Consider the following 72089-nt stretch of genomic DNA (forward strand, 5'->3'; position numbering starts at 1 on the left):
GACCATGCCACTCTTAATCAATGGCTCCTTATAACTTCCAAGATCATTGATGTTTAGTCACTTCATAACTTCCTGTCATATTTTCAGTCTTAAACTTTGTACTCTAACATCCGCCCCCCCCCATAATATTGTTGGTTCCAGTTACTGACCCCGTTTCTGTTTCTTGAACAAAATCCTCTAGTTATCATCTTAAGGTCATTTTTACTATCAGTCTCTCATGCTTACAAATGTCTGAGCCTTTTTTTCCCAGTCTTCCTTACCCCTAAAAAAAATATAACTCCAAAGAAATTACCTTCAATTCTAGTACCTTCTGACTTTTGGTATTCATATATATTTGGACACTGTTGTTGACATGTTTCTTCTTCATTAGATTAAGTTCCTGGAAAGCAAATATTTCTTTTGCTTTTCTTTGTCTGTCCAATTATTATTGTAATGCCTAGCACCTAGTAGATACTTATATAATGTTTACTGACTTTAATTCTATGTTCCAGCTATCTATTGAAGCTGCTATGTAAATAGGATTGTACTGTGAATAGAAATCCATTTTCATCAATCAATTGCAAATTGTTATAAAATTCTTTTGGGTTTCTCATTTGGTTCTAACTTCAGTGTTTAGCATAGTGTCTATCTAGAACATTAGAGATTATTAATAAGTAGTACAATGTTTTTTTCCTATTAGCTTTTGAAAGAATTATTGGAATTGAGTGAATCAAACTGACTCCATCTTGTAATTCAATTCTGGATCTAGCTCAGTTCTCTCTCTATTCAATTATGGATCTTGTCCAATTTCTGTCTTGTAAGAAAACTTTATTAAATTATAAGACTTGTGAGAAAAATTTATTACACTGTTTGAATCTAGCTTTGCATGGCTTAGAAGCTGAATCTGTTGTTTATAATCCCTTAACTAAGGGAATAGGTTGTGCTGACCAGAAACCAAGTTAGATCTGAAGATTAATACAATTAGTTTTCTCAGTCTGTTACTCTTTTCTTTTTCCTTTGTTTAAATACATATATTCAAGAATGAATGGGACAATTCTTTTTAATGATTTAAGAGAATTTCAACTGTTCACTCTCCCCCTTCTGATTAGTAAAGACTCTAACCCTTCCTCTAATTAGAAATCAAATTAGTTACATATCATGTTTTGTATCCTAATTGTTTTCTTTTAATAAAATAAAGGTCTGGCTCTCGCTTTATTCCAGTTTAATGTTAAGGATGCTAGTTCCAATTTGTTATGCAATTAGAATAAATCAGTATGCTTAGAAGCTCAATACTTTGTCTCTTTAGTCATTTCAGATTTCTCCCATCATACTACTGCATTATAGGAACAAAATTGTAAAGTGTTTTTTTGGGAGTGAGAGAAAGAGGATTTTGTTTTGTTTTTACTTATCTCCAATATATTTGTTGACCCATGATCTCATCGGTGTGGATATTTTCCCTTGGTTGATCAGCCGGTCTCTCTGTTTCTATCTCTATATGTAAATATGTAACATAATTACATATAAAATTTAAAAAAACTGTATGTGATATACATATATACAAAAATCTATAATTTATATCTTCACATCCACTTCTATGTCCTTCCATAAATTCTTTGTATATAATCTATCAGCTGTCATGGATTGCTTCTAGGAATTTTGATATTTTTAAAAATATTTTATTTTTTTAGAAACATTTTCCATGGTTACATGATTCTTGTTCTTACTTTCCCCTTCACCTCCCCTTCCCCCCATATCCAATGCACATTTCCACTGGTTTTAACATGTGTGATCAATCAAGACTTATTTCCATATTATTGATAGTTGCAATGGTGTGGTAGTTTTGAGTCTACATCCCCAATCATGTCCGCCTCAACCCATGTGTTCAAGCAGTTGTTTTTCTTATATATGTTTCTTCTGCAGTTCTTCCTCTGAATGTGGGTAGCGTTCTTTACCATAAATCCCTCAGAACTGTCCTATTTTTAATGATAACCATGTGGTACCCTATTGTTTTTATTATGGTCATCATATAATTTTTGCTATGTTCTTTGGGTAAATAATTGTTAAAAGCATGCTTTTTCCTGTCATGGATCTTTCTGTTGCCCTTTCAATCATGTGAACTTTTGCTCCATCTGAGACTGTGATGTTGTATGATTGGAGCCAATTAGTATCCAAAAGAAATATTTGTTTAGAACCAAATCAAAACAAAACGCACTGGTGGTGGAAATGAGCAATTTGGGATCATCGGAGGCCCTTTTTTACAATTAAATTGGATTTCTTTTATCTTATTTAATTCTTGACCTGCTTCAACATCTTTCTCCAGCATATTTTCTGATAAAGAATATTTTTAACCTCATCTCACATTCTTCTTTTGGGGAAGGGAAGAAGTGTTTTACAAATATGTCTCTTGTATAACTCTAAATTCCTTTATATTTTTATTTATTCTTTCTTCATTCCTATATCAGGAGAGGAATTAGTCTTTCTAAGACAAATGAATCCACCTGTGAAAAATATCCTATTACATTTTAATTCCTGGATGTTAGCCAATTAATTGTCCTATTTTCCTACTTCAATAATTCCTTCCATTTCCTCCTAACACAAGTATAGACATATAGATACATTTTTCTTTATAAAAAGTTTCTCTAAACTTTAAAATGCCTTTATTTTGTCACATTTATCTCTTCAGGATGTTTGGGTTCAAGTTATCACTTTGCTGCTTAATTTGTGGCTTTGGACAAGTTGTTTAATCTCTCTGGGCCAAAGTTTCTTTATGTAAAAAAAATATGAGATGGCAGAATTTAATGACATCTGTGGAACACTCCAGTTCTGTATTTATGTTCCTTTAATTTTTTCATGCATTTCATTCTATATTTCAATCTCAGGCTGTGGAACTCTTGCTTGGTGTAATGGTATTGTTCAAATACATGAAGCATTGTAGCTAACCTTGTTTTCTCTAGTCAAAAGCAATAAACTTCTCCTCTCAACTGTCAAAAATAGTGTACTTAATTTAAACACATTTTATTATACTTATTTGAAGGCATATTTTTCCCTCAATATATCAGAAGTCTCTAAAGGGAAGCTTGTTAATAATTCAGCTATGATTTTTAATTCCATATGAATGCTTCCTGGACAACTTGGCTTTCATTTCTCTGTTTTTCTCTTTGTCCCATTGGAAAAATGATGCCCCAAAGCTTTCATGTAAATGTCTTCCACTGTACCACATTATATATTTATTCAAAATTTCCCATAGATTTGGAAGAATTTTGCACATATGTGCTTTTGTTTATTGTGGCCTGTTGGCTTTAAAGAAAATAAAGTTCTACAGCAAAATAATGAAAGTTTTCCCATTAATTGTTTGCTTCCCATCAGTTCTGCCTTGATCATAATGCCTTAGGTGAGGACGACATGAATGGACCTTATTACCATAAAGTTACAACCTGTTGACAAAATTCAGTTATTCTCATGATGTGAGGTTATTCATAATATAGACAGTTAATGTCCCATGTAATAGAATTAATGAAAATGGACAGATGCAGTGTCATCAGCTACAGCTGAGTGGACCCTGAAGAATATGAAAACCCAAAGGGAAAACCTAAGAAAACTATTCTCATCTCTCATTAAATTCATGGAAAAAAAAAAAAACTTTCACTTGATCTTGCTCTAAAACTCATCTTTTTTGCAACTAGGTTGTAAGGTTCCAATCAACAGAGACCTAATCATTTATAATGCACTTTCCATTGTATGTTCTCAACAGTTTTATGAGCAGAATATGACACTAGATTCAAATTACTAATTGAGGTTTAATTCTTATGATTTCAAATATAAAACAAAGATTGTAATGAGGGTCTACAAAAGTAAACATGGATGGCAATTAGAGAATGGCTGAACAATTTGTGGTATATGATTGTAATAGGATTCTATTGTGCCATAAGAAATGACAAATAAGAAAATCATAAAAAGCCTGAAATGATTTATATAAAGTGATACAAAGTGAAGTGTATCAATCCAACAAGAGATAGAAAAGGAGATTCCACTCAAAATAACACAAAAAATATAAAATATCTGGGGGTATATGTACCAAAACAAACCCAGGAATTATATGAACACAATTACAAAGCTCTCCTCACACCAATAAAGTCAGACAAAAAAACTGGAAAAACATTAGTTGCTCATGGATAGGCCCAGCCAATATGGTATTACAACTGCATCGTAATCCTACCTCATTCCTTTACTAGTTATAGAACCCTCGGGAAATGATTTAACTTTTCTCAGCACCAGTTTCCTCATCTTTAAAATGTACACTTACATCTACATCTCCCCTCTAACCACATATTTTTATATGTAAATAATTGGCATTATAAACCAAAGGAAAAATTTTATACTACCTGCTAAGACTCATAAGGAACTATATGAAAGAACAATAAAACATTGTTTTTTCCACATAAAAGCAGACAAAAATAATTGGAGAAGTATTCATTGCTTATTAGTAGGGTATCCCAAAATAATAAAAAAAATGACAAAAACTACCTAAATTTAATTAATGGCATACTAAACCATCAGAGGAAAGCTATATTACAAAGCAATACTCATCAAAAAATTTATACTTTTATGAGAAAAGTTGAAAAAAACAGATTCAGAATCAAAATATGAACAGAGAAACTTTTTTTTAATAAACCCAGACATCTCAAATAACCTTAGTATCAACTCATTGGAGGAACAACACTGGGAAAACTGGAAAGTAGTCTGACTAGGTTTTGGCCAAATTTCATTTATATATACAAAATAAACTTCAATTTGACTCAATTCTCCATATGTGAAAATGAGGTCTTTATCAGAGATAACTGCTAGAGCTATTCCTCAATTGATAAATTCCCAATGGATTTGACCAGGTGATTTGTAGAAAAAATTAGATATAATGAGTAACACTAACAAACTAAGGGAGCCAAGAAAAACAATAGGTTTCTAATCTTTGGTTAAGCTAAATATTCATGAATACATTTTTATAAAAGATCACATAGGTAAAATGCTTAAGATATTTATATCTTAGATACCTCAAATAGGATATTTAAGGTACTGGAGATATTTAAGCACTTCATCACTTTGGGGGCAATGTTTAGTAGTATAATTAGAGAACAGAGAGTAATTTGAATGTGAAGAAGACATTCAAAAAATATCAAGGGACAAGAAAATAATATTATGGGAAAATAGAAAAGGAGAGAAAGTTGTGGGGGTAAATTATCTCACAAGAGAAGGCATAGAAGAATCAATACAATAGAAGGGAAAATGAGGAGATGGCAGGCAATGCTTGAACTTTAATCTCATCAGTATTGGCACAGTAGAAGTGTTGGAATAATATCCACACAGGTATAGTCTTAATCAATAAGAAAGTAAGAAGGGGAAGGAGAATTAAAAAAAAAAGAAGGCGAGGTAATAAAGAAGAGGGAACTTAAGGACGAGGAGAGGAGGAAAAACATTTGTGAACAGAAAAATTTAAAAGGAGAGAAAGAAAAGAATTTGGAAAAATAATATGTGGGGAAACACATACTAAACAAAACATTTCTTGTGAATGGCATGAACTCATGTATAAAATGACAGAGGATATCAGAGTAGATTAAAAACCAGAATCTCCCAATAAGATATCTATAAGAAAATCATTTAAAGTAGGAAGATGTACACAGAGTAAAGTTAAGGACTGGAATAAATTGTATTATATGTCAGCTGAAGTTAAAATATCAGGAGTATCAATTATGATCTCAGACAAAACAAAAGTGAAAATTGACATAATTAAAAGAGATGAAGAAGGAAATTACATGTTGATTAAGGGAACCACGTAGGATGAAATAATATTAATATTAAAATGGACATACCAAATGGCATAGCATTCAAATTCCTAAAGGAGAAGTTACACAAGTTACAAGAAGATATAGACAATAAAATCATCTTAGTAGTGGATATTAATTTTTCCCTCTCAGAATAAGATAAATCAAACAAAAAGTCTACAAAAAAGAAATTGAAGTGCTGAATAGAAATTTAGAAAAGTTAGACTTGATAAAACTCTGAAGAAAACTGAATAGGAATAGGAAGGAATATACCTTTTCCTTAGCAGTACATAACACTTTCACCAAAAAATGATCATATATTAAGACATAAAAGCCTCACAATTAAATACAAAAAAGCAGAAACATTACATGAATCCTTTTCACACTATAATGCTATACAAAGATCACCAAAATAAATTGGGCAATTTAGCTTATACAACATTAAATTGTTTTTACACAACACAATGTAATTAATATTAAATGGAAAGTAGATAATGTCTTTCTAAAAGATTCTTTGAAAAGGTTCTCATTTCCAAGATACATAAATAGCTTATTCAAATTTATAATAACAACCATTCGCTAACTAATAGTCAAATATTACAAACAGGTGATTTTCTAAAAATGAAATCCATGTTATCAATAGATATATTTAAAAAGAAAATTTTCAAAAGAGCTAATAATTAGCAAAATATAAATTAGAAGAACACTGAAGTTTTACCTTACAGTCCTCAATTTGCTATTACCATCCCTTCAAAAAGAAAAATGACAAGTGTTGGAAAGACTATAAGAAATAAAAGACACAATAATGCACTATTGGTAGAACTTTGACTTTGCTAGACTATTCTTGATATTAGTTTGTAACTATTTCCAAATTTTCATTATACTGCATATACTCTTTGACCCATATTTGCGATACTATGTTTTGCTTGAATGTGTATTTGTTGAGTTTTATTTTTTCCTTCCTTCTTCCTCCTCCTACTGGGTGAGTTGGGGGGGTTGGGAAGAGATAGGAAGGATAATGTTTTTTTGTTAATTAAAAAATTAAATAAACTTGAAATATTACTCTTGAAATATTACTCATTATTTCTATAGGAAAAATGTTATCAGCCTAAAACATTTCTTGTTTTGATGTTTTAATTTATTACAACTGATAAACAGAAACCTGCCCATTGCCTCAGACATTTACTGTAAGAAAAAGAACCAACCTATAATGGAAAATTTTCAGGTTAATTAATGCTTCTGATGATTTTAGTTCATGATTGAGGATGAGAACAGGGGAAGGAGGAACATAATTCAGCTGCTATTATCATCATCATGTTTCATTATCAGCATATATTTAGTTAGGGAAATATTTTTGTCACAAGTAGCTAATTATTTTTATTTGAACAGAACAATATACTGGCTTTTCACAATTTGTTCTCACTGCACTGTAGCTTTCAGGATCCAAGTTTATGTATTCGATCATGGTGAATACATTTTGATCTGTTTTAATGATTAAAGATTTGTAAAGACAATCTTGTTTTCTAGGTACTTCCCACCCAACACATTTTATATCTTAAAAGTTAATTTAGCTTAATTTGCATAACAACAAATTAATACTACTGAAATGCAGAAAGAAAAGAATGAAAAATTTAAACTAGCTATACTTTCTTTTTTTCCCAATATATTATTTTTGTTTTATTTTTAAAAGATCATTTATTAATTTCTAACTATTCATTTCTTTTAAAAATTTCAGTTCCAGGGGGCAGCTGGGTAGCTCAGTGGAGTGAGAGTCAGGCCTAGAGACAGGAGGTCCTAGGTTCAAACCCGGCCTCAGCCACTTCCCAGCTGTGTGACCCTGGGCAAGTCACTTGATCCCCATTGCCCACCCTTACCAATCTTCCACCTATGAGACAATACACTGAAGTACAAGGGTTAAAAAAAAATTCAGTTCCAAATTCTTTCCTTCCCCCACTCACTAAGAAGGCAAAAAATAGAATATCAATTATATGTATGAAATAATATAAAACGTTTATTTTATTATCTATATTGCAAAAAAGCTAAAAAGTAAAGTGAGAAAATTATATTTTAATTTGCACTCTGAATTCATCATGAGTATTCATCATAAGTGCTTTGGAATAGTCTTGATCATTATTTGATCTGAGGAGCCAAGTTTTTCACAGAACATCATAATGACATTGATGTTACTATGTACAATGATCTTCCAGTTTTTCTCACTTCATTTCACACGATTACATGTAGCTCATGCGTGTTTTGTATTTTTCTCAAACCAACACCTTATTTCTTATAAAATAATAGTACTCTATCACAATCATATGCCACAACTTATTTAGTCATTCTCCAATTGATGAAAACCTCTTTAATATACAATTTTTTGGCACTACAAAAACATATTTTTGTATATTTAAGTTCTTTTCCTTTTTCTTTGATCTCCTTATGGAACAGATGTAATAGTGGTAGTTGCATCAAAGAGTATGATTTTATTGCCCTTAAGGCAAAGTTCTAGTTTGTTCTCCATAATGGTTGAACCAGTTCACTATTCCATCAGCAATTCATTAATGTTTCAATTTTTTCATGTCACTTTCAGCATTTGTCATTTCTGATAGGAGTGGTACATAAGAGTTGTTTTAATTCACCTTCTCTTATTAATAGTGATTTAGAACATTTTTCATATGAATATAAACAGCTGTAATTTTTTTCTATAAACCATCTGGATATATCCATTGTCCATTTATCAACTGAAGAATGACTTTTAAAAAAAAATACATTTGACCCTTTTATCTGTATGTGAGAAATGAGGCCTTTTCCTGAGAAACTTGCTGGGGGAAAATTAATATTACTTCATTGCCTATAATACTTTTTAACAAAACATAGTTTCCCTGATTATCTCTTTTAATTAGGTCTATTTTTGCTTTAGCTTTGTCAGAGATCATGATTGCTACTTCTGAGCAAATCATAATAGATTCTGCTCTAGTCCTTTATTTTAACCCTTTGTGTGTGATTTCAGTTTCAAGTGTTTCTTTTGAACAAAATATGGTTGGATATTGGATTCTTGTTTCTAATACATTTTTTATATCTAATTCTATTTTAAGGATGAACTCATCACATTTACCTTCATAGTTATGATCATTGTATATTTTCCTTGATCTTATTTTCTTCTGTTTATTCATTCTCTCTCTTTTTATCCTGTCCCTCCTCAGAAATCCATTTTGCTTTTGATGATTGCCTCCTTTAATCTTCTCTCCTTTTCATAATTCCTTCTGATATTCTCATTTGCTTACCTTCCTATTAACCTAGTAGATATGATATGTTCCTATACCCAAATGAATGTAATATATATATATGTATATATATATATATATACACACACACACACATATATATATATATATATATACATGCAAACACACAAACACAAAATCTCTATGACTTAATTATAGCATTTACTGCCACTGCCACTTATATTATTCTCCACTATAAGAATTCTTCTTTGCATGCTCCTTTTACATGAGAAACATTTCCCCAGTCTACCTCTCCCTTTTCCCAAAGTATATCTCTTTCTTACTCCTATCATTTTATATAATCCCAACATAAATAGCTCATGTCCATTCCTTCTGACTATGAAAACTACGTCTAATCAAACTAATAATGATGAAATTCTTTGTAGTTACAGTTATCATCTTCCCATATAAGAAAATAAACAGTTTCAATTTATTGAATTCTTTATAATTACTCTTTCATGTTTATCTTTGTATTCTCTTGAGTTTTATACTTGAATGTCAAATTTTCTATTCAGTTCTAATTTTTTTCATCAGAAAAGCTTAGAAGTTCTCTATTTCATTAAAAGTCTATTTTCCCTGAAGGTTATATTCAATTTTGCTCTGTAGGTCATTCTTAGTTATGATCTTAGTTCCTTTTGCCTTCTGAAATATATTTCAAACCCTCTGCTTCTTTAATGTGGAAGCAGCTAAATCTTGTGTGATCCTAACTGTGGCTTCAAGATATTTTAATTGTTTCTTTTTGGTAGCATATATTTTCTTGAATACAGCTTTAATATTCCATAGAGTTTTCATGCAGGGATCTCATTCAGGAGGTGGTTGATAGATTCTTTTAACTTCTATTTTAACCTCTGGATCTAAGATAGAGCAGTTCCTTGATAATTTCTGACTATATAATGCTTATGCTTTTTAATTTTGTCATGACTTTCAAGTAGGATAATTCTGAAATTATCTCACTTCAAACTATATTCAAGATCAATTCTTTTTAAAATGAGATGAATAATCAATGAATAAAATAATGAAATATTTAAAATATTTCCCATATTCTATGTTTTAACATTCTTTGGAATTTATTTTTCTTTTTTCTTTAAGACTCATACAGTCAGCTTCTAATTGCTCAATTCTAACTTTTGCAAAAGTATTTCCTTTAGTGAACTTTTGTACCTCTTTTTACATTTGAACAATTTTGCTTCTTTCAGAGTTCTTCAGAGAATTTCTGTGTGTCTTTTACCACCAGTCCAACTGTGTTTTTCAAGATATTATTTCTCCAGTATTTGTGTATATGTATCTTTTACCAACCTGTTATTTTCATAATTTTCTGATATAATTCTAATCTCTTTCCCAAATTCTTTCTCTACCTTCTCTTGCCTCTTTGATTCTTACATGAATTCTTGCTAATCTTGGGTCTAATTTGCATTTTCTAGGAAACTTTGTTTATAGTTGTTTATATATTGTTGCTTCCTTCCAAGTTTGTTTCTTGATCTTCAATGTCATGATAGTAGTTCTTTTGGTAGCTTGTTTTATTTTTTGACTAATTTTCTACCTGATTTGGAATTTTATGTTAATGTACTTTGAGCCCAGTCTGGGAAAAAGGGAGTGACATGGTTTCAAACTTCAGGCTTTTTTGCCTTGTGGTTTTCAGAGATAGTTCTGGGATTTGGGGAGTTTTCGGTACTTCTAAGGTGGTGTAATCTGGGGAGAAATGTGGTCATTGTGGTTTGAGAAAGGGTCCTTGATATCTTGGGATTGCCTAGCTATATATTTAAAATTAAAATATTTACCCATGAGTAATTTTTTTTTGCCCATAAAATATATATGTCTCCAGTTGAAGGAGGAGCAGGAAGGCAGCACAGTGGCGAGAGCATTGAGCCTAGATTTCAGAAAACCTGAGTTAGGACACTTAAGAACCATATGATGTTCAGTGATTCTCTCATTCTTTCTCTACTTAAGTTTCCTCAACTGAAAAATGGGGATTAGTATCATCATTCTCATCTACTTTTGTTTTAAGATTAAACAAGGTAACATAAGTAAAGAACTTTTCAAACATTTAAGCAACACACTTAGATGTGCTATCATCATTACTGCCTATCATTTTTGTGAAATACACACTTCTAGAGAGGTAAAACTGGCAAAAGACTGGCAAGGCAGATCATAATTATAAAAGTTTTCTCTGGCCAAACTGATTAATTTTACTTCTCTGAAATCAAAATGTCATTTGAAAAACCAAAAAGGCCATTATTGTATAACATCATAGGGACTTAGTAAAAAGTTTTTGATTACTAAGGGCACTGTAAAGGGTATGGTAGAGTCTATTCTGCTTATTTCTGAAAGCATATACACTTTTGACAGTTTTTACATTGAAATTTAAAGCTATTGGGCATAAATTGCAATGGGGTACTTTCTAATCCCTGCTTTTCTCAAAAAATGCTTAACAGGAAAGAGTTTTAAAATTATCGCATTTATTTTTGGCTCTGTCTGCCTTTGAAGCAATGATCATATCATTTTTAAATAATGCTATCATTTGAGGTACTTTTCCAAAAACTTTCATAGCATAAATAATGCTACAAAATGTAGCATTAGTATTAATTTAATATTAAAAAACTGAATACAAAATAATCCCCTTAGTATCATTGATTGCATAAGATATTATGGAACAAATAAAATGGAATTATAAGTTGAAAGGGTTCAGCAAAGTCATCTAGTAAAACCAATGTCCACATCATCAATGCAATCTGAACAGGTGGTAGATTAGGCAACATGCCTTGAATGAAAGAATAAATATATTTTATGGTCATAAGATTGTTGAGGTGGAAAGGCATTTAACTTAGAGATCACCTAGTCAAATTAATGGTCTGTAGCTGATAAAATTATATTAGAAAAATAGTACAGTGGTTGTTATTTCTGATTCAAATTTTAATGAATACATTCATTTCCATATATTTTATTGTGCTATGAAAACTCACTTCTCTTATCTTTATCTTTCTCACATGGCCAGAAGTAAATTAAAAATAAGCATCACAGTATTATTCTTAGTACATCATAATTCTTCTACTTAATTCATTTTGATTTATGCAAATACACAGATATATTAATTGGTACTTATTAACAAGTAGGTATTAAGAAGTGATTTTTAAAGGTTAATTAGAATTAATATATTCCTTTTGCTTCTCTATTTTGGACTTTACATAACCCAGTTTGTCAATGAAAAGAAATGTCCTTAGAAAAGAAATGAAAGCATGGAAAACACAATATTTAGAAATAGTTTATTGACATTTAAAATACTAGATAATTTTGCTTTTATTTTCATGAAATTTTTCTTGGTTGAAGAGTTATATTAGAACATATTTTTCCATGATGTATAAATTTTAAACAAATCATGTTAGAAGCAGGCAACATGACCTTATGTTAATGAAAAAGGTGTGTAGTTTTAGCTTTCATTTAATTCCCCAATAATAGAAATATTTAAATAAAACAGAAGACCACACCAAAGACAATTATATCAATTAGGAAACATTTGATTCACCAAACTTCTGGCAATTCTCCTATATCTGAATCCGCAAATGACCTAAAATGTGTGCGCCTTGTTCAGAACTACAAAAAAGTATAGATCAGGAAATTTCTCCAGTTCATTTACATGTTCCCGAATCACTAGAGTTCCTTAATGGTTGAAAGGCCTTAGAAGAACCTATGGCATAGCAATTTAGGATGATAGTGAAGGAAAACCAAACTTCTTTGAGCCTCTTTTTAATAATGAAAATATCGAAGATGAATAGAATTGGATCCTCCTTTCAGGACAGGTGTAGTCAGAATCAAATTACATTGAAGCAACCTTGTATTTAGGAAAGTGGGTTTTAATAAGATGTAAGATTTCTAAATGGTAAATGAGATGAAATCAAATGAAAACAGATCTGTTTTTAAGAAACAGAAGGGAAGAAATTTGACATAAGGAAATAAAACACAGAAAACATTTACACTATTCACAAACTTATGATTAGGGTATTTTAACATGTGAGAATATATATATATGTATGTATATATATATATGTAATATATATATGCTTTTCTTGAGTCATAAGGAACCCTGATTTATTGCTTATTACATAAATAAAACAAACATGGAGACAGATTCTTTCTCAGAGTCTTGAGTGAAATTTTATTTCCTTTATGTGTGAGATTATGCTTTATGTACATAAAGGATTCACTTTTAGCCTTGAGAATTAGACCATCAAATATCTTGTGATTAGAGTATACCAGTGATGGGCAAACTTTTTAAAGAGGGGGCCAAAGGAAAGGAAATGTTCATCTGTCAGTCTGTTTCTAAGGCAACTCTTTAGAAGTTTCATTGTATTGTATCCTACTCATTGTATTTGTCAGATTAGGAATAATGTCCCATGGCCAGATAGAACATTTTAGGAGTCCTTCTCCATCTGGCCCATGGGCTGTAGTTTGCCCATCACTGGAGTATACTATATATATCTTTACTACTAAATACCTCTAAAACATATATGCATAGTTCACAAAATTGAAAAATAAATTGAAAAGCATTGTAATACTCTGGAGGTAAAGGTTATTATAACTGCATATGCCTAAAGTGTGTCTTATATTTTTCTTCATGTTTGATACTTCTTGAACTTAATTTGACTTCCAACTTTAGACAGAGGATATTGTGTGTGATGAAGAGAAGAAAGCTTTAAGCTAAAGAAGGAATAGAATGATAATTATTTGATAAGTAGATCTGAAGCCTTTTGGAACTGTAAAGTCCTTAAAGAGAATTTAAGCGTAGCAGGATTTGCAGAGCTTAGCACATTTAAGAAAGAAGAAAAGGATGAGAGGGTTTGGAGATAAAAGAGAAATACTGAAAACCAAAAAGAAAGTTTTCAAGATGATGAGAAGGACTTGATTAGGATAATATAAGAGGGAGAGTAGAAGGAGAAATCACTTGGGCCAAGAGTGCACTAGACAAGGAAGAACAAAAGAGGAGAAAATATTAAGATGCGCCTTGATAATCTGGGAAATAAACAGAGAAGGAAACCAAGAATTAAAGGGAAACACTAACAATAGAATTCAATTCAGGGGCTAGTAAGAATGTATTTGCCTATAAATCATCTATAGATAATTAAATTTGCAAGCAACTTAAAAAAGGAAGGGGAATGGAGTAAAAAGACTTTCTATAACCTAGATACTATACAGAGAAGCTATAAAGAAAAATTAGATGTCAGTAATTTATAGAAGATGGGATAAGACAATAATATGGAAATAAGTCTTAATAATGACATATATTAAAACCTGTGGAAATGCGTGTCAGCTATGGGTGGGTGGGTGAAGGGGAAAGTAAAAACATGAAGCATGTAACCATGGAAAATTTTTCTAAAAAATAAAAGAAAAAAAAGAAAATAGGATAAGAAAGTGATCAAAAACATTTGGTAGAGACATTTGAAAAGTTATAGGAAACAGTTTGATAAAAGACTTAGAAACAGAACTCACAAACTCAATTTGTTTATGTAAAAATATAGAATATAGGTAACAAATGTGAAATAGAAATTATAACACAATGTTTTTCTCTCTGTTATCTCTCAAGTATAGCTCTAGATGGGATAAGCACCTTGTCTGGAGTTTGATTCTTAGATAGTCTACATGATTCTAAAGAAAAAGGAGAAGTAAAGGAGACAAGTGATAAGTGTAAGAATTGTGTATTACAGAACTACTCTTTGACAAAAACTGCTGAAAATACTGTAAAAGAGTAATGCAGAAACTAGAAATAGATCAATATCTCCTGCCTTATACCAAGTTAAAGTAAAAATGGGTACATGATTTAGTAATAATAGTTGACACAATAAACAAATTAGGAGAACACAAAAGAATTTACCTGTTAGAACTATGACTAAAGGAGGAATTTATGACCAAATAAGCTAATAGCTAATTTTGACTATAATAAAATTTTTAAAAATTTTCTGTACAAACAAAATCAGTGCAACCAAGAATAGAAAGGAAACAAAAAAAATTACAGCAAGCATATCAGGCAAGGAACTCATTTGTCGAATATATAGAAAACTGAGTCAAATATATAAGAATACAAGTCATTCTCCAGTTGATAAATGGTCACATAATATAAAAAGACAATCCTTAGAAGAAGAAATTAAAACTAGTCACGTGAAAAAATGTTACAAATCACTATTAATTAGAGAAATGTAAATTAAAACAACTCAGAGGTACCACCTCACACCTATCAGACTGGCTAATATGACAAAAAGGAAAGTGCTAAATGTTGGAAGAGATGTGGAAAAACAGTGACACTAACACTCTAGGTGGAACTGTGAACTGATATGATCATTTTGTAGAGCAACATGGAAATATGCTCAAAGGGTCATCAAATTGTGCATACCCTTTGACTCAGCAATACCACTAGTAGACCTGTATCCCAAAGAAATAAAAGACAGGGGGAAAGAACCTACTTAAACAAAAACATTTAATGCAGCTCTTTTTGTGGTGGAAAAGAATTAGAAACTGAAGAGATTAGAAACTTCAAGTGGAGAATGACTGAACAAGTTGTAATATATGATTTTAATGAAATACTATTAGGTCACAGGAAATGATGAACAGGATTATTACACAAACAAACCTGAAAATTTTTATATGGAGTGATGAAAAGTGAAGTAAGCAGAAATAGGAGAACATTGCACATAGCACCAAAAATAGTGTACAATGATAAATTTTGAAACACTTAACTGTTATCAATAATGCAAGGATCCAAGACAATTCCAAGGGACTCATATGGAAAAGGTTATCCACTATTATTGAAGGATCTGATGGATTCTGAATACACATTGAAGCATACAATTTTCCACTTCTCTTCCTTCATGATTTTTTTCTAGTATAAGCAGTATGTCTTCATTCACAACATGAGAAATATGGAAATATGTATTGCATGACAGCACATGTATATTCTCTATCATATTACCTGCTATCTTAGGAAAGAAAAAAATATTGGAGGGAGGTGAGAACATAGATTCAAATTAGAATCAGAAAATTATCATTAAAAATTGAATCTACATTTAAATGGGAATATAGTAATATAAATAAAAGCAATAAAACTATTTTATATAGAATATATAATTTTATATATTATTATATATTTTGTATATTTTATTTTATATATTATTATATATATTTTATATATAATTTCATATATTATATTATAATAAAATAGAAATTTAGAAATAAGAATCACAGTGGAGAATATTTATGTAAAAAACAGCAATATCGATGAAGAGGAAAGTAAATTAATATTAATAATAAATTATACCACAGATGATGATGAATATAAAAAGGATATATAGATAAGGAGTTTGGGAAATAGATCATAAGCCTAGCTTAGAGACATGATAGGGAAATGATGGAGATCTTCAATTATCTAGACATCTGCTGTAGTTTTATGCCTGCCCACCACAGAGAAGCTATTAATTTCTTAATATGCCTTAATGAGAATTTCATCCTTCAAAAAGTGGAGGAACTAATGAGGGGAATTTCTACTATGGATATGATTCTCATTAACAAAGAGCATGTGGCTATTGAGGTATAAATGATGTGAACCTTGGGAGATACTTACCATTCCACCTTGTGAGAGAGGAGAGAAAAGGCAGGCATAACATGAAAGAAGTTCCACTATTAAGGGTTAAGAGAAAGGATAAGAATGGCACAGTATTCTAAAAGTTAATGTGAGGTGTGAGCTAAGGTGCAATGCTTTTGTAAATTGAATTCTGAAAATACAAAGGAGAAAATTTTGAAAAGGAGTTTAAGGGAATGTAGCCTAATAAGCCTAATAGAAATGGTTGTAAATGAAACTAATGTTTTTAATATGTACAAAAATGTAAAGTTCTTAGAATCAAAGAGGAAGGTACATTCATAAGTCAGTACCACATATCAGAAAATCAGGAAAGTTAAAGCATTGGACAAATTCTTCCTGGTAAGGAAAGACAAAGATGACAAAAATGTGTTATTTTTTTAACTCATTGGGAAAAAAGAAGAAACATGGAAACCAGAGAATTGAGGCATGGGGTGAATTGGGACAACAATTAAAGAAGACATAGTGCCATAAGAAATGATAAGTAAGATAATTACAAAAGAACCTAGAAAGACTTATATGAAGTGATGTAAAGTAAAATGAGAACTAGGAGAATGTTGTTAACAATAACAAAAATAGAATGATGATCAATTGTGAATAACAGATATTATCAGCAAAGCAAGGATCAGGAGTCCAAATGCAGACCAAAGTATACCTTTCTTCATCTTATTCCCTCCATGAGTTTTCCTCTAATGTAAGGAAAATGTGTCTTGTTTCACATATTGAACATGGAAATATGTATTATATGATATATATGTATTTATGATATAAATATAGATTATATGCTATATGTAAAACCTACATTATATTATCTGCCTTCATGGTGAGTGGAAAAGAGGAAGAGAATACATATTGCAAAATGTCAGAAAACAATTATTAAATTGGTTTGTATTCTGAAAAAATTAAAAAATCAAGTCCACTTTAAAAAATGCAGCTATAGAGAAGGGCAAACATGTTTAATTTTTGGTTTCAGTTCTAACAGGAAATGATATTTGGACTGGAAAGGAAAAGACAAGTGTGGACTGATTCATTGATACCCAGAAGGTAGAGGGAGGTGATAAGAGAGAACTTGACTGTCCTCGATTTGTTTAACTCCAGATGTCTGGGAATACTATCTGACAGAATTCAGAATACTAACCCATGGAATTATGGATCAGTCTGTGATTTTTTTTAATTTGTTGAAAAGGAATTATTATAAGATTAGAACTGGGAAGCTATTGTCCCATTTTTTTCATTTTTATTTAATTCATTTAGAATGTTGTCCCATGGTTACATGATCAATGTTCTTTCCCTTCTCGCCTCCCTTCCCACTTCTGGAGCTGACGAACAATTGCACTGGGTTTTATATGTATCATTGTTCAAAACCTATTTCTATATTATTAATATTTCCAATAGTGTTCACTTAAAATCATTATCCCCAAACATATCTCCATCAAGCCATGTGATCAATCATATGTTTTCCTTCTGCATTTCTACTCCTTCTGCATTTCTACTCCCACAGTTCTTTCTCTGGATGTAGATGTCCCTATTTTAAAAGTGGAGGGAAAATGTTTTTTCAAAGGATAAGCCAATGGGTTTCAATTTTTTCAAAACTTTTGAATTTGTTATTGAAGAAAATGATTAATGAAGATGTAGAAAAAGAAAAGGTAAGTTAGCATGGCTTTGTCAAAAATACATCTCATCAAACTAATTTCATTTCCCATTTTGGTCAGTTATTAGACTGGCACTCTATGGAACTTTTGTAGATAACAATAACCTAGACTTAAGCAAAGCATTTGATGAAATGGTATGCTATGTTTCTTAGAGAGAACAGTGGAATATGGGCTTGCACAAGGATATTGGTTTTCCAATGCAATTAAGCCCACTTTGTACCTCATGTTAAACTCTGGACTTAATTGAGGGTCCTTCTATACTATCCATACAGGTATGTCTGTCCCGGATTTACATACTAATAGGAAAGCTCTAAGAATATCTTTCCAAATAAATTTTGCAATCTCAGTAAAGATTTTCTTCATCTGCATAGTCTCTCTGGGATAGAAGGTAAAGCCAGACTTCCTATCTCTTTCAGGACTTGGAATATGCAGAAGTCATATGTAATTAAAACAATGCCATTCACAAGTAAAGCATCTGGAAGACCTCACCATCCCCCAAAACATTTTCTCTTCAACCCAGATCCTTCATGGGATTCCCACAATCAGAGTAGCAAATATATATATATATATATATATATATATATATATATATATCACTGTCCTGAGTCTTGCCTTTTGTTTATTATCACTAGATAAAGGTTTTATCATTGTTTTGTTTTCATATCTTCCAAAAATATTGAATGATTGTGATTTATAGATACAGAATGACACCTTGTATTTGAAAAGTGAGTATCTGGAATTTTGCTCTACTAAATCAAATTTTCTTTTTTAATCAATAAATTATAAGCAAAATGGGATCTTAAATATATCTTTCATATGAAATTTGACATAGTTAAGATGTAATGCATTATTTATTATCACTTCAAAGCCTTATTGTTTCTTACTAATACTCACATTGAGGAATCCTTCATTTTGTTTATAAATCACTGTAATAAAATTATGAATCTACATGAAATATAAAAAAATTTACTGTCTGTCTAGTTAAAGCAATTTTCAGGAGAAATCATATTTCGAGAAACAAACATTAACAAAATTGAAAAAGATTGGGAAAATAAAATAAATAAGCATTTAAAAAGCTGACATCAAAAAACCTAAAATAAGCACAGATGAGAAAATATTAAAATGAAAGGAAAATAAGTTATAAAAATAGTATAAATGAAAAATAAAACTGATATATATATATTTTTGAAAAGACTTAAAAAACTAGCAAATCATTTGCTAATATTATTAAAAGAAATAGGGGAGAAATCAATCAGTAAAATAGCAAATGAGCAAGATAAAATAAAAAGAAAAACAGAAAAAGAATAATAAAAATATATTAAACATAATTAGATACCAATTAAACTGATAATACAAAATACAGAGAAATCCCTTTAAAAATATGTGCTCTCACATCTAACAAAATATCAGAGAGACCTATAATAACTAAATTTGATCAAGGAAACTAAAATTGTTGTAATGGAAAGATTAAAATATATCTCCTGGTTATGATGGATTCATGGGAGATTTTTATTAAACTTTTAAAGTATAATTATGACTTGTACTGAACAAATCATTCTTTTTAAGAAAAATATTATAATAATATTTAAACCAGGGAAAGATGAATCACAATGAAAATTAGAAACAAATATCACTAATGCATATGACTTAAAATTTTTTTAATAAAATTTTGTCAAAGAAATTACAATAATTTATCCAAGAAATCATTCATTGTGACTAAGTCAAATGTATACCAAGAATGCATAGATGGTTCAACTTTAGGAAGCAAATCAATAAAATATTATTAACCAAAACATAAAAATCATGATTATCTTAATGGGTAAAGAAAAAGCCTTTGACAAAATACAATACTCATGTATGTTATTAAAAATCCCTAATATAAAAATAGCATCTACCTAAGAACAAAAGCAAGAATCAGATGAAATAAAGTTATTGTAGATCCTTTTCTAACAAATACAAGATTAAATCAAGGATATCAATTCTCCCAAATATTATGGATATAGTTCTGGAAATGATAGCAACAATAATAAGAAAGATATAAAGAAAAGTAATTGGGCTAAAAACATCCCTATTTGCTTATGGCATGCCACACTTGAATTAACCAAAAGCAATCAACAGATATGTTGATCAAGGCAATTAATGATTAGTAAAATTGAATGCTATAAAATAAAGCAAAATATTTACAAAATAGGTGTCAAATGTATTTATACAAAATCCAAGAAGCAAAAATAGAAAGGAAATGTCATTCCAAATAACTAAAAATACACAAAATTTCAGGGTATCTATCTCCCAAAGCATACAAAAGGCTTGTTTAGATTAAATCACAAAGTACTACTTGAATGAATAAAGAACAACTTTAGTAGCTTAAAGAATATACAGAGTTCAGTTATCCTAATTCAATAAAAATAGCAGTACCACCAAAGTAAATCCATACTTATAATGATATACACATCACATTACCAGGGGAATTTTTAATAGGGATGGTAATAATAAAATCCATTTGGAAAAGCCAAAATCTAGAATATCAAGAGAAATGCTAAATAGAGAGTAGAGCAAAAAAGACGAAAAAACTACCTGACCTCAGACTATATCATAAAACAACATCCATTAAAATCATCTTGTCTGCATTAAAAATGGAGAAGTAGTCATGAATTAGAGGAAACAAAGAGAGACAAGGGAGAATCAGAAACATTGGAACTCAAAAATTCAGTCCTTGAAAAAGCAGAGAACCTAGGAAAGAACTATTTGAATTTTTTTTAATTCATTGGAAAAACTAAAACTATCTCAAAGAAATTGGGCTTATTCTAACACTTTATGCCAGTGGTTCCCAAACTTTTTTGGCCTACCGTCCCCTTTCCAGAAAAAATATTATTTAGAGACCCCTGGAAATTATGAAACTATTTCTTGAACTCAGAATAGAATGTAATACAAAAAAGTGTGGTGATCGCTGCAGCACCCATCAGGGGGCTGTAGTGCCCACTTTGGGAATCACTGCTTTATACTATATTGCATCATATTTTCTAATGGTTGTGACTTCAGTAATAAATATCATACTAATAAAAATTAGAAGAGAAACATGTCTCAAATAGATGATTTAGGAGACAGTATTAATAAAAAATGAATAGAGGTATTTAGAAAAAATAATAGAAAACATTATATGAAACTGAAAATGTTCTATGCAGGTAAAAATTCATGCACCTAGGATAAGTGAGGGATATTCGTCAATTGGGGAATGCTGAGTAAATTATATCCTATGATTATAATGGAATACTATTGTGCTGGAAGAAATAGAGAGTAGGAAGAGTTCAGAAAAAAAAAACAAAACAAAACTTGGAAGACTTACATTAACTGAAGCAGAGTGAAATAAGCAGAACCAGAAGAATATTGTACACACTTATAGGAATGCTATTCAAAGAACAACTATGAATAACTTCACTATTCTCAGTGATAAAATGATCCAAAACAATTCCATAGGACTCATGATAAAAGAAATGCCATCTGCTTCCAGAGAAAGAACTGATGGAGTCTGAATCCAGTCCAAAGGAAACTTTTCTTCACTTTCCTATTTTTTTTGTTAGAGTTTCCTTCCACAAAAGGATTAATATGGAAAAAGTGTTTTATATGTTTGCACATATAAAATATATGTGAGTTGCTTATCAACTGAACAGTGGGCAGGGAGAATATTATTTGAAAGATATTGAAATTTTTTTTCATTTGATTGGGGGAAATTAAATTAAATTAAAAATGAAGAATCAGTACTATCTGTTTCAAGTCAAAAGAGTGCTAAGGTCTAGGCAAAAAACACACACACACACACACACACAAAAAAAACAACAACAAAAAACCCAATGTAAATGGAAAGAAAAACCTCAAACACAATCAAAATAGAATATATTAAAATTATATAGAGCAAGTATGACCCTAAGAACATATATGGGAAGTTACTGCCAATACATATATTTGTTGAGATGGCAGGTTCATAGGTGTGCATATTGTATTTTTTAATGTATTAGTCCATTGGGCTTCTTATTTTCCTCTTCTTTTTCATTGTCTTTAAAAATAATACTTTTTAAATGAGATGGCTCTTTGAGGTAGAAGATATAGGATGAGGCTATAAGAAAGAAAATAATAAAAACTTTTAAAATAAAATAAAATTGTAATATTTGTGTACATGTCATTTCCTGTTTTCCATTTCCCAGGTTTTATTTCTGTTGCTTGTTTAAGTATTTCTGTATTATAATTTAAAATGTATGATTTCATCAGTAATACAGTAATACAGTTTTATTATTTTTATTAGACATTTATTTTCCTCCAATTATGTGTAAAAACAATTTTCAACATTCTTTTTTAAAAAATTTGAGTTCCAAACCTCTCTGTTGCTTCCTAACCTCCTCCTTCCTCTTCCATATCCCTAAGATGATAATCTGATAAAGATTTTCATGTACAATTAAGGAAAATATTTTTCTTTATTTTTATTAACTAATGATATTAGTTCTAAGTTCTTCATTTACACATATAGCCAACTCAGTAATAACTCAGATATTAACATCTCTTTTCTTTAAAAAATTATCTCTTTATTGTTTAGTCATTTTTCAGTCATTTCCAACTTTTCTTGATCCCATTGGGGTTTTATTGTCAGAAATATTTATGTGGTTTGTCATTTCCTTCTTTAGCTCATTTTACAGATGTCTTTTACACAGATTGATTCATATCTCCTTAAAACTAATAACATTATTAGTTAATAAATATAAGTTAGATGACTGCTTGTAAAATCTTTATTAGATTACTTATCTGTAGTTGGTAAAAGGGGAAGGAGGGCAGGTAGGAAGGAATGTGGAACTTGAAACAAAAAATAATAATAATTTAAATTGTTAAAATTGTTTTCACATGTAATAAATGAGGCCAAATTAAAAAACAACAACAACAATAAACTGAGGTAATCATAATCAAGTGACTTGCCAAGGATCCCACAGCTGGTAAGATTCTGAGGCCAAATTTGGATGAGTATTCCTGACTTGAGGTCCAAGACTCTGTCTTCTACATAACTTAGCTGCCTCTTTTATCCTTTATAGGTTGTTTGTTTGTTTGGTTTCTGATGCTCTCAATAACCAATATCTTCTTTTTTTTACTCAATAAAAGAATAAGCAAAACAATATCTCTGTAGTACAGTGATTAAAACAGGATCTGGGATAAAACAGACCTTTCAAACATGGCCTAAGATACTAACTATGATACCCTGAGCAAGCCACTTAAGTTCAGTGTACCTCAGATTAATTTACTCATCCTTAAAATAAGCATAATTATAGCACATACCTCTATGGGCTATATTCACAGTGGGAAATTAGATAATATTTTTAGCTACTTAGAAAATGTTAAAGTGCCATATAAAGCTAGATAAATGTATTAACTCATTAGTCTTCTGTATAATGTACAAATCTTTGGCTTTTCATTCCTTTTCTTTGAGCATGCTTTTACTTCAATTCATTTCTATCTTCACTGTTTACCTTCTTTGAACTCATTACCCAGCATCTGTTGTGATTCCATTTGGAGATTCATCTTAAGTTTTTCATAGAATTGTTCTACCACTTCCTCCTAAGCAACCAATGGTTATAATTAATTTGAAATTATTTGCATATTTGTCTTATTAATTCTATAGGACATGATACAGTAAGTTTCTTATGAAATAAAGAAAAAATATAAACAAATAAAGACTAATTTATGGGGGAAGGAGAGGCCATTAACAACTGCTATTAAGCGGCTGAAACTCATATAGAAAGTCATATTTAAACTGAACACTGCAGGAAGTGAGAAATTCTAAGTCTTTGAGGTTAGGAGTGAAATAGAGTGTGTAAAGGCAGAGAAATGAGAAGTAAAATATCTTAAAGTGTGTATCCAATGAAATTAGAACATCATGCAAATTTCTTTGGGAAGGTATGTTGGGAGCAGGTTCTGAAAGGCATTAAATGCCAACCAGACTTTGAATTATAATAGTAAAGGCAAATTGGAAGGAAAAACACATTTATTAAGTGCCTACTATGTGCCAGGCATTAAGCTAAGCTCTTTTCAAATATCATCTCATTTTATCCTTACAACAACTCTGAGAGGCAGATGCTATTATTATCCACATTTCATAGATGTGGAAACTGAGGTAGCAGAGATTAAGTGGCTTGCCTTAGGACCACATGTTAGTAAATGGCTGTGGTGGATTTGAATTTAGATATTGCAACTTCATTAGCATTAAAGTGTCATGGTCATTCTTATGCTTTAGGAATATTAATATGACAGCTTTGAAGAGGATGGATAAGACAGACAAATGTTAGAAGCAGAATGCTAATTAATAGACTATTTTAATTGTTCCTGCAAGAAGACGAATGAAATATAATGAACATTTGTTTAAATAAATGGAAATGAACCTCAAGAACGGAAGGACATCAATATATTTCTTGGATCTGACAATTCAAGATTTTCTCCAACATGTAACTGTACTGTAATGTTGATTGGTGCAGAGAGTACCCACAATAACAAATGGTATGTCCTTGATTATCAAGGTAAAAATGGATTTCAGTCTCCCCTTCATCAATTCTTTCCACTAGCAAATATAATTATAGTACTTTTCCTCTCAAGTTTTGAAGATATTAATCAATCAATAAATATTTCTGGAGTTTCTGTTTAAGGCAAGTTATTTTGCTCAAGGCTGGGAATGTTTATTTTCATTAATAATAATATAATAATAAATATAATAATGACACCTATATGGCAAGGGTCTGTGGTTTTCTAGGAAGATAGGAATTCCTTCTTTCAATTAAATCAGAATCCAATAAGTACATTATTGAACAAATATTTAGTATGTGCCTACTATGTGCTAGGCATTGTCAGCACTAGTATTCTAAGAAAGTCCCTGCTTGCAAGTTGATATTTACTCATCTACAACTTAGCAACTTGAGAATTAGGTCAGATAACTTTTTATCATTACACAACTAGTATCAGATGTGGAATTTAAACTATTTTTCTGATTCTAAGCCCAGTAATATATTCTTGGTCATGTTAACAATAACAATACAAATGAGCAGAAATCTACATATCTGAGATGTAGCTCTCTTAGATGGAAAGAGTAAATTCTTGTCTAGTTGATCACTCAAAATATATTTTTCACTCCTCTATAAAACTGTGTCCTGTACTCAAATTCCCAAATAAATACTGTCACTCCAAACATAAAGAAATTGGTGATGATCATTAGATTTTTATCAGTTTGCTACAGATGTCCATATAACTTCACAAACATCACTAGTAAACATTTAAATTTGCTGTGCATGAACTACTGATGAATAATCATAAATGGTCCCACATTTATTCATTATAAGTTTTTGTTAATATCCCATGAATTATAAAATACAGTCTGCCCTGGCAAACAGCCATACCCAGAAGTAAATCTCAGATGGCAGAATACTAAATATTAAAAATAATTAAATTATGCCAGTGTTGACTGTTTGAACATGATTGATGTGCAAATGAGGCCAAATGATGCACTTTCTACTAGCAATAACATCCTTTAGAAGACAGAAAAAAGGCAAGAAGATTTTCTCCCCAATTGGAAGGAAATATACTGCTTGCTAAGTTGAGAACAGTGCTATAGAAACTGGAATGAACACTACACTAAATCTCCTTAAGACTCTTAGGTAGGCATATAGTCTTTGGCAAATAATGGAAACTTTTTGGTCTTATTTTCTCATCTGAACACTATTTTATTTAAAGAATCTTCCAACTATGAATTTCTGTGGTCTGTAGAAATTTGGTATGTTTTAGAGGATGATTTTTCCTGGGTATTTATGATTGAGGAAAAAAATAAAACCAAGATCATACTTACTGTATAGTATGAAACCAAATGGGATACTTTGCAGAGAGAGAGAGAGAGAAATAATGAAGGGACTTAGTTCTTGGGTGGAAAGTAGGTAATAGAAAGGAATTAATGTTTTCTCTACCTTTCATCAACTAGGCACTTTATTTTCATTTGTTTATTTATATAGAACTTACTGAAACTACACTTCATATAAAGCACTTCGCTAGGGAAAAAATTATGATTTCATCTCTTTGAAACTGGTCATTCTGGCCCTCTCTCTTTAGTTTTTGTCAATATTAACATATATTTAACTTTAATTCAAAGTGTTAATCTATTATATTGGTGTTAACAGGTTATTTAAATTTTCTTTGACTCATTTCCTAAATTAAAAAATCCAGGGTGATATTTTTGGTGATGACTGAACAGAGGACCAAGTTGGTTCTGTAATCTGGCCACTAGAAACCAAGTTGATCAACTAGGAGGTGTATATAACAGTAGTACATTATCAACTTATCCAGAAAGTGAATCAGCTTTGTTTTATGAAGAAGTGATCTCCAAAGTGGGAGTCATTGCCTTAAGTTGTGATTAACCAATCAAATGTTTTGAAATTGATTTACATCTTACCTGCAATATGATGGCTAGTCATGGAACTTATCCATTCTTCTTCCCCTCAATATTTCCTCATTCTACCTTCTACCCCTATGGTGCAAATTCCTAAACTTAGCCTGTCCTCACCCTCCACATGTGGTCCCTTAAAGGATAAGAGTATAATTATAATAACCTATTTGTATTCTGAGCACCTAGATCAACTTTTGTATGGTTGTTATGTGGAAAATCTTTTCCCACCTCTTCTGTAAGCATAACTAAGTCTTGTCTCTTAGATTTCCTGGTTCTGGCAGATATCCTTTGGAGGGTATGCCCTGTAACCACTGAATAAGATACATTTACTATTTGCCATGGTTTTTTATGTGTCAAGGATAATACAAAGGTCAATTTGGCTGGACTGCAGAATTAGAAAAGATAAACAGTAAATGTAAAATAATGATAAAAATAATGTAAGGAATTAAATCAAGGGTTTTACTACAATATGAGAATTATAAAAGTGAGATTGTGGTCGCTGATTTAAAAATATTAAAGCTCAAGCCAAAATGACTTTTAATAGCTTTTTTTACAAAAGGGTTGAAAGAGTGAAAGTAGAGGAATACAAAAAGAGGGTAGGGAAGATGTCTAGCCTATCAGGGCTTGTTAACCCTTGACTGAAGGTCCTACACTGTCTTCCTCCTACACTGTCTCCTCCAAGAAGGGAAGTCCTTTATAGAACTAATCTCTCCAGAAGCCAGGAAAGGAAGGCCTGCTACTCACTCACCCAAGAAAGAGTCCAAGAGCCAAGGTTCAAGTAAAAGCCAATGTTCATGTCCAAAGTCACCTCCAAGAAGCAGGTTACCAGCTGAAGATTCAAGCTGAAGTTCCAGCCAAAGACCACTCCTGAAGACAACTTCTTAAAGACTATCTCCAAAAGATTATCTCTAGAAGACTGCCTCCAGCTGAAGAAGTTCAGGGCTTTTGTAGTTACTTCTTGTCCCTTCCCCTACTCACAGGGGGCAATCACAGCTTCCAAATTGCCTAGCACTTCTCAGGGGGGCAGTGTCTGTGGGATTCATACCTCTCATCCTCTGAAGGTATAAACTCCCATCAAAAGGATTCACAAGTTCCTGACTGATTGAATTTCTGAGGGTGTGAACTCTTTAAGTAAGTGACCTGTGAATTCTCCTACCTGATGGCTAACAAAGTGCTAAGTAGGGGTATTTTTGATTTTTGGTGGATTAAATTAAAAGCTGCTGATTGACAGACAAAGAAAGTTTGATTCACACTTCACAATAACAACACTGAAAAATTACAATAATAACTAATATTTATTTAGTATATATTATGTGCCCATCACTATTATAAATGCTTTTCAAATATTCTCTCTTTTGATCCTCACAGCAATCTTGGAAGATAGTTGCTATTAACCATCTCTATTTTACAGATTTAGAAAATGAGACAAGTAAAAGTTAAATGTTTTTGCCTAGGTTACACAGTTAAGTTTAGGAATCTGAGTGTAGCACTCTAACCATTACACTACTTAGCTACCTAAATTCTTGTTGGATGACTGACTTCTTGAGTGGTGATTTGAGGAGTTTACCAAGATGGAAAACCAGAACAACTAGAAGGATTGATTTCTTGGGAAAAAAAAGTTAGAAAGAAATGTAAGTTTGAATGGAAAATTAATATAAAAATTATAAAAAGGCAATTGAAATCCATTTATGTCTATCCTGTTTACACTATTGATTCAATCCTATTAGTCACTATATTAGGCACTAGGGAAACAAGGAAAGACAAAAAGCAAAGCCAAATCAAAGAGTAGCAAAAGGGGATATGGTGCCTACTCTCAAGAAGATATCATTGAAATGACAGGAAAAATATGGGGGAAAACCTTTTCTTTGAGACTATTCCAGCCTCATTAGTATAATGGCTTCCCACAGAGATTTTATCAATGACCTGGGGTGGGGGTAAGCAGTTCTGAGTAGCTCATCACTGGCTGAGAACTTTCAGCTCACAGCCAATGGCTGTACTCCTCCATGGAATGTTCAGAACCCCTGATTTCCAGTCTAGCTCTGTTTGCCAAGAGAGAACTTCCTGCCTGTCTCCCTGTTACCCAGCCAGCTGGGGTGTCAAACTATAATGGGGAAATTATTATGCATTCCAGATAGGGAAGAGGGGTATGTGTATTTATATATGTGTGGGGAGGGGGCAGTGTGTGGTCCTGGGGGGGGTGAGAATAACCTGTATCTGGCAGAATGATTTTCCTAATTCCTTCTCCTAATATTTAATATTTAATGGAGAAAAACCAGGGAAGGTGCCTTAAATACTAAATATGGGCTCTTTGGGTGGATAGGAGACAGGAAAGGTCAATGGGAAAGACTTTACAAGCCAGGGAACCAGGTTTAACTACAAGGGAAAGACCATTGACTGAAATGACAGTTAAGCCTGAACAACTTTCACTCAGCCCCACCCAGCCTGGAATAAATACAGATTAACACATACACATAATGAGGACCTAAAATTACTAAAAACACACAGGCAATCAGTTTAATTATAATATGAGGGGTTGGAAAAGGGGTTAGGTAAACTATGGCTAACAACCCAGGACTGGAGTCAACCTGACTTCCACCAGGCTTTGACAGCTTGGCTAAGGACCTGGGGAAGAGGGCTTGAATTTGGGATCTCACAACTCTTCCAGGGATGTTACAGGGTGCCAGGAACCAACTCCTCCAGAACTGATGTAGCCAGGTAGGGATTGATGACTGCAAGCTGTCCACCAGATCACAGGCCACTTCCCTACTCAGTGCTGTCTTGCAGGATTGATGTCCTCTGCTTTCAACCTTCACCCCTCTCCAGGATCCCAGAGAATCAGGGTGCAACTCCACTAGCTCTGAGGTCTCCCAGGGTCTGTTGCAACTTGTCCCAACCACCATGGAGTCCTTTTCAGAGAGAGAGCAAGCCACTTCCTGCTTCCCCATTCCATGTGGAATTCTCCAGCCCTTCCTGCTAATTCTCCTACATAATAACTAAATAATAATCTTCCTCACAACAGTATGTATATGTATATATGTGTGGGGAGGAGGCAGTGTGTGGTCCTGGGGGGTGTGAGAATCACCTGTATCTGGTAGAATGATTTTCCTAATTCCTTTTCTGAATGTTTAATGTTTAAAGTCCTCTTCCTATCTTTTAAACTTTATGATACATTATAGCCATTCCTAAACTCTGCAGTCCAGCAAAATTGGCCTTTGTGCTGTCCTTGACACATAAAAAAACATGATTTCAAAATACAAACATAAATATAAAATTGTTATGACACCAGTAACTAAGCATAAATATTTATAGAAGAGGAATGGATTTATACTGAAAAATTCTGCTAAGTTGCAATCAGAGGCAACTTAGATTTGTTTATTGTTTTTATTATGTGTGGTGAATATATACAAATGGGAACATGATTCCTGAAGAAAATTGTTTATATTCATTGACTGTTGGGATTTTGATTAATATATAATGAATTTTATTAATATATCATATATCTTTTAATCAAAAATATCTTAGAAATAAATCCATCTCTTTGATCAGGTATATTTTATTTAAATTAACAATAATATTTATTATTTTGAGTTATTTTCTTGCCAATGCACTTATTTTCCAAAAATGCTGAATTCCATTTAATTGTGTTTCACTCACTAAAAATATCATTATTACTACTTTTAGTGAGGAAAAAAATTTGCCACCTTTAAAAATAAAATAGTTAATTTTTTATCTCTTTCATTTCCATTATTTGTTTTATTATGTAAATATCAAATTTTATAGACATAAATAATTTGTAGATAAGTAATACATAAATTGAGGATTCATGCCAAAGGAATATTTACTGATAGGGGTGGAAAATGAAAAAAAGTTTGGAGGCCACAGATTGAGCTAGAGAAAATGAACATTGTTGGGAGATATATGTCATGGTCATGTGTGAGAGTCTGGTGATGAGTTATTGGATCTGAGGGCCATTGTAGCCATGGAGAGAGAGAATGAGATAAGAAGGAAGGACAGGAAATATCAAGGCCAGCATGCCTGAGAGAGAATAAGGGGAAGAATAATGGCACCATGACTGGGTCTATTATATTTGTTTATTGTGATAAAGAAAAAGACTTTTATGATGAATAAAATATTAAGCATTACAACATCCTTGGGGGGGGTGTTACTTTTCCACAGACAATAAACAAGTTGAGAAACAGTGATTGTTAATCTGTTCTGAGGGGAAGACAAGTTTGGTACTTTAATCCTGATGTTACAGGGATTTCTTTGCTCTTCAGAATGAGGGGGGACTCAGGGTTTAATGATGACCTTTGGCCGAGAGCAGCAGTGCCTTTGTGTGAGAGATTGGGACCTTTCCAGCAATCTCAGGCAAGCATGGCTGCTTTCCTCAGTGAACCTCACATTACTTCAATGATACTTGTTAAAATATAAGGATAAGGGGGCTGAAAACGGAGGGAAAGGACCTTTTTGTTTAAACATACATTTAGCAGATCTATAATGCTAACTTAGAAAAAATGGGACTGAACAAAAATGAATTCAACAAAATATGATCATGCCATAAGAAACAATGTAAAGGATGGCCAGAAAGACTTCTATGAGTTTATGGGAAAAAAAGTGAGCAGAATGAGGATACAAAATTAGAAAATGACTAAACTATTTAAAAGAACTTATTTTAAAGAGATCAGAGATATGATAAAAAAATGATTAATTATGTCTTCAGATTTCTAATGATGAGGCATGGTTCCATATTAAAGGAAACAAATTGCTGGATAATGGGAGTAATAATAAAAAAAAGAAAGAAGGCATAGAAAAGAAAAAAAGAACAAATAGGAAAAATAAAAAGCATAGACAGAAGAGTAGAAGATAGTTCAAAATAGGATCCAGGCAAGCCAGGTAATATTGCTAATATCATATTTAATTATATATGCATTTTAAAAGTAAAAAAAATATAATAGTTAATAATTGATATGATTCTTTATTTCTATTATTTTCATAAAAGTAGTCTTATTTTTTGTTTGTCAAGTTCACAAAAAAGGAAATTTAATTTAAAACATGGTATCAATACACCCCTATGAGATATTTAAAATAAATTATAAGAATAAATTCAAAGTTCCTCATCTCATATAACATTATTAATAGTACTCATAATAAATATGTTGTTTAAAATATGCAACTACTTTTCCTGGCCTAAAAATAAAAATGGAATTAAGAATAGGATATGTGACATTTTACCTTTAAAAGGGCTGAAAAATTGTTGTGAATCATAAAATTTTAGAAAATTAAGGATAATATTGTTTAATAACTTCATTTTGGAGGCAAAACTTGCTGGTTCAGAAAAGGGAAATATATGACCTTGTTTGCCCAAGGCTGTACTTAGTGGCAGAAGAGTTAGGACTAGGCCCTAGTCCTGTAAATGCTTCTTGTTTAAGAGATCCTACTATTTTTAAAAATCTTTGAATGAATCTTAGTTTCCAAGATCTCCTATAACTTGTTATGTATATTTTCTGAGCCAAAATGCAACATTTGAAATAAATTGTAATTTTCTCACATTAATTTTTTATCTCTGAATCATTGTCATGTAAGTCATTTTAATTTATATCATTTTGTTACCTTCACTGAAGTGTATGTAAGATTTTTTAAAAAATACAGTTTGGGACAAATTATTTCCACTGACTTGCCAGGAAAGACACTTTAATATTTTCTATTCACATTCAGAAAATGTATTAACAAATTCCATCTTCCTAGTAATTATCTATTTCTTCCTGTGTTTTTTATTCCATTTCAAAGTTATATATAATATATATCCATCCTTCACTAAAAAAAAAAAAAGTGGAGGTCAACTAAATACCGTTACAGTTGCCCATAAGTCTATAGGAAGAAGTTTTTTTTTTCATAATTATTTTTAAAGTCAGGGTATGTTTTCAGTGGAACAGCATCATTAAAAACAGTAATCAGTACTGAGTAACTGTAATTCCATACAGCTTTGTTTTTGACGTGACTAATAAACTTGCTGTTTTGAAAGGCAATGATGAGGAGCACCTGTAAGTTTTAATAATCTTCATCAAAGAAAAATCAGAATTAAGATGCATATGAATTCTGAATTCATATTCTAAATATTATTGATTTGCACATTAAAGTACAAATGTACATTTGATGGTTAGACTATGTAATTTAAGCAAACTTTTAAAAATTAGCAGATATAATAGAAATAATAAATATACACTATGTAAGCATCTCAGTTAAATTAATCAGAAACACTAGTGAGTATATTCTATTCAATTCAGACAGCACTTATTTATTGAATATCTATAAAATATCATGTATTGTATAAATGCTGAGGCTGAAAAAGCAACAATGAAATTGTTCCCAGACTCAAGAAACTTACTCACTACCAGAATGGAGGAATGGGGAAGAGCAATATAACCTGACAGTAGATTAGTATATAGTAATTTCCAAGAGCAACAGGGCATAATTGTCTAAGGAGATGAAATATAAAAAAACACTTTGACTAGGGAAAAATAATGGAATTCACATTACATATGCAATGTGTAGCAAAAACAATTAGATATACTATCTTTTACCACATACTTATTCTATGAAACTGAAATCTGTGAAAGGCAGCACAGCATGGCTAATAGAGTTAGGACCTTGTCCAAGTCACTACTCAGTGTTCTAGGCAACTCTTTAAAAATATAACTTGCAGGAAACATGCTAACCTAAATTGGTAGGGGGATTTCCTGTATCAATATATTTTAGAATCAAATTATTTCACTATATATTTAATACAAACTAATTAATAATCTATTCCTAAACCACTCTGGTAAAGTACTTACTAATAAATTATAATTTCAAAGCATTTTTCAATGCAAATAGTTTTGAAAACAGTTTTTGACACTATTTACTTCTTTTGTGGATTACTCAGCAGACACCTCAATCTTCAAATTTTTTGTCATGTCACTGAATAACTGTTGTGTTTAAACCAAATTTCATCCAATATAACAATAATAATGTTGTTTTTATAACTGTATATTGCTGTTATGTTATGTTAAATATGTAATAATAATATTATGTAATAATAAGACAAAACAACATGAGAGATATAGCTTAAGTATTGTTAGGAAAAAATGGTATATCTTTTTTTTTTGGTTGTGTCTTGTCATGTAATTTTTTATTTTGTTTTTTCTTAATTAGTTAAACAAACTTTTTAACTTAAAAAATGAGTTCTACATGCTTTTCCTTCATTTACCCTCTTTGAAAAGGCAAGCAATATAATATAGAATATAAATGTGCAATCATGCATGTGTTTTACCTATTGAATTTATGGATAACAGAAGAATTTATTACAAATAATGAGAAAGTATTATGTTTGTAAAATGTGTTGTAAAATTTTTTATTACATCAAGCTTTGTATAAGCAAAATCAGTGTAGCCAAGATTAAGAGAGCAGGTAAATTAAATTATTTGGGGGAGCAAATTTCTCTGATAAATTCTCTAGATCTACTTATCATCTCTGGTAAGAATAGCTTAGTTGATAAGAAGTATGGACACGGAAGATCTTTTAGCTAATGCTTCCAGCTCTGTCTCTGGGAGCATGGAGTTTATTATATATATTTCAAGACTCATTTCACACAAAGGATCCCACCTAAAACTTCGCAGATGCACAGAAGTTGCAAATTATGTCATATCAAAACACAAAAAATATCATTTGACTTCAGACTAGAACAAGGCCAAGGCTGAATTTTGGCTGGCCCATTATTGAAAGCCAAGTCTACGAATACTTTCTCAGGGATGAATAGCCCCCACTGCAGGAGGTTTTGTCTAAATTTTGTCTAGTTTCGACCTTGATGTGTCTAGAAACAGATTCAGAGTCCAGGCAGCCTTTTGCTTAATTTCTGTCGTTAGTCTTGGAGAGAAAATGTTAACTTCTTAACTGTTGGTTTGCTAGAAACTTAAAGCTTTTCAATAAGGAAAGGTGTGGATCAGAAAAGGAGTCAAAAGAGGAGTCTCGGATTTTTATCTATTTGAGACTGTTTCTCTTATTGGCTTCCCACAATAAATGCCAAAATTTTCAAATATATAGAAAACTAAGTCAAATGTATAAATATATAATAATATGAAAATACTACAAATCTCTATTGATTATAAAAACAAAAAATAAAAGAAGCTCTGAAGTACAACTTTACATTTATCAGATTGGTTGCTATGACAGAGATGTCATACAAAACATCAAGTTTCTTAAGAAATGAATGTTCATTAAATAGATGAGCTCAAAAGATATGAATAGGTAGTCTTTAAATAAAGAAAAGCTAGCTTGTTACTGATACAATCATAAGAAAAATGTTTCACACTTTTGATAATTAAAGAAATGTAAATTTAAACAACCTTGAAAGTCTGCCTAACACTGGCAAGGCTGAATAAAATAACAAATGTTTGAGAGATTGCAGAAAGTTGGACCCATTAATGCACTGTTAGTAGGATTGTGAAATGGAAAAGAAATTCTGGAAATCATTTTGGAACTCCAAGATATCACTAGATTTTGCAATTCTTTGATGCAGTGACTTAACTACTAGGCATAGATTCTAGAGACCATTTGTTTTTTAGTCACTTTCTTTCTTGTCTGACTATAATCCCATTTTGGGTTTTCTTGTTAAAAATCCTAAAATGGTGTGCTATTTCTTTTTGTAGCTCATTTTATAGATAAGGAAATTGAGGTAGACAAGGTTAAGTGACTTGCCCAGGGACATATAAGCTTGCAAGTGAGAGATGCCTGATTTCAACTCAGGAAAATGAGTCTCCCTGACCCCAGGTCCAGAACACTATCTACTCAGCCACCAAGCTATATCAAACATACCATAAAGGAAAAAAGTTGACATCTACAAGGACATCTGTAGATGTTTATTTCATAGTTACCAAAAGAAATGAAAACTGCAACACAAAAGAAGTAGCTATCTATTGGGAAATTGTATGTGACAAATGAATGTAACAGAGCAGTATTATGTCATGAGAAATTACAAGAGGAAAGCATTTAATGAAACCTGGAAATCTTGAATAAGTGGTGCATGATGAAGAGAACAGAACCTGGAGCACAATTACAAAATGAGAACAACATTATCAAGAAAAACAATGTAAAAAAAAAACAAAACTTTATGACAGAAATTATTGAAATGACAAAGAGGAGTGAGAATAAAGCATGCTACCAGCCTCATGAAAGAGAGTTGATAAACAGAGAATACAAAACATAAAATATATTTTGGGGAATAGACAATGAAATAATTGTTTTTGCTTGAGTATGAATATTTGTTAGGAAAGTGTTTTTTTTCAATTTGTTGTTCAATGGAGAAAGTGGGAGAGATATAAAATAAATTCTTATTATTTAGAAATATAATAAAATTACACAAAATAGAATTCATATTATTATAAAGTTCAAGGTTTGCAAAAACAGTTTCCTCACAGCCTTTTGAGTTTGGTCTTGCAAATATTATTTTCCATATTTTATAGATGGAGAGCTAATTAATTTATGGAATTATTCATTTAATAAGGGAATGAGATCAGAAGGAGGACCCTGTGGGACAAATGGAGGCAGATACACCTGATTATTTGAATACTTGCTGGGAAAGATGACAATGGCAATGGGGGTAATGCTTCAATCACACTTTAATAAGGCACAGAGGGTATAGACATAAACAATACAGAAAATGCAGAAACAATGTGGGGGATATAGAAGCAGAAGGAGTGAGGGCTGGGGATGTGGAGGTAGAGGAATGTGGACAACTTGAGGAACAGAATTGAAAGGGAAGAGACATAGAGAATCACTTAGATAAGCATGGATTAGATTTGGGAGAACTCTGGACTGGTAGGAGATGGAAGAGTGCTCAGTGGGGCAGGAGTTCAGGGTCTCATTTTTATAAGGTTTTAATGAAGGAACAGACTAACTCTTCTCCATGTCACCTTGGGGTTAGCTCATCTCAAAGTTATCAGCAACTTTTGATGTTTTTCAGGTTTTACTGCAGATGTCTGGAGCTAATCTGAGGCTTATAGATAATTGGCAATTAGTAGAACCAAAAGATCTTCATAGCAAGGCCCAGTTGGCTTGTTCTGATTTAGCATATAGTCTCAGGAAGTGACTTTTGATTACTTTATGAAGCAGTTTTTTAGTAGCCTTCATGCTCCTTTGATCTATGGGTCAGTTTGAAGTGATCTACTTTGCAATCTCACTTCCTGCTCTTGTTATCTTAGACTAGCTACTTATAAACTTGCTATACTAACTAGAAGAAGAGAGGTAGACAGAGGTACCAGGAAAAGATGAAATTTTAACAATAGATGAGGAATTTGAGATTCAGTGAGTTTAAGAGACTTAATCATGGTCTTATAGTTTAATAATAAATGAACAGTTTAGAAGACTATTTGGAATTCTTCCAACCAAATTAAATACTTCTATGGGGAAGTGAAGGGAATGAGCATTCCTATAGCACCTACTACATAACAGCCAATGTTTGAAGTGCTTTATGAATATTATCTCATTTTATCCTCTTAAAAACGTGAGGTAGGTGTTAGGTTCATCTTCATTTAGGAAAGTGAGGATGGCAAGGTGCTAAATTTGCTCAGTCATACAGCTTATGTTGAAGGCCAAATTTGAATTCAGTTCTTCTGATGTATGACCCCAAACTGCATCCATTGTGCTACCTTGCTGCCTCTAATAATCCAGTATCTGTCAAAATAATCACCTTTGAGGTTCAAGTTAAAATTTTATAGTTTCATTATTTATAGGTCTCTGCAGGTCTTGTGAGACTACTGGCACAATATATGAAGCAAGAAGTTTTAGATTACTGTGTTGAGACTACATATGTTTCCTCTCTTAATGCTTAGTGAAATTTAACTAAAGGTTGAAGACTCAGGTTCAAATGCCAACTTTGCTACACGTGACTAGAAAAAAGTCAATTAATCTCTGTGAATGTAATTTTTATTTTCAGTAAACTGAAATAAGTTGCCTTTACAGCTACATTCTAAGTCCTATGAACTGTATCACCTTATCTGTCTATACTACAATTAGTTATATAGCTAAATATATTTCTATAATCTATGATGAAGTATAAAAATATATGCTGTAATCAATATGCATATATCTAAATGATAGATTCAGATATTCTTTTTAGTTTATTATTTTAATGTTCTATGTTGATGATAATGGTTTTTTGTTCTTTCTATTTATATTTGAATGGAATTTTTGGTCTGTGTCCTTAGGACTTAATACAGTGTTGGCACATTACAGGGATTCAAAAACTGCTTGTTAGCTTCTAAATACTGTCAGTCTAACTGATGAGGGTTTGACCCAAGAAATAACGAGACCAGAGTTAGGTAATATAGCAAAGCTTTAATGAAGTAAAGAAGCAGCAAGGTGGAGACTGATGCCAGAAGAGATAGCTATGGAGTCCCACCCAGTGGGGGAATCATGCAAACTTATAGCATTAGTGGGTTTCAAGGGTAATACAACTTGGGTTGCCTCTATTGGTTGTCTCTGGGGAAGGTGAGCTACTTGGATGAACTTTACTGGATGTTCCTGAGAGAGGTGGGAAGTTGTAGCATGCTGCTGGCTACCATGTTGTGGCTTCCTATTGCCTATCAAGGTTTTGTTGTCTTCCTGTTGCCTAGCTGGAGTCTGTTGGTTCCCAGTTGCCTAGCTGGGGTCTCCAGGTTTATCAAATACTATCATCTTGGTTCATTGTAGTTAATGACTTCATATCTGCTGGTACCTTTTCTGAATACATAACATAGAACCCCTTCTCTGTATTCTATGTTCTCTTTATACACTCTATCCCACATTTGAATATAAAATACTTGAATGTAGGCACTATTTATTCTCTTTTATTTGTATCCCCAATGTTTGGCATAGTGCCTGATGTATAACTACCTAATAAATGTTCAAATGTTCATTCTATCTATCTACCTTTATTGACATTTTTGTCCATATGATGTGAAATGTGCACCAAACTGAGGTTGAAACTGACTTCAAGCAATATATAAAACCACTGGATTTAGTTTAGAATACCTAACCTTAATTTAATAGTTTGAAAAGTAATTTAATCTGACAATTAGTTGGTGAAGTGGCTAAAGAGCTGGGATGAAGTCAAGAAGGCCTGAATTCAAATTATCCTCATATACTTGCTAGCTGTGTGTCCCTAGGTAAGCCATTTAACCAATTTCTGCCTCAGTTTCTGTAACTGTAAAATTTGGATAATCAAAGTACTTGCCTTGCAAGGTTGTTTGCAAAGCACTTACAAGAGTACCTGGATCAAAATGACTACTTAAATATTTCTTCTCTTCTTCTTTCTTTCCCCCTGTCTGAGTCTCGAGTTTTTACATTGAGAATACTAGATATTGGGACCATTGAGATATTGGATAGTACACTCAAGTACACTATATAGGAGAAAGCTTTTAAATTATGAGATATTAACAAATTTAAGGAATTAATTTAGTTATTAGTATTAAAAGTTATTATTCAGTTAAAAATGAGATTAACGAAGAGTTACTCTCATTTATGAATCAGGAATTATCCATTAGACTAGATTCACTCTATATAATAGACTTCAATCATAAAAGAATTGATTATTTGGCTACAAAGATTTCTTTTCATGAGATCATCCAATCAATGAAAATGGACAGGGCAGCTGGGTAGCTCAGTGGAGTGAGAGTCAGGCCTAGAGACAGGAGGTCCTAGGTTCAAACCCGGCCTCAGCCACTTCCCAGCTGTGTGACCCTGGGCAAGTCACTTGACCCCCATTGCCCACTCTTACCAATCTTCCACCTATGAGACAATACACCGAAGTACAAGGGTTTAAAAAAAAAAAGAAAAAAAAATGGACAGCAATCATCATGAGCTGAATGTGTCACCCAAAATAAGTAAAATAAAAAGGATGCACAATCCAAATCAAACACATTGGAAAAAAAATGACATCATCTAAGGCGTGGCAAAGCTTCATTAATTATAGAAGTACTTTTATCACTCAATATTGTGTTTATATATAAATATGCTTAATATATGAATGTATGTATTTAGTACGCATGTAGGTATAATTAAAATTTGAAAATCAACCCACAAAATTCAGTATGGAGGTTTATTATATTATTTATTAATAATTTTTATTTTAAATAATTAAATGTTCATCATACCAATTAATGAGATTAAGTAATAAATCTATAAATCTTCTATGGAAAGACTACATTTTCAAAAAAGTAAGTATAAAGGTAAGAAACTTGCTTTCTTTTGAGGAGGAAAAGATGATAAGAAGATTAAAAGCTTCCAGGGAAGAATAAAATGAATTAAAGTTTTTCCTTGGAATCAAAAATGAATAGCAGTCTATGTCATTTGACAGGCTAAAATGAAATACACACACATCTATGTATATATCTATCTATTCATATTTGCTTTAAAATTATTCTTCTATAGCCTTCTTAATTTGTGCAAATACATGCATTCTCCAAAGGATGGTCACTGGAGACGGAGCCTAATTCCTCAAAGTGGGGAATTTTCTCCTCTCTCAGAGCCTTCATGAAAAGGTATATGATCAGATAGACAAAGAAGTCCTTCTCAAAGAAATAGGGAATAAAAAAGTACTAACTCTATCCTCTAGGGATAGGCTTAAAAAAAGATGTCTCTATAGGTCTGGAGAAATAAATTAAAACTCAAAATACTCCCACTTTGAGTGAGAGAAAATAAATTAAAAAGATTTCAATCTTAAAGATTACTAATTAAAAAAAAATATCTTCTTAGGGCAAGATCGATGCTAAAGCCCTAGGATGGAATAATTTTCTTAACCTTCAAGCAGAAACATTCTGGTTTCATGTTGAATTCATGAAGTTCATAATAATTTGTCTTTCTTTGATTTAAAGGACGTTTCTTAAATTTCTGATTGCTCATTTCTCATTATTCTCAAGAAATCTCACATATAACATTTTAATTTGTAGAAAATGTCATATTTAATTTAACTCAAGGTATTCATTTTCATTTTCATGCACTATCTATTATTAGATTATCCAAGGGTCAATCATTTTTAGTATTCTTAGGAACTAATAGAAATTATTCACTCATAGAGTCTTAAACGCAAACACATACACGCGCGAACACACACATATTTTCAGTAATTGATTGCCAGCAAGGTGTAGTGGATAGAACAGTGTATTTGGGGATTAGGAATACCATCCTATCTGAAATATTTCCTTTTTGTGTAATTCTTAACAGATCACAATGTACATTATGTTCTAGACTGAGAGATCTCTGACTTTCTATCTTGAAAACTGTAATTTGTATCTAAAGATTCTTCTTTTGTTAAATATTGCATCAATTCCTATAAAAATATTCTACATGGGATCCACGCAATATAGAGGAGGTCTTTTGCCAGATTTCTTGACATTGTAGATAAAGCAATTGAAAATGAGTTTTTTTCCTCATTGTTTATTGTTTCCTTTTACTGTGTCTCACTTCTCCGATCAAAACTTTTATACTGATTTTTCTTTACAATTCCTTATTGGTTACATCTTACAACTTGCTCAGATTCAGTAGGCATTTCTACATTGCCCTTTTGGTAAACTGAAATTTTAGTTTGTCAGGGAAGATTGTATAACATGATTGCATTATTGGGAAAAACAATAAAACCAAGATGTTTCCGAGGAGGCTGAGAAAACTAAAGGTATCAAGTGATACTCCACAGACAATCAAACACACTCACTGAAATCCAACTTGTTCAATTTTACAACCCACTCATTGTTAACCTCTGGGTGTTTGACCAGCATATAGATACTACGGGGTCATCATCAATCCACTGAGATGTCAATGTCAAAGTAAATAAACATTATTCTTGATTTTTATTGTAGAGAAAATTAGAAAAAAAATTTCAGGTATTATATATTCCAGAGCAAAATCTGTACTAGGTTTGTAAAAGCATTTGAAAGGCTTGATGAAAGCAGGACAATATCACTAACATATGACAATATTTTAAAATATCCTTGTCTGGGGTCATTCTAGTTGAAAGGAGGAAGCGACTATACCTGTTCCGGGATCACATCACTTTAGAACAGTGATTCCCAAAGTGGGCTCCACCACCCCCAGTGAGTGCTGCAGTGATCCAGGGGGGCGGTGATGGCCACAGGTGCATTTATCTTTCCTATTAATTGCTATTAAAATTTAAAAAAAATTAATTTCCAGGGGGCTAAGTAATATTTTTTTCTGGAAAGGGGGAGGTAGGCCAAAAAAGTTTGGGAACCACTGCTTTAGAAGCACCAAAACTTCACAAGCCCCCAGAACTAGCTCTGAAAATAGGATTTTGGACAAGTGGTAAGGAGGAGATTAAAAGAGACCCTCTGCTGGCACTGGGAGCTGACTCTTTTGCCTTTTGATACTGCTCTTTATGCTCTTCATCCAAACTTTAACATAAAGTTTAAAGTCAAGAAATAGGCTGAAAGAAATTAGGAAACAACAAAGACAAAAAGAATACAATAAAAAGAGCTACTAGAATAAAAGAAAAATCAAGATATAAACTCAGCAGAAGGGTATCAAAACAGCTTTAAGCAAAAATGTAATGAAACTTCAGAATTCTATACACACCAATCAAGAATTTCTTGAAGAGGAAACAAAGTCAAGGTAGTGTGACAAAGGGAGAGAGTCATATAAGCTCTTCTAAATCCCTCTCCAAACAAGTTTTAAATAATGCCTCATAATTAATTCCAGAGCAGCAGAACCAGAAAAAAGATTAGAACAAAAAGGAACATTTTTCCAAGTCAAGACAACTTAGAAAATTAGAAGTAAAAGTCTGTTTCATTTGGATGAGAGTAGAGGGCAGTCCAGTGCAGGCTGTGCCCTGGCGATTCAGTGACAGGTTTTAGGGGCTATAGAAAAGATGGCAGTGATGGCTTCTGGGGCTCTCAGTTTATAAATAGTAAGGAGTTTGGACAGTCAAGAAATACTTTGGAAAAAATGAGTAAAACAATAACAAAAAAGAACACAACAAGAAAAAGTTAAGTGGGTTAAGATGGTGGCAGAGTAGAGGCGGGGCAACTTTCCTTATGAACAAATATGGCATACCTCCAAAGTAAAAGAAAACAAAATCCAGGTGAAAGAAGGGACCCCACAATAGGGCACAGTATCGAAGGTATATGGGATTTGGGCACTTCCATGCTATAAGTGGGGGGGATAGCTCCCATCAAAACACAAGCACATCACCCCTCCCCCACCCCACCAACAGTACCAGAGGCAGAGGCTGTGCTCCAGAGTTAGAGCCAGTGGGGGCACAAAATTTAGCCCCTGGGCAGCTAGCTGACACTACCAGGAGCTTGCCCCTGAGAGCATCAAGACCTGAGACCCAGGTGGCTGGAAAACTCAGACCTTGGACATGAGAGTGGGACTGAGAGAGGCAGCAGCAGCACTCAGCAGCTCAGACTCAGAGGAAAACCCCAGGTAGAGGAGCAAATGTGGGCCAAGTTCTGGGCTCTGGGCAACTGGCTAGGAATACATGGGCTTGACCTTGAAAACAGCTAGACCAGATACCCCAGGAGGGTCCCCAGAGAAACCAGGAGACTCATAGAGTAGCCTCAGGCAAAAACTGTTCCCTAACTCCATACAAAGAGAATCAGATTATCTTACTCAGACTTCTGGCAGATAAAGCACAATGATGCCAAACAAAGCCCAAGAAATAAATAAGAAGACAAAGAAAAAAAAAACTCTAACACTTGATAACTTCTGCACAGGAAAAAAACTAGAAAACAGAGGACAAACAATTAAAGACATCCAAACCTTCCCAAAAAAATGAAAATGGGTCACAAGATCTTGAAGAGTTCAAATCTGAGATCATAAGAAAGATGGAAGAGATCTGGCAGGAAAATTACAGTTTAAAAGGCAGAATTTTGCAATTGGAAAGTGAGGCTCAGAAATCAAATGAATTAATAAGCAAATTGAAGACCAGAAATGACCAGCTGGAAGCCTTGAAGAACCAGAAAGATCAGACTGAAAAGGAAAACCAAAAGATTTTAGCCGAAAACCAGTCTCTAAAGGCTAGAATTGGGCAATTAGAAGCCAATGATCTCACAAGACAACAAGAATTAATAAAGCAAAGTCAAAAGACTGACAAATAGAAGGAAACATGAAATATATCAAAGAGAAGTTAATAGATCAAGAAAACAGGCCTAGAAGAGAAAATTTGAGAATCATTGGTCTTCTTGAAAAAGCAGAAATTAATAGAAATTTGGACTCCATCATAAAAGAAATTATTCAGCAAAACTGCCCTAAATTTCTACAAGAGGGCAATATAGACATTGAAAGGATCCATAGATCACCCTCTACCCTAAACCCTGAAAAGACAACCAACAGGGATATAATAGGCAAATTCAAGAGCTTCCAAGTAAAAGAAAAAAATTTTACAAGAAGCCAGAAAGAGACAATTCAGATATCAAGCAGCACCAATCAGGATCACACAGGATCTGGCAGCCTCCACACTAAAATACTACAAGGCTTGGAATATGATATTCAGAAAGGCAAGAGAACTGGGTCTTCAACCAAGGATCACCTACCCATTGAAACTGACTATATACTTGCAGGGGAAAGTTTGGGCATTCAACAAAATAGAAGATTTCCAAGTATTTGCACAGAAAAGACCAGGATTAAATGGAACATTCGCTATCCAACCAAAAAAGGCAAAAGAAACATGAAAAGATAAATAAGAAAAGTAGGGGAAAGAAAGGAAATTCTTATTTTTAAATTTGCCTCTTTAAGGGCTTTAATAAGATCAAATTATTTGTATTCCTATATGGAGAAATGTTATGTGTAATTTTCAAAAACTGTAATCACTATTATATTAATTAGAAGAATTATTCTTCTAGGGAGAGGTTGGAGCACTAAATGGTCTAAGATGAGATGGGGTGGGGAAAAAAGAGGGGGTTGAATAGTAGATGACACCAAGAGAAACTTGAATGAATAAGAAAAATAAGATATTCTATACCACACAAAGAGAGCATGGGAAGGGGAGGGGATGAATACTATTATAAGAAGGAGAGGAAGAGAGCATTAAGAGGTACTATTTAAACCTTATTCTCATCAGAATTAATCCTGAGAGGGAAGAGTAGCTATATCCATTAGGATATAGAATTCTATCTAACCCTACTGAGAAAGTCAGAAGGGATAAACCAAGGGGAGCAGGGGAGTGGAGAGGTCAAAAAAGGGAGGGGAGGAGAGGGGAAAGGGAATTCATTAGGCCTTAAAAAATAAAAATAGGGGAAAAATAAGGGAGGGGGTGGAAAGGGAAGTAAATCAAGGGTGGGGACAAGGGGGACTGGTCTAAAACAAACCACTGGTTTAAAAGGGAATAGCATAAGAAGGGGTAGAACTAGGAGAGGATAGCAAAATGTTGGAGAATACACAACTGATAATTATAACTCTGAATGTGAATGGGATGAACTCGCCCATAAAACGGAAGCAAATAGCAGAGTGGATTAGAAACCAAAATCCTACCATATGTTTTCTAAAAGAAACACATATGAGGCAGGTAGACATACACAGGTTTAAAGGGCTGGAGCAAAATCTTTTGGGTTTTAAATGAGAAAAAAAGGCAGGAGGGATGCCCTTCAATTGAGGAATGGCTAAACAAATTGTGGTATATGTTGGTGATGGAATACTATTGCACTCAAAGAAATAATAAACTGGAGGAATTCCATGTGAACTGGAAAGACCTCCAGGAATTGATGCAGAGTGAAAGGAGCAGAGCCAGAAGAACATTGTCCACAGAGACTGATACACTGTGGTAAAATCAAATGTAATGGACTTCTGTGCAGCAATGCAATGACCCAGGACAATTCTGAGGGATTTATGGAAAAGAACCCTACCCCACATTCAGAGGAAGATCTGCAGGAGTGGAAACACAGAAGAAAAACAACTGCTTCAGCACATGGGTTGATGCAGGCATGTTTGGAGGTGTAGACTCAAAACAACCACACCAATGCAACTATCAATAATATGTAAATAAGTCTTGATTGATCATACATGTTAAAATCAGTGGAAATGCCTATTGGATATGGGGGGTTGAAGAAGGGTGAAGGGGAAAGTAAAAACAAGAATCATGTAACCATGGAAAATTTTTCTAAAAAAATAAAATATTAAAAAAAGTTAAAAAGAAGCTCAAAAGACAGTCTGAAAAGAGGATAACAATGTCAAAACTTCAGGGAAATAATGTATAATAATATATAACATATAGGTAATTTGGAGTCAGGTGATTAAGGTTTTAAATGCTACACACAGGTGACAGAAAGTCACTAGAATTTGTTGAGCAAAGTAGTTACTTCTATTTATACAAATGTATAGAACATTTTTATTTACTATTGTAAAGTTTAAGTTGTATTGTTCTCACCTGGATATCTGAAATGAAATTGTTGAGAGCAAAGGATAAATCTGATTCCGAATATTAACCCCAAATTTCAATGGACACTGAATAAAAACATGAACTGATGAAGATAATGTACTTTTCAAATATGATTATTTTAACATGCTATATTATTATAGATTCCACTGTAGTTATCCTCAGATCACATATTTTCAAGCACTAGACTATCATTCACTTAATAGTTATATACTACTTTGTTTGTTTGAGGTACCTTTATGTATATTAAATCCATTTATCCATAAAACATCCTGTAACACAAATGCTATCACTGCATTTTAAGGATAAGTTAACAAAGGCTCTGAAAAGTAAATAGTACATTGTGACTATCAGTTGATTCAGTGGATAGCTTAGTGGACTTTTAGTTGGGAAGGATCTGAGTACAAATCGTGCCTCAGATATTTACTAGGCTGTGATGATAGGCAAGTCATTTGACTTATCCCTACCTCAGTTTCCTCATCTACAAAACAGAAATGATAATATCACCTGTAATATAAAGGACCAAATTAAAAATTTACATATATATATGTGTATATATATATATATATAAATGCTCTATTTATCTATATCTACAATTATGTAGATATAGATAAATATCTACAATTATGTAGATATAGATAAATAGAGTATTTAAAAAAAACGGTTAAAGTGCTTTGAAATGTTTATTTCTGTTGTTATTATATATTTTGTCTAAGTCAGGTTTCAATTGCACATCTTCATCGTTGAATTTCATGACAAATTTAGAGCATGATGTTATTTTTAAAAATGATAAAGGCTGATATTATGAGGAAAAGTAATAATTTAATTAAAACCATGTTAGTAGAATAAAATAGGACCACGAACCTGGCTAATTGAAAAATCCCTGCCAGTCTGTACCTTCTCCCATCTTTACTACATAGCAAAAGAGAGCTGGTCTCAAGCCCTACCTCCGAATTTAAACCACGCTCTATGTTGGTTCACGTTGGTTGACGTCATCACATCCAAAACCGGAAACCCATTGATCCATGGAAAATGTAGTCTTAAAGTCTCCCAAATGTCCACAGGAAGTTTGTCATTTAAAAGCTCAAAATGAGCCCCAAATACCTCTAAATGGAACCCCCAAAAGTTCTAAATAACACAATGATGAACTAGGCTTCATTGCTTAATTTGGTTAGAATCTGTTGTATTTTCTCCACTGTTGGACTTCTGTCCCACCTTCAGAATTTTAAACAGAGCATTCTACTTAAGTAGAATTTCATTGCAATTGTGAAAGATAATGGAAAAAAGATCTATCTAGATCAGGGGTTGGCAACCTTTTTGGCCTTGAGAGCCATAAATGCCACATTTTTTAAAATGTAATTACATGAGACCCGTACAGTGCTCACAGTGCCGCTCCTGTAACAGAGCCTGAAAAAAAATTGACTTTATGGCTCCTGCAGAAAGAGCCATACCTTGCCAACCCCTGGTCTAGAGGGATGACTCCCCCCACAAAGGGACACAGGGCAAGTCTCATCTAGAGTCAATATCGACATATATATATATATCTTTAAATGACATTTCTTTTTCCTGAATATCATGATCTTCCTGAAACAGATGAATTGGAGGAGAGAATAAGCAATTTTAGAGAACTACTATAGTGTGATGTTAAATTATAATATCCGATAGGGTTTAGCAAATTAGGCTGAAAACGTTAGTCTTTACAATATAATGCTCTGTAAGACCTCTTGCACCTGTATACATGGCATGACCACCTATTCATAAATATTAATCACTGGCTAATTCAGTGAAGATTTTCTACTACACTAGAGAAAAAATATTTTTACACTTGGATATTGCTATAAAATGGCATAATGTACACAAATATACTTGGAACACTGAGAGAGCAGAGAGACTCGGGGAAAGATGATTCACTAGATGCAGAGTATCTGCAGCAATGATGGCAATACCTTCTTCCCTACTGCCCCATCAACTTTCCCAAGCTCTGGTTACATGGACTGAGTCTTAGACTATAGAACATTGTTCATTTCTCAGTCCCATGTAATCCTTTCCCTTCTTGCCTCCTGCTGCCAGCCTAAAAGGCAATTAGTGCCAATCATCATGGTAAATGTTGAGATGTGGAGCCCTGTCCAGTTGGACTGGGGCTAAGGCCACTATTTCATTTTGCCAACATACTGAAACTGTCACAGTGTAATGACTTTGTCACTAATAGGCAAAAAATGGGAAAAATGCTTTAGGGAGAATAAAGTAACAGAAAAATGAATTTACTTACTTTTCTTTGAAACAACACAATAATTTAGCAGGTTCAGTTTATGGTCATTGTTCTTCAGAATTCTTGTGCTTTAAAAAAGGCTTCCTCTTATCTCACATTTTTCTTTTCTGGATGCTGTAATGAAGCAGCAACTGTGAATTGGGTGACAAGAGTAGTCAATTTCCTGGGAGAAGAATTGCAAGAAGTTTCCCTGATTTGCTCAAAGGACCTTATCTTGAAGTGTTAAACAATGTGTCCAAGGACATGAAGGTAAGCAAAAATTATTCCCAGACATATGACAACTCCTTCAGATATTTGAGTCATGAAGCTTGAAAGGTGAATGTAGTGTCCAGAGATTAATTAATAGGATCTTAGAATCTCAGGCTGCCCTGAAATTTAGAGTTCATCCAGTTCAAGTCCCTTGCTTCATTATATACCCAGTTATTTGTGATTTCATCAGCACAGAAAACTTCCTGGGAGGACAAATCCTCTTGCAAAACAGATTAGTGCCTGTTGTACTGCTTCCAGGCTGAGAGACCTAGACAGGCTTAGAGAGATTAAATTTCCCAAAATCTCACAGTTACAGAAGCAGCACTTGAACCAAAGTCTTCATCCCCCCAAAGCCACTATACTATCCTACCTATCATACTTCATTAAGTAAGTGAGGAAATTAGAATCCAGAGAAATTCAGATCATATATTCAGAGGCCACAAAATACCAAATCTAGAGCTAAGAAGTAGTATAAAATATACTGACTCACTTTTCATATGAAGAAGCCAAGTTCCAGGATGGTTATTTCATTTGCTCATGGTAACCCAGGTCACACTGTGCCAGTGCCAGTATTTGAACCCACAGGTATCATAACCTTAAGTTCAGCAGTCTTTCCACTGTACTAGATTGCATTTCAACACTAGTCTCATAAGTCCAGATTTAATATATAAAATGAAAGGAAAGAGAGATGTCTGGCAAGACCTAGGAAGTGGACATGTGAAAGAATGAGCTATTTCTACCTGAGCTACGACACGAAGCAAGAATATTTAGGCTTCTATGATTATCTAACAGGAGGCAAAATAAATCCATAGATGAGGAATTAATGATTTTAAAGAACCCTATTAACATAGAAGGCATTTTTATACATATTTTAACTCCTTTAGGTCAAATTATGCTACCTTCAAATGTAAATACAAATATATTTAAAGGGAAATCTTCACATAAAGTTATAAAATAATAAAAAATAGCACTGACAAAACCAATAAAATCAATATTAGAAGGGAAATAAAAAAATGAGAAAAATAATTGATATCATGTGTCTGACAAAGGCCCCATTTCTCAAATTATAGAGAGCTATGTAAAATTTATAAGAATACAAAGCATTCCACAATTGACAAAAGGCCAAAGGATATAAACAGGTGATTCTGAGATTAAGAAATTAAAACCATTTTCAGTCATATGAAAAAATGCTCCAAACAATTATTAACTAGAGGAATCCAAATTAAAACAACTCTGAGGAACCACCTCACACCTATCAAATTGACTAATCTGACGAAAATGGAAAATATTAAATGTTGGAGGGGATGTGGCAAACAAAACAAAATGAAACAAAAAACATTCTGCAGAGCAATTTGAACATGCCCAAAAAGTCATAAAATTGAACATACCATTTGAACATACCCACCACCAGTGGGACCATATCCCAAAGAGATAAAAAAAATAGGGGAAAAGGACCTACTTGTAGAAAACTATCAATAGCAGCTCTTTTTGTAATGGCGGATGACAATGATGAGACATCCTACCAAACTAGGTGGGATGCAGCCAAAGCAGTACTCAGAGGGAAATTTATGTCCTTGAGTGCATATATTAACAAATTAGGGAGGGCAGAGGTCAATGAATTGGGCATGAAAATTAAAAAACTAGAAAGTGAACAAATTAAAAATCCCCAGATGAAAACTAAATTAGACATCTTTTTGTAATGGCAAAGAATTGGAAACTTAAGGGGGTTTACATCAAGTTGAAATGGCAGAAGGGGTTGTATTATATAATTGTAAAGGAATATTATTGTGCCATAAGAAATGATGACTAAGATGTTGACAAAAAAAAATAACAATTCAGGAGCCATACTATAGTATACTGTCTCCGTAGACAGACTATAACAAATTGAGCATTATCAACAGTCCACAAAGCTTTTAGAAAAGTGTAGAGTCTTTACGCCCAGCATGTAAAAATTACATCTGGACCATGAAGGCAGTGGAAGTAGATGCTATGGTATACTTAGAGCTTGTCGAGACATTGAAGAAGTGAGCATTATGCACTGCATCCTATGCCATTACCAGTAGTCTTGACTTTTATCTTGCCACTGGACTTTCATATTTCTGGAGGAGAGAGTAAGGCTGATGACTGGACACCTCTGCCTCCTTTAAACCTAATTGATACACTAATCAAAGAACATTACATTGCAAGTGATGCCATTTTGGTACCCTTCAAATATATGATTGTCCTTGGTACTTACATACACAAACAAATGCGTGATCACACTCAAATACTGAAAGAAAAGAAAGACATTGTGTGACTTGACCAGTAGTTTAAATAATGAAAATCAAACTTTCCAAAATGCCATAATTTGTACCTACAATAATTTAAGACTCACCCCTGCACTATGAAGATAATATTCCACATTTCTTTAATTCCATTTTGTAGATAAGACTCTCTCAGCTTTAGGGAGAAAATGTGATTTGCCCAAACTCACACACTTTGTAACTCTAAGAGGTACAGTTTGATTGAATTTAAATCTAACTGATCAAGTCCAACATTTCAACATTGCCTAATGTTACACCCATTGGTTCTTAGTGGAGGGAGACTTTTGCATATATGGAAGAATAAATACCCATGGTGCTATCAATTCCTTTGTATTTGCCTGCACACACCCACAGAATTTAAGATGCTTTTAGAAGGCTGAGATATCTCAAGGCTGTGTGTGATTCAGCAATTATGGTGGAAAACAAACCCTATATTTCCTGATTGCATCAGCAACTGAGAATGCCTGAAAAAGTGTTTAAGAGAGCTCTTTCCTTAGGATAAGTCCACTGTTTCAGGGATTCTTAATGTATTTTCTACAACCAATCATGTAAAATGAAGGAACTTCACTAGATTGGGATATATATTTTAAATCACATCAATCCCTTTGGCATTCAAGTGAAATCAATAGACCTCTAATCAGAATAAAGTTTTAAATTTCATAAAATAAAATGCAGAGAATTACAAAGGCAATGAATTGAACTGAAAATCAGTTATCAATTAAAAAAATTACAAACCACAGATGTACCTGGACTAGAAAACCTCTAAGGTACATTCCACCTCTAAATTCAACCACTGTATGATCCTAAGGAGATGAACTAACATGTGGAGCATTTTTCTGTGGGCTCACGTAGTAATTATACTGTATGAATATGAAATGGAGCAATATATTAATATATATTTTCTAAAATACACATTGATAAATATGTATTCAAATAAATATGCTTATTGAATTAACACATATGGGTATGTGTATATGTTTGTATACACCCCTGTGAAAAGAGTGATAGTTGGAAAGAAAAACAGATGAATGACTAAATATCTGGGGAAAATATGGAATGTATCAGATTAAGAGGACTGACATTTGGGTCTCCTGAGTTTTCATATATAGGAAGATGTCTGAAATCTTTTTCAGCACTGACATTCTATGATTTTGTAGGGTCCAGAGAACTTGCATAGTCAGGAAAAAAAGTAAGTTGTCAACAAAGCTGCATCAGAGGTCTCATTTTTGTTTCCTTTTACCTCCTGAGCCACAAAAATTAGTCTCATCTATACCATGAGTCTCTTATTTAAGTTATGTTTCTTATTTTACAACTGAATGAGTCATTTCCAAGATTCAACTATAAATATATTTTAATGGAAAGGTCTCAGTTTTAGTGCCTTGTTAAATAGAAAATATCAAATATTAATTGTCATCAAAGGCTGGCAAATTTTTTCAATGATGATAATGAAATGTTGGAGTGGAAAATAAGAGATTTGGGTTTTTTAAATTAGCAATGATAAAGATTGTAACATATCATTGAATAATGTCAAAAATCTAAATGAGAGAGTTCTTAAAATAAACTATGTTTAAAAAAAAGAAGATTCATCTGAATTATCTCTCCACAAATTAGAAAACATCATTTAACTGATTCTACTAAAACATACATACACAACTTTAGGAATATTTACATACAAAGATTATGTGTGTATCTTAGTGCACAAAGTGCTGAACATGCAGTCAGGAATACCTAGGTCAACTCTGCCTTGGTTGTTTACAAGCTGTATAACCCTAGGAAAGACAATACTTCTCTTTTCCTGTTTTCCCATACATATAATGGGGTAATAATAGCACCTAATTCTAGGGCTTTTGTAAAATCTAGATATTACATGCTACTTATATTAGTATGTTACATGTTATTTTACATGTTACATATTTTATAAAATAAATTTTATAGGGCCACATAGATAGTATATATATACATATATATATACATAAAATGACATATGTATACACATAAATGTACACACACACTTGGAGAGAGAATATACCAGTATACACATTAATATTTAAATATGAAAGACATGTATTCAATATATATATATATATACATATATATATATATAAACTTTCTCAAATTGTAAGAGTAATAATGGCAATTCTTATTTCCATCTCTTAAGGAGAAATAAGCTAAATGAAAGTAAATCTTTATGCAACCGTATACCTACTCTTTCTTGATGTAATATTGTCAGCATTTTAGGCCACTATTTTTTTGAGAGACTGCATCTATCACAACAAAAAAGCAAAAGAGACCTATAGGTAACAATAGTAATACTAATGATTCTTATATGTCAGTATTAAATTAATGCCTCAGGATAATGTTGAGAAATTTGTTATTTGGCAGTTTTATAAAATCATGGTTTGTACAACTTGTGTTCATTAATGATCCAAAAAACATTTTATATAAACTAACTTCATGTTATCTTGGCTTGCTTGGTTACATTTAAATTTTTCTCATTATTTTATTTCCTCCACTAATTTGTTCAATTTCCTTTCTTAAAGTATACCAGGGTGTTTATTTAGCTATTACTTAGCTTTCCCATCTGAAGAGGTAACAGAGTTTAAGAAATGGTTATCATATACATGTTACTTGGAGGGATGAGTCAGTGGTCCAATTGTTTGGAAAGTAATGGACATAGCTTCAGAAGCTTGTCAGTTCTGGTACTTGATAGATTTATAGTCTCATGATTAAAGTTACATTAAATCAGAATAAATGGATGAAAATTACTTGGACTATGTTTCCCAGTATATAGCCATATCACATACATACATACACACACACACACACACACACATATATATGTATATACATATATATATATACGCTGTATATATATATGCTCCACAAATAAGAGAATAAATCTATTATCTAGTTCCTCAAAATAAGTTTCTAAAATAAACTATTATATGCCTACATGAAGAGTATATGAAAAATATGCATATAAAATATAAAGATTATATGCAATATATATAGTTTCTCATATATAAAACATCTATATTCCATAAATGATAACTGAATCTATTAGTCTATTAATCTATTAGTCATTCTTTTAAATATTGAAAGGCCCCATTAAGATGCAAAATTTTACAATTAAAATGAGGATTTTATAGCCTTCATACTTTATTTGCATTTTTAAAAAATTCATCTCAGGTTATATTACCATCAATTTTGTGCACATGCACACATAATTAGTTCTCATCGCTTTTAAATATCACCCAAAATATATTGACTATTTTCAAAGCAATGGAAATTTCACACTCATGAGTAAAAGATGATTCATTAAATGTGACTGTTTTATAGGAAAAATCTACTATATTTGAAAAAATTGCTATAAGAAGATATCCTAGAGGTAAAGAGAACAAAATATTACTTTAGCTGGTTTATTTCTGTTGCAAGTCATGCCAAGGAACTTTTTTTTATTTGTACAATGTTGTATTTGGTTCATTTTTTTTCCATTCCAGCTTTAGTCAGAATATTTAATTCATCACTGTATAACTTGAAACATGTCAAAGATACAAAACTAAAACCAGTTTAAACATTTCTAAATGCCAAAAGAATGTACTGATAACTAATGATCATAATTGTAAGTTGCAAACTGAAAGATGTTGAACATGAGATGATTCATAAAAAAATTGTAACAAAGCCCTATAAACTCTACTTTCTTAATCCATTATAGGAAAAGTCTATTTTTCTTCATTTCTCATAACCTATTTATATATACATATGCATATGTATATATAAATGGAATCTATCACTCCAGAAATATATAGTGATATTTGGATTTAGATATATGGATATCTAGAGTGATAGATTCTGTTAGACATTAGATAAAAAAATAACAGCTTTCCTGGCTTGCCTTGTGAAACAAACGATCAAATGACATCTAAAACTTGTGAATTTTTCATCAACGTTTAACATTTCATCATGTGCTATATGTGATCCAAGAAGCATTTATTTTCATCTTAAAATATTATCTTTGGATAACCAGTGAAGGTACTGGAAGTTTACTGTTTTTAAGTGATATTTGCCTGTACAATTATCTAACTTTCTTTTCCAAATGAATTCAAAATATTGAACACTATTTTATTAAATTTTGTGAGGGGTTAAATGTTGGGGGGTGTAGGAGTTGGAACAAAAGTCAGTGAGCAGTTTATTCATTGCAAAACACTAAATTTATTATTAGGAAATATGGATAGGAAATAGGAAGGTGGAAAGTGAAAGTAATCTTATAATAGCTTGTATACCCAAGGTCCCAATCCTAACTAAATTTCTCTAAAAAACCAAATCTATCTCCCTCAGGGGGCAGTATCTTCTGCTAGGCCAAAGTCCTCGCCTACTCTTCTTACTCTATCTAATAATATACCCACTATCTATCTACTTATCTACCCAACTTAATCAATAATCAATAATCAATGAGGCTATTTAGGCCTCAAATCGATTTCTCAGTCTCTTCATAGTCCCAGAGAGAACAAGCCATACACAGTCCTCTCTACAGGGGACCCAGAGACCAAAGCCCTTTCCAACAGTCTGCCACTTACAAACCACACTTAGCCACCACCTTCTAACTGTCACCAACTTCCAGGGGGTCTCTAACTGAAAAATATTTTTGTTACTTTTCCTCTTAAATATACAATATAAAAAAGATAAAATAATAAAACTCTCTTAATACATTAATTATATTTTATTAATTATGAATAATCAATTATGTTAATAATAATTAATAATGAGTAAATATATCAATCTAAAGATAATACATTATTTCTCTAAGATAAGCCTTTTCATGGTACTTTGACTAGAATTTTTTAAATATATATTTTATTGTGATTAATAGAATATAACTGAATAATTCAATATGCCTATGATCTCATCGATGCAAAATCCCCTGTACATCACAACTCAGTTATTCTTCTATTATTTCTTAATATTGCTACGACTAAAACACTTATGTTTTCTATATATATTTAAGGATTTGCTAGAGCTACCTTGAGTTGACTGAAAGAAGACATTTGTTAAAATTTTCAAGATAAGGAGAAATCTACAACTATTTTTGTTGATTTCTAGATAAGAGAGCAATTGAGAAAATCTTCATAATGTGTTAGCGTTCAGTTTTATGTGGCTCTTCAGTATCCCATTTGGGGTCGTATAATTAGAAAATCTTGATTCCTTGATCTACATTACCCAGAATTCTTTTCCCTTTGTGCATGTAGTATCTTCACGTAATGTTTATAATTTTTCTGTAAGCCAGCTTAAAGGGGGTTCAAGATTTTCTAATTATACAAGATTTTCTAGGCAAAATTACTAAAGTTGTTTACCATTTCTTTCTCTAGCTTATTTTACACAACAGGAAACTAAGGCAAATCAGGTTAAGTGACTGTAATTAAGATTAATTTAAAATATGTCATGCATACATTTTCCTTATTTCCTTATAGTTATTAAGTATTTATCAACACATCATTGGTTATAATTTTCATTGATGTAATTAATAACATACCATCCTTAGTAATATAAAGCTCTTTACCACTACTCAAGATGTTTCTTTCTACTATCTTTTGGATCATCTATAATCTCCAGCTTTGTGAGCTTTTGGAGTTTTGTTTTGAGTTTAAGTTAAAGCATTGAGCAATACTGGGAAAATATTTGAGTTAAAAGCATTTCACCACAGAGATGTTTATGACCTCTAAAGGCATAGTACAAAATCCCAAATGTTGCCAAATCTAGTACATTATTCAATTTTAGATAAAACTTATTGTCCATCTACAGCAATTGTCCAAGACACGCATGCATCCTGATAGACTAAACCAGATATGTACCTATCCAACTTTTGGGTAGAGTATAAACTTCATTAATTTTCTCTTTTCCTCCTTATATTATAAGGTCATTTTAAAAAGTGGTTATGAATGAATAAAATATTTTATCAAGCACTTAGCTGTGTGTCTATCCCTATGCAAAATTATTGACACACAAAGAGAAAACTGAGGCAATTCTTACTTCATGCAGATAATACTCTAATTGAGAGAAGTCAACCATAAAATAAATTTTAGCTTCACAAGAACTGGAAAGGCCCATATATCCTAAGGATTCAGTCAAATAAAAAAAGGCGAGGCCCAGAGTTCTTTGGAATAAATAGGAATTTAAAATAATGGTGGCAGGAAGGACTGGAGACTTTAGGGCATAGAGACATGGAATGAGCTTGGCTATGGTGAGAAACTTAGGCAGCAATGACCAGGCAGATGGGAAGGGCCACTGGTTCTCCTCCTCACATAGAATCTAAGCCCTGTGATCAGTCAAGCAATCTAGGAAAAGGATGAACACTTTTAGTGGTCACTCTTCCCCTTGCCCAAATGAGCATGACTTTTTGATTGTTTGCTCAGCAAATTTTTAGGTGAAAAGAAAAAAATAGCTGTCTAATATACGGAAGCATTTTCTCTCAAGGTTCTAGAGATTTCTTTGATTGTTCAGAAATGATTCTTTAATATCAATGGCTGAAGCCACCACCACCACCAGTATGCTTACTCCCCAGATTATCAGTTGAGAATACAATTAATATACCAGCTTTAAATATTTTTGAAAGTCTGTGGCAAGCTCTCTCACGAATACATACATAATCTAAAGTAAAGGGATCTTGAGCTTAGAAGGAAGGTAGGACAAAAAGATAACTCACAGTTTTTGGATACTGACATCTCCCATTCATGAGGTATTCAAAATTTCCTCTTAAATAGTGTAGTTCCTTTTTCTGGTCTCCTTAGAGAGGTTTCTATAGCCAGTCTGTCCATAGTTTCTAATACCATATCATCATTTGATCTGTGGACACAGAAAATGTAAGTCTAAAATCTTCTGGGCTCATTAAAACTTACGATTCTTTTTTTTTTCTTTCCAAAGAGGAATAATAAAAAAAAAGACTCAATGCCTTTTATATTCAGGTGATATTGCTAAAATACAAGATTTGCTTTTATTCCTAGAATTTCCTGATTCCAGCTAACCAAATGCTGGACCCCAAAACAAAAGACATATTAAATATCTCAGCTAATTGGAGCATGCTTTCCATCTGATAGTTATTCCACTTTAAGAGATAACTTTTAAAGATGCCACACTTCTTCTATGGCATATGATTGATAAAATACCTACTCGCTTCCTTTAAGTGGCCTGGGGTTGAATAAGTCAATCAGCACTAACTTTAACCTAGTCATTAACTGTGGGGATGGAGGGAAGTTGGGGAATGGGGAGAAACCTTCTGAGTTGTAGTTGTGTTTCTATAAGAAACGTTTGTAAGTTCCCATGGCATTGAAGTCTTTTGTAATAGAGATCACTCTACCAGCTAATTGGAGAGCTTCCAGGCATTTACTCTGATCTTTTATACTCTCTTCTTCCAGCTAGCTAGATCAATGCTTCTGTCCAATTTAAGATTAGAAAGCCCCCTATTAATTCCAGCCAATGTCTGATGGTAATTTTGTAACCCCCACAAAACATTTGGTGTTAGTGCCACATGCTAGCAAATTTCAAGCACAGTAACTTCCCGTAACCTGCATGTTCTCTCTGGATCTGACAAAATAATGAAAAGCTGTGAAAAATGAGAATGGTCCAATAGTAAATGATGTAGTACAATGGATAGATAGACTTCTGTATCTGGAGTCAGGAAGAACTAAGCTCAAATCTGGCCTTGATTCTCACTAGTGGTTTGACCTAAATAAGTCACTTAATCTGTTTGCCTCAGTTTCCTCACCTGTGAAATGAGGCTAATAATAAGAGCATCAGCATCCCACTGTTGTGAGGATCAAATGAGGTAATGTTTGGAAATTGCTTAGCACATTGCTTGGTACATAGTAGCTACTACATAAATGTTAACAATTAGCTAGTATAAATTGCTTATTCCAAACTCTTGCCATTAATGCACAAATGTGTCTAGCAAAAATTTTGAACCATTCTCTACACAAAATTTAAATAGAGCTAATGTAGAATTTGAGTCTTTCAAGTAGATCGGCAGATGAATAATATGATTTCTCATGAAGCACTTTAAGTATTTGCAAGGCTTCTTTGTGAAAAAAAAGGTTTTAGATCTGTTATGCTTGATGAAGGGGGAGTGGAACTAGGAACAATAGATGGAAGCTGAAAAAGGAAATAAATTTAAGCCTCCCAATATAGAACTAACAGCAAGAGTTTTCTTTCTCCTTCCCTTCCTTTTCTTTATCACCTACAGGCTGTTAGGACCCCATCCATGGAGAACAGATAACAGCTGCCAGTTGGAGAGCCTTTCTCCCTTCATCCCTCTTTCCTCTATCTTAATCCTAGGGTTGGACTGAACTCAAAGAGTGAGCATAGCACTTGAATGATCAGGAAATTTGCAAGTTTAACTGTTCAAGTAATATGATGGACTATCAGACTTCATCCCAAGATGCTTCGTTCTAAGATTCTCTGGCCTTATCATCAGCCCCAGGCCTAGAGGAATTGTCTTCTCACCTACTTATGAAACAGAAGAATCCCTTGGCTTATTTTCTGCCTTGCCATAAACCTTCTAGGTCTTTTTATCTACCCTTCCACTGCTCTCTTCTATCTTTTGTTTTGCTTTTCTTTCTCCTTTCCTCTTAAAGACAATCCATACATTTTTCCTATCCCTTTTCACTTATCTTTACAAATTGATTTTTCCATTTGAATCTTTAGTGTTTAGCACAATTTATGGCACAAAGTAATAACTTAAGAAATGCTGTTGTTTCATTCTTTTATTTCATTTATCCATCCATTCATCTGAGTTATCCAGACGGTGCCTCACAAGTAGTGAATTCCCTTTCACTAGAAATCTTCAAGAAGAGACTGGCTGGCCACTTCTCTAGCATATTATGGAAGGAATTCTTGTTCATTTGTAGGCTGGATTATACTTATTTCTGTTTTCCCTTCTCTTTATCTCTAAGATACTTTAAGTTCTATTAGATACTGAATATACCCTCTAGTGTTTTGGCCCCTGATTAGTGCAGTAGGGAAGTTAATTTATAGAAAAAGATTTTTTTTGAAGTCTATGTTAAATATTTTAAAGGACATATAAATATATAAACATATCCATATTCATATATGTATATTTACAAATACATGATATATACATATATGCATGAATACATATATAACATATATAATACAAATTTTCTTTTGTCTGCCTGTAGAACTTTTAAATTATCACTTATATTGAAACAGAAGAAAATGATGGTACATATTAAGCACTCAACACATATCCTTTGAATGATTGATATTAACTACTAAAAATAGTGATCATAGACATTCACTTCCATAAACATAACAATTATATGGAGCCTTTTGTCTTGATTCAGGAGTTTCAATTACTTTTGAGTAAAGGGACAGACACTATATATTTCTAGGATGGCTGTCACAGAGAGAGCACTTTTTTTTCTCTCCTCTTGCCTTTTCTCTTCCTTCTTTCCATATTCCTAACTTTCCTTTAGTTACAATAATAGTAAGTACTTTCTAGGGCTTTCAGTCTCTACATTTTATGGAAAATGAGCATTTACACTTCTAATATTATCATAAGCTTAGAGATTTTTTACTAATTGTTTCCATTCTGTGAGTGGAGGGCCCCCATGGGACCTTGGAGATCATGTAAGAGGCCTACCAATTTGTATGCATAACAAAAATTGTCATTTCAATCTTCATTTAGAGCCCCAAATATGACAGTATAATTGATAAGTAGACATAGTTTCTCGAATGCATATTGATGTTGCTTCTATAACTTAAGATTTTTAAAAGTTCCCTGCTATGCTTAAAGGTTAAGTGACTTTACCAGGTTCACATAAGAAACATTTGTCAGAGGACAAACTTAAACGCAGGTTATCCTAGCTCTGAGGAAAAGTCTTAATTCATTCTGCCTTGCTGTATCTATATACTCACTATTTTTCAAAAATGTGCACTGAAGTAAAACGACTAACAGCTTTGAAAATGATATGTGAGAAGAATAATTATTCTGTTCCTCTCATTCCATTCCATAAAAGCATGTGATGGAAAGTAGATGTGATTCACCCTTACACTGCAAAGAAAGGGTTGAGAAAGCGTGAGAGACTAGGAATCAAGATTTGGGTTTTTGGTACGGATGAGTCTGTTATGGAGTTGTGAATTACTATGAGTAGAAGTTATGCCAGAGTGAGGGCATCTCTTGGGTCTGTCATTGTCCAGTTGAGAATTTTTCCCCCATTCTTCAAGACTAGATTGCAGAATGGTGGAGAACAGAGAGAATCAACATTGGGGCAGGTGAAGGCCAAACTCTTCTTTGGTATTTTGGTATGAAGAGAGAATACAAACTATCCTAAGGCCAATTTATTTCTGGACTTAAATCAGTCTTTGTGGCTTATGATGCCAAATTAGTGGAGATGACTTCTCACAGGTTTTAATGGAAATTAGAGATTGCCCTGAAAATAATGAAATGATATAGAGTTTGAGAGTACATGATCCGAGTCATTGAATCCAAGGTTTAGAAATAGGAAAGGAGCATAGAATCAAGTTCAATACCAATATTTTACAGATGAGAAACTGAGGCCCAGAGATGTTAAGTTGTCTAGGGCAAAAGGGGGGTGGGAAGGCAAAGGAAATGAAATGTCCATCTGTCAGTCTGTTTCTACGGCAACTCTTTCACAGTTTCATTGTATTGTATCCTACCCGTTGTATTTGTCAGATTAGGAATAATGTCCACAGCTGGATAGAACATTTCAGGAGGCTGGCATCTGGCCCGTGGGCTGTAGTTTTCCCATCACTGGTCTAGAGTCAAACAGCCAATAAGTATCTTGAGGTGTAATTTGAACACAGATCTTTCTGATTCTATGTTCATCACACTATTCATCATACCACAAAATTTGATAATGAGTTTAAATTTAATCCAAACATCTTTCATAATCAACTACAAATTCATATAAAACATTTAATAATTCATAATAGCTTTTCATTAATATGCATTTGTTCAATCACATGGGAGTCCAATTTGAAAGTTTAAGAATGGACTATTGGACTAAGAAATATTGGGAAACACTATAAGAGCAGAAAATTATATTAAAATTGAATTCTGACTTTCTCTGTCTCTGTCTTTATTCCAGGTCTATGATCTTTTCAGTTTAAGAAACTTGCTAGTTTTGGACGTTGCCAGTGGTATTTCATTGCATGGTGAAAAATGTACTGACTCTGGAATCAAATGAACTAGGTTCAAATCCCATTTCTGACACAAAATTATATGATCTTGGGCAAATCACCAAGTTTCTTTGGTCTTAGTTTCATCACTTATAAAATTAATATGATGGATTATATGGACACTCAGATTTCTTCCAGTCTGAGACTTAAAGCCATATGATCCAGATTTTTAAAAATACAATACAAAAAACCCTCTGGTATAATTTTAGGTCATAGGGTATAGTTGAAAGATGGCAAGATTAAGTGACTTGCCTTTGGTCACATAGTAGCATGTATAAGAAGCAGAGCTTAAGGGTAAGATTTTCTGATTCCTGATTCTATGTCCAGGCTATATTGCCTCTAAAGTACTTTTTTCTAGTATTCTAAGAAAAAATTTAAAGACTCCTTTTCAATCATATTTTTTCAATGAATTTCCATTGACAAGATGGCCTAATGAGGAGGGAACTTGCCTGATCTCTCCCCAATTCCCCTCTAAGCTACTTTAAAACAAATCCTCTTACTGAATTTTGGAACAGTGAAGCAGTTTTACTACCTAGAAGAGCTCAGAGAATCATTAGGAGAAAGTTTATCTTCCTGGGGTGGGAAGGAAGGCTCAGTCCTGAAGAGGGAGCCAGAACCAGTTTGGGCAGCACCCTAGTGGGGAAAGGCTAAGGCCCTTCTCTAACATCAAAGAAGCCTCAACCCAAAAAAGGCAACAGCAAGCCAGGCAGAGTGGAAAGGAGGCCTCAAATGGACAATGGTGTATGATAAGGCCCCACTTCCATGGCAAGCCAGCAGCCAAAAATCACCTCATGATACAAACCAGCAGCAAGGCCTCTGCTCCAGGATAAACTATACAGAGACTCCACCACCTCTGCAGCAGAACTTGAACTCTGCACAAATTGCCAATGAGGTCACACCTCCAGGCCATGAGTGAGACCCCACTCCTAGAGCAAGCCAGTAGTTAGGCTCTCCACTGTGCAAGTAAACTATGAGGTCTCCCCTCCCATTGGGAAAACCAGCAGCTAAGGCCCTAAACCGAAGAAGTTAGCGGTGAGGAGCCCTAACTGGTGCAAGATAGCAGTGAGGTCCACAATTGTGTAATCAAATGGTGAAACTCCCCTCACTGTGCAAAGCAGGAAAGAGGCCTCCCCACTGGTACAAGCCTGCAATGGGTTCCCTAAAAGTTTTAAATCTTTTAGAGAAAGAGTGCCCAAATTGCAACCTCACCACCATACGTGAGCCCCCTGACTTACCCCAATCAGAGGATGGAGGAAGTGCTACCATTGGACTGCTGGGCAGAGGGGTGGGTGACATAAGAAATGTCCTTAGGTGCATGTGGAATGGGGGAGGGGAGAAGCCCCCCCTGACACACATACCATGACATGGCGACAGGGTCACCAACACATCCTGTACCACGATAACATCAACATAAGTATATGATGTAAACCTAAAGGGTGACACTATAAAAAAAATAGAGGGATATAGGATAGTCTGCCTGTCAAATCTTTGGAAAAGGTAAGAATTTAAGATCAACCAAAAGATAGAGAGCATTATAAAATGTAAAATGGATAATTTTGATTTTATTAAAGTGGAAAGTTTTTGTACAAATAAAAACAATGCAACCAAAATTAGAAGGAAAACAGTTGGAAAAAATTGCAGGAAGCATCCCTGACAAAGGATTGATTTCTCAAATATGTAGAGAATTAAGTCAAAATTATAAAAATAAAAGTCTTTCTCCAATTGATGAATGGTCAAATGGCATGGACAGGCAGTTTTCAGAGGAAGAAATCAATATATATGAGTGGTTCCCAAACATTTTCGGCCTATCGCCCCCTTTTCTGAAAAAAATATTACTTAGTGCCCCTGGAAATTAATTTTTTTTAATTTTAATAGCAATTAATAGGAAAATAAATGCACCTGTGGCCATCACTGCCCCCCTGGATCGCTGCAGCACCCACCAGGGGTTGGTGGTGCCCACTTTGGGAATCACTGATATATATATGAAGTCAGCAGTAAGGGGCCCCAACTGATGCAAGATAGCAGTGAGGCCCACAATTGTTTAATGCTCTAAATCACTCTTGATTAGAGAAATGCAACTTAAACCAACTCTGAGGTACCATATCATACCTCTCAGATTGTCTAATATGATGGAAAAAGAAAATGAGAAATGTTGGAGGGGATATGGGAAAATCAAGACACTCATATACTGTTGGTAGAGTTGTAATCTCATCCAACCATTCTCTAGAACAAGTTGAAACAATGTTGAAAGTATTCCAAAACTGTGCATACTCTTCGATTCATAAGCACCATTACTAGGTCTTCAATCCAAGGAGATAAAAAAAAAGGACCTCTTTGTACAAAAATACTTATTATAGCTATTTTAGTGGTAGAAAAGAATTGAAAATCAAGGCGTTGTCCATAAATTGGGGAATGGTCAAACAAGTTGTGGCATATGATAATGATGGAATACAATTTTGTTATAAGAAATAACAAACAGTATTATTTCAGAAAAATACATGAACTAATGCAAAGTGAAATGAGCAGAACCAGAAGAACATTGTGCACAGTAACAACTAGGAATGACCTACTTGTTCTCAATAATGCAGTAATCCAAGACATTCTTAAGAGACTCATGATGACAACTGCCATCTGCTTAACTGATGGAGTTTGAATGTATATATTTTATTTTCTTCCTTTTTTTATTTGAGATCTCTTCCACAAAACAACTGATATGGAAAAGTATTTTATGTGACTGCATATGTAAAATCTATATCATATTTCTTAGCATCTCAGGGAAAACTGGAGGGTAGGAAGATAGTGAGTGAAGGAAGGTTGGAAGAAGAGAAAAAATTTTGAACTCAAAACTTAAGAAAATGGATGTTAAAATTATTTTACATGTAACAGGGGAAATGTATTATTTTTAAATGCCCTGCTTTCTCAAGTTAAATTTTGTTTTACTTTTTTTTAACCCTTCACTTCTGTGTATTGGTTCCTTGGTGGAAGAGTGGTAAGGGTGGGCAATGGGGGTCAAGTGACTTGCCCAGGGTCACACAGCTGGGAAGTGTCTGAGGCCAGACTGGAACCTAGGACCTCCCGTCTCTAGGCTTAGCTCTCATTCCACTGAGCTACCCAGCTGTCCCCTTTGTTTTACTTTTTAAAGTTGCATTAAAATTTTACAACTGTTATCAACACAGAAAAAAGAGCTGGACTGAAGATAAGCAAAATTTGTTATGTACCACAGTTTTTAAACAATAACAATATCTATATAGTGCTTTTAAGGATTTCGAAGAGCTTAAAATGTTATCACAGGTAAATTTATCTTAACAAAAATCCTGTTAGGTAGGTGCATAATTCTATATTTACAGATGAGGAAACTGTAACAGAATTTATAAATTACTTAACTTGAGGTCACATAGCTAATAAGTTCTAAAGAGGGATACAAAATTGCCTCCCTGACTGCAAAAACTTAAAACACTAGGCAATATCAGAAATATAACTAGCAGGATGATCAGAGTAAAAATGAGCATTGTTAAAGCAATGCCTATATTTTATACAATGAATGTTCAAAGCATAACTGCTCACATACTTCCTGACCTTCTTTCTAAGCATTTTGAGTTTAATCTTCCAAAATATACAAATATGCTGACAACAATAGCACACTCCCTTGATTATTTCTGCAAATGTGAGACATTTTTTGTCTTTTGTGTTGAAAGTAGAACAGCTGTTTTTATAAGAATTGGCAACTAAGAAAGGAGGGCCTCAATTGCAATGTTTTTTGTTTTTGTTTTTTTTGTAAAACCCTTACCTTCTGTCTTGGAGTCAACACTGTGTATTGGCTCCAAGGCAGAAGAGTGGTAAGAGTAGGCAATGGGGGTCAAGTGAGCCCAGGGTCACACAGCTGGGAAGTGTCTTAGGCCAAATTTGAACCTAGGACCTCCCATCTCTAGGTCAGGCTCTCAATCCACTGAGCTATCTAGCTCCCCCAATTGCAATGGTTTTTAAGGTTAGTTTTTGGTTTTTTTTTCTGGTCCTGCCATCCTGCCATGTAGGTACAAGGGAAAGAAAATTTTAACAAATTAAGAATTAAAAGGAAGATCTGAACTCATCAGAACACTAGAATGAATTTTCTTTAGCATCATGGTGACTGGAAGACAATTCAAAACACATAGTAGTGAGAAGGGGACACTTTCAGAAGCATTGGAGCCCTGGTCCTGGAATCAGAAAGAATTGAATTCAAATTCTGCCTTAGAGATTTAATAACTATGTGATCCTGAACAAGTAACTTAGATTCTTCAACAATAAAGCAAAGATAATAATAGTGCCTACATTCCAAAGTTGAAATTTTTTTGTCTTGCCTGTCTAAAACAACTTTTGAGACCCAGCAGCTGCATTCCTGACCAAAGGGGAGAATGTTAACCTCTTGACAGCTGATTTGCTAAGAGCTTAAAGCTTTCTAATAAGAAAAGGTGTGAATCATAAAAGGGGTCAAAAGAGGAGTCTCAGTTTTTATCTGTTTGAGACTGTTTCTCTTATTGGCCTCCCACATCCAAGATATAGATTTTTGACAAAGGGACATTGAATATGCCTAAAATGACCTGGCGAAATCCAGCACAATTTACTTTTCCAACCCCTCTACCTTGCACATAACATTTTGCAGCATCAATAATCCTTTACTATTGATCTCTGGTGCCATTTGATTTATTCTTATCATTGTTTTAATCCTATTTTCATTTCTGGTCTATATAAGACAAGTTAATTTTAGTTGGTACAATTTTTAAATTCAGGCACAACACATAGTGATAGCGGCTTAAGGGATTATCACTATTCAGGAAGCAAACATAGGAACCTTCCTTGCTATAGGTATTAATGGTATATATAAATCATCTGGGGCAACATTGAACTAATTTTGGCTTTATTTTAAATTCATCAGCATCCCAATAGATTTCATTTGGGATAAAAAAGGCCAAAAAATTTTAATGAGATTAGACGGTGCTAATACTGTAATCTCTAACATGGCTGGTAGCTTGTTTGAGTTCTTCCCTTCTCTTTCATCCTGTTCCACCACCACCACTATCACCACCACCCTGCTTCAACCTCCCCAGTGCTTTAGAAAAGAGGAAGAGAGGAGAAGAGAATGAGGGCTCAGAAAAAGAAAGGTGAAATGTGGCTTAACAGGTAGAGCTAGGATTATTGTGAAGTTTTCAAATTTTTCCCTTTGGAAGTGGTGAAAAGCATTGAGTATTTTGAGAGGCACTAGAGCAATGATGGTGAACCTATGGCATGCATGCCAAAAAGGGCACACAGAGCCCTCTCTATAGGCATGCCTACAGTTGCCACCAGAGTTTGTTACTAGAAAGCCAGAGGGACTCAAGGCAGAGCTGTTACCCTCTCCCTTTCCATGTGCCTGAGGACATTCCTCACTTCACCTGTCCCTCTGAACAGCAGCCCAGTGGGAGTGCTTCCTCCCTCCCCTGTCTGGGGCAAAGTGCTTGGAGGTGCCCCCATATGTTGGGAGAGGGTGAAGCACAGATGGTAGCCTGTTGAGTCTATGGTGAAGGTCATTCCTCTGCTGTGGTTGGAGAGGAACTAGGCTTGAGGGGAGCATATCTCACAGCCTGGAGCAGAGCTAGAGTGGAGCAGAGCTGGAGGGAAGTAGAGTGCTTGGGCCACTTTCCTCCCTCTCTATGCATGCACCTCATATTACCCACCCCCCTGTCCAACAGTCTAATGGGAGGGCTTCCTCCCTCTCCTGTTTAGGGTGGAGTGGGGGATCAGGGGAGGCCAGGTGGAGGAGGGAGGGCATGGCTCTTGCCCCTGGCAGGTTGAGCAGCCATGGGCACTTGATCTGGGTGGTGTGGGGTGGGAGTGGGGCCCAGCACTCTATCTCTAAAAGGTTGTCATCACTTGCACTAGGGGACACAGAAATAAAACATTCATATTACACTAAGTATTACTAAGTCATCCATCATGATTCCATTGAATCCAGTAATGTTTGGTTTAGTAAAAAACATCAGATCACAGTGGTTTAGGACACACAATTTAACTCATGATAATTTGCAGATTTCACATTTCAAGAAAAATGCAAATTCTATTACTATCCTTATTTTGCAGTTGAGGAAAGAGGTACAGAAAGGTTAAGTGACTTGTCCATGATCCCACAGATAGGAGATGTATGGGGTAGTCTTTGAAATCAGATGTTTCAGATCTTGTGCTTTATCCATTCTGCTCCTAACTCCTTTTTTCATCAAGAGAAAAAAGTGGGGAAAAAAGATGTGAAAGTGAAGAAAAAAGAATGATAGAATGGCTAGAAAAAAATAGACAATGAATGAATGATTACAGAAATAGAAAAATTAATTCCATTCTCAAAGATCTTTAGACTCCCTATTGGCAAACCTCAGGATCTAAAGTGTCCACTTTTCATCCTTCACTTTATTTCTAAAAATAATTTTCATAATTCCAAATTTGGAAATAACAATTTTCAACCATCCTTAAACCTACCTGAAACATGGAATCACTTTAGTCATTCATCTCAGAGTTCTGAAATACATTCTCAAGAGCAGAAATCCTGTTTGACTCTAGTTCATCCATTTATGACTAAAATTAAATTACTCTATCAAAAACTAACATAGGTGGTGGTACTCTGGTGACATATTTACTGGTTTTGAGAGCATTTACCAGTGGGCCTTTATCTATATGGAATACACATACTTAGATAAGTAAATTTTAGAAGATGCCAAAATCTGTAAATCTTATGACAGCTAGATGCTGAGTGACATAGCTAAATCAGTCTAGTTCTGCTTAAGAAATGTGACATCTATTTTTCATAAGTATGGCTACCAATTCTATAATACACTATAGACTAAATGGGTCATCTTTTTAAAAATATTCATGGCCATTTAACCACTTCTTCATAAAGAAACTGAACCAAACACCTTCAAATCCCAGGAAGTTGCAGTCTGCTTGAAATTGTATATCATATAATGAAGGTTGCTCCAAAAATCTTGGTGCAATTTAAAATTTTAATAGCTTGAAATTTCACTAAGACTTTTTTGGGATATCCTGTATTAGCTACCTTTCTAATAACTTGGATTCTATTCTATTTATATCTGCTATGTGATAAGCATTATGATAGAATCTGGAGACACAAAGATAATAATAATAGTCTCTTCCCTCAAGAGAACTGTAATCTAAGTCTGTGTATTGTACCCAAAATGAATACTTGAGGAATCATGTCTCTATTGAAAGGGATGAATGAGGGCAGATGAATAAAAATAGTGACAAACTCTAACAGAAATAGGAACTATTAATCCACACATATGGATCCTTGCAGGCCACATATTGATTTCATTTTAAAATGTCATGTTTATCTATATTTTATTGTGTTTTTATATATTTGGATAATATTTCCCAATTACATTTAAATCTAATATGATATAGACAACACTCAGAGTTGGTGTTTGAATCCTCTGGATAAGAGCATTCAAAGTTTTAATAGTCCAAATTCATAATGCATCTGGTAATTACCAACATTTGTCATCATGTTGTGTCATACATGAGACAAAGTTAAAAGGCCATGGCAAAAAAATGAAGGAGTAAAAACCTAACTTGGCATTGCTAATTCAATCTCCATCACTTTTTGAACTTCAGTATACATCTGTCAGTAGTCTATGCATTTTCATAAAACTCTATGAATAAACACTAGAACTTTTGACTTAATTAAATGCATAGTATTATGAATTACCATGGACAACCATTTCAAGTACTTTGTTTAACATTTACATATTTTCAGCTACCCACATTTTAAATATACCTTGCTATTTTAATTATAGGTTCTACATACACACATCATTAAGCATTTTAACATAAAACATTTTGCATTTAATTGAAAATTTACATTTCTTAATATATTCAGTGCTTTTTATCTCTGAAGGAAATGTATATTTAGATAATAACAATTAGTTACTTCTAGGTAGAATGATTTTTTAAATTCACTAACTTTGATTTCAATGCTAATAAAAATGGGATTGATGATTTTCTCAAGTCTTTCTCCTTCAGATCTAATTAATTTGATTCAACAAAGTATTAATTGGGAGAAAATACTTAAAATCAACAAGTAAAACAAAAGATTTGGGCTTTAATATTGCCAATTATCCTAGTTTATTAAGAATGGGAAAGATCAGGTATATAGGGATCTAAAATATTCAATTATAGCATATATATACTTTAGACATCTTGACTCCACAGAATTCCATAGAGTTGGGTTTATGTTGTCATCAAATAGGATAGGAACAAATATATTGTTTTAATAGTAAAATTTCATTTCTTAAGTTATTTGTTTTAATTTTCAGGACATTTGGGGTGCCCTGTATTAGCTATCTATTATGTCAAATTACTAATATCATAGTGATAGGTGAATTTCATAATAGTAGAAATTCATTCAGTTTTATGAATTGAAAATCCCAAAGGCAGGGCACTTACCTAAACCCTTATTCACCTCAATTGTGTGAGGGCCTTACAAGGTACCAAATTATATTATATGTCAGATAGGATAAGATTTGATGAAATTTCTAATATTTTTTCTTTCCCTCATATTCTTCAGTGACATTTTGGAGCCTTTACATAGTTTTATCATAATTCTGCTCTTAGATGAAGCTTTGGAATTTTTATGAAAACTGTAAATGGCTTAAAATTTCTTGCATCTTCCATGTTCTTTTTGAATTTATCATGGGGATTTAAGTTATTTATAAACCATTATCTAATATTCCCCCAATATTAAAAGCATATCATATTTGACAATATACTCAGGAAAAGAGTGAAGTTACATTGATCTAATCATTTATAATGTGTGAGTTAAGCAATTTCTCTTTCCCAGATGGTTTAATGATTCATTGTTCACTAGCAAAAATACTGGCTAGTAAGAATTTCTTCATTTCAATCTTTTATCTTTCCCTGTTAGATACTTAAATTTCAAGTTTTCCAGTTTTTATAATATATCCAAAAAGGACAAAATTACACACATAAATTATAATTGCTAATAGATGAAAAAGAAAAGCTTAACCTAGACTTATGTCTTACAATAGTAATTTAGGCTATAATTTAATTAAAATATTATATATGTATATAATTCCTTAAATATGGACATAAATATGTAATTTTGAGATTTTTGTATTTCACGCAATTTAATAATTAATAATGACATCTGTTGGTGATAGAGCTTAATATCCTTTCATGAGAGTCTAAAAAACTGTTTTTCATAGGGCAAGGGAAAAATTTTCTAGGGAGATATTAGAAGGAAAATCAATGATTCCTTGCTTTTCATATGCCTAAAAAATGACCTGAGGAAGGACATTTTGGCATACATAAGGAAGAAAGTGATCTCTAGGGGAAATTGTATTACATTTAGGTAACTCCAGTGTTAGAGGTCTGACTTCTCATCAGGAAGCCCTAATTTCAAATCCTAGCTTGGACTCATGTTAACTTTCTAACCTTTTGCAATTCATAACCTCCTCTAGCCTCAATTCCCTCATCTATAAAATAGAGATAGTACTTGTACTTACCTTATAGAGATATTGTAAGGAAAAAATGAGATCACATATTTAAAGACCTTTGCAAACTTTAAAATGCCATACAAATGCTAGTTTTTATTATTTCTTATATTTTCTTATATCATATTTCTTGTATCATATCAAAGTCCATCCCTACTAGTCAGTCACACAAAACTCTGTCTTTTAGAATCATGTCAGTCAAAATGTATAAAATGTATTGCTTTGGACTGAGGTCATATATTTTAAGAGAACCTTGTTAAAAATCTTATACTGGTAATGAGTGACCATATTAACCCTTTATGACATAAAAGTTCATTAGTAAAAACAGGTTTCTGT

The sequence above is a fragment of the Gracilinanus agilis genome, chromosome 6 (assembly GCF_016433145.1).
Source record: "Gracilinanus agilis isolate LMUSP501 chromosome 6, AgileGrace, whole genome shotgun sequence".
Classification (NCBI taxonomy): Eukaryota; Metazoa; Chordata; class Mammalia; order Didelphimorphia; family Didelphidae; genus Gracilinanus; species Gracilinanus agilis.